Source organism: Sceloporus undulatus, chromosome 2 (genome assembly GCF_019175285.1).
Source record: "Sceloporus undulatus isolate JIND9_A2432 ecotype Alabama chromosome 2, SceUnd_v1.1, whole genome shotgun sequence".
NCBI lineage: Eukaryota > Metazoa > Chordata > Lepidosauria > Squamata > Phrynosomatidae > Sceloporus > Sceloporus undulatus.
In genome coordinates this window covers 143,861,463-143,919,497 of record NC_056523.1, presented here as the reverse complement: position 1 = coordinate 143,919,497, position 58,035 = coordinate 143,861,463, and the positions used below count along the sequence as shown (strand labels likewise).

The 58,035-nt window shown below is 42.3% G+C and overlaps 3 protein-coding genes across 13 annotated transcripts in view; all 3 read right to left on the bottom strand.

Annotated features, from left to right (window-relative positions):
• The window catches only part of SIRT7 (sirtuin 7), a 19,733-nt gene extending 16,367 nt beyond the window's left edge, over nt 1–3,366 (bottom strand). The window contains exons 1-2 of one of the 2 annotated variants that reach the window (XM_042454839.1): nt 2,716–3,366; nt 1,559–1,832 (exon numbers count right to left, since the gene is read on the bottom strand). In XM_042454839.1, the coding sequence (XP_042310773.1) occupies nt 1,559–1,654 (96 nt within the window). In that variant the 5' untranslated portion in view covers nt 1,655–1,832; nt 2,716–3,366. Of the gene's footprint in view, nt 1–1,558; nt 2,047–2,715 lie in introns of those variants that run through there. The other variant, XM_042454838.1, reaches the window with a different exon arrangement.
• Nucleotides 3,367–5,855: 2,489 nt separating this feature from the next.
• On the bottom strand, nt 5,856–22,614 carry MAFG (MAF bZIP transcription factor G). Of its 6 annotated transcripts, none has more exons than XM_042451252.1 (3): nt 22,516–22,614; nt 13,720–13,781; nt 5,856–13,636 (listed from the first exon to the last, which is right to left on the bottom strand). In XM_042451252.1, the coding sequence occupies exons 2-3, from the start codon at nt 13,753–13,755 to the stop codon at nt 13,184–13,186; spliced, it is 489 nt and encodes a 162-aa protein (XP_042307186.1). In that variant the 5' UTR covers nt 13,756–13,781; nt 22,516–22,614; the 3' UTR covers nt 5,856–13,183. The 6 variants fall into 6 exon arrangements, with proteins under 6 accessions (XP_042307186.1, XP_042307185.1, XP_042307181.1 ...); XM_042451251.1 differs by lacking the exon at nt 22,516–22,614 and adding an exon at nt 21,989–22,150; XM_042451247.1 differs by lacking the exon at nt 22,516–22,614 and adding an exon at nt 21,489–21,938.
• Nucleotides 22,615–36,435: 13,821 nt separating this feature from the next.
• PYCR1 (pyrroline-5-carboxylate reductase 1) lies at nt 36,436–47,101 on the bottom strand. Of its 5 annotated transcripts, none has more exons than XM_042454925.1 (8): nt 47,024–47,101; nt 45,095–45,198; nt 44,049–44,119; nt 42,216–42,395; nt 39,716–39,937; nt 38,501–38,593; nt 37,401–37,564; nt 36,436–37,321 (listed from the first exon to the last, which is right to left on the bottom strand). In XM_042454925.1, the coding sequence occupies exons 2-8, from the start codon at nt 45,159–45,161 to the stop codon at nt 37,177–37,179; spliced, it is 942 nt and encodes a 313-aa protein (XP_042310859.1). In that variant the 5' UTR covers nt 45,162–45,198; nt 47,024–47,101; the 3' UTR covers nt 36,436–37,176. The 5 variants fall into 5 exon arrangements, with proteins under 5 accessions (XP_042310859.1, XP_042310858.1, XP_042310861.1 ...); XM_042454924.1 differs by having other exon boundaries at nt 47,008–47,092; XM_042454927.1 differs by lacking the exon at nt 47,024–47,101 and adding an exon at nt 46,944–46,979.
• Between the last annotated feature and the right edge of the window lie 10,934 nt (nt 47,102–58,035).

The following is a 58,035-nucleotide window of genomic DNA, read 5'->3' as shown; positions in this document are numbered from 1 at the left end:
AGATACAGGAGCAAAGCTGTCAAGAGTTGAAGAAAGAGTGGAATTAAATAAAGACATTGCTGAATCAGCAGAATCTCCAAGATCAAGAGGAGAGATTAATTATATTATATTATAAGTATAACAATATTATTTCTTTTCCTTTTCTTTTGGGCAGGTCAAGGCAGAAATGTACTGTATATATGATTTTATATTTTAATACCACACAGTGGTACATAAAAACAATTGCAACAGTTTTTTAACCTTAGAATAGTCCTGATGAGGAATTTGTACTCAGGACAAGAGGCTACTGTCAGAACAGAAGATGCAGAAACAGAAGGGTTCCTGGTTGGGAAAGGTGTCAGGCAAGGCTGCAGCCTTTCACTCTCTGTGTTCAATGTATATGCAGAAAACCTTACACAAAAACCAGGCTTCAACACAGGAGGAGGAGGAGGAGGAGGAGGGAAAATCAACCATCTAAGATATGCAGATGACTGCATAGTACTAGCAGAAATCATCAGAGACCTAGAGCAACTATTGAGGAAAGTCAAGGAAGAAAATGCAAAAGTAGGCTTACTGTTGAACAAAGAAAATGATGACCATGGAAGATATCTGTAAATTCAGCCTAGACAATGAGAAAACAGAAAGAGTAAAAGAGTTCCTCTACCTTGGATCAAACACTGACCAGACTGGGGACTGCAGGCAAGAACACAGAAGATGGCTGAGAAGAGGGAGGGCAGCTATGAAAGGACTGGAAAGGTCTTGGAGAGCAAAGGCATACAGCTAAGCATGAAAGTCAGGACTGTGCAAGCAGCTGTGTTCCCAATGGCCCTGTGCGGACGACGCAGGAGCTGGGCAATGAAGAAGACAAGCCATGAGAAGAAGAAGATAGGGCTCACTAGAAATGAGAGTAGTGCTTGGTAAAGTGGGGTAAAGCAGTAAGAATAGAGGAAGAGGGCACTCCAGGTGGTTGTGCGTTTTCAAGTCATTTCCAACATATGGCGACCCTCAGAGACACCTCTCATGTCTTGGCAAGATTTGTTCTGACCAGGTTTGCCATTCCCTTCCCTTGAGGAGGCTGAGAGAGTGTGACTGGCCCTTGGTCACGGAGTGCATTTCCATGGCCAGCCGGAATCCCAACCCCGGTCCGCAGCCTTATAATCCAATGCTGAAGCCACTGTGCCTCGCTGGCTGTCCGTGGGGCAAGAAGGCAAGGCAAGTGGAGGAGTAAGAAGCAAAGAGCCCGCAGGAGCCCAGAAGGCAGCCTTGGCGGTCCCTCCTCACCCGCAGGGTCCCGCTGCTCAAGGTGGGCACCTAACAACCAGGAGGCCAGGACAGCTGAGTCTCGGGGGCGCCAGGGGGCCAAAGGGTCCTCCTTTTCCGGACACGTCCTCCATGCGGAGGAGCAGGACTAAGACGCATGAGTTTGCACCGACAGGAGTGCTGCCGGCCTTTCCCTGGGCCTGCGCCCGGCCCTCCTTCCGGGCCTCGGGTCCCCCTGCGAAGGGGGCGTGCGTGCTGCCTGAGGGGCCCCTCCTCCTCCTCCTCGGGCCCCGTACCTCAGCGGCCTTCCCGGCTGTACCTGTCTCCGCCGCTGCCGCTGCTCTTCCTGGCGGAGGGACTCGGCGCGAGCCACCGCCTTCCGCTCCGAGCGGCTCAAACTCCGACCCGCCGCCATCGCCTCGAGGGGCTTCCGAGTGCCAGCCGGCCTAAGCCCCGGCTTCCGCTTCCGGCCTCCCGGAGCAGTCGAAGAAGCGCCTAGAGCGGCTCTCCGTTGTTGTTCCTTTCCTGCGGAAGACCCCGCCCACCGGCGCTTCCGGCCCAATCGTTCGGCGGCTCTCCTCCTCGGTTTGCGGCTGTCAAATATAATGGCGCGCGCGCTCACCATAAAGCTGCGCAGGGACAGAACGGCCACCTTACAGCTGTCCCTATGAGGCCCAGAGAGAGCCTTGCTTCCGCCTTGGATGCATCCGCACTGGAGAAATAACCCGGGTTGGCACCGCTTTAACTCTTCTGGCTCAAGGCTATGGAATTCTGGGAGTTGGCGTTTGTGGGGCCCTGAGCGGAGCATCCATTTTTCCGGGTCCTAGTCTCTGGAGCAGCAGAAAACAAGCTTGCTCCCTCCTCAATATGACATCCCTTCAAATATTTAAACAGGGCTATCATATCACCTCTTCACCTTCTCTTCTCCAGGCTAAACATCCCTAGTTCCCTAAGTCATTCCTCATAGGACATGGTTTCCAGACCCTTCGCCATTTTAGTCACCCTCCTTTGGACACGCTCCAGTTTCTCAATGTCCTTTTTGAATTGTGGTGCCCAGGACTGGACACAATATTACAGGCGGGGCCTGACCAAAGCAGAATACAGTGGCACTATTACTTCCCTTGATCTAGACACTATACTTCTATTGATGCAGCCTAAAATCGGATTGGCCTTGTTAGCTGCTGCATCACACTGTTCACTCATGTTCAACGTGTGGTCTACTTGGAGTCCTAGATCCCTTTCACACGTAGTCTCGTTCAGCCAGGTGTCTCCATCCTACATTTCATTTCTTCTGCCTAAGTGCACTACCTTACAATTCTCCTTGCTGAACTTCATTTTCTAAATTTTGGACCAGCTTTGTTGTTGTTGTTGTTGTTAACTGCCTTCAAGCTGATCTCAACCCATGGCAACCCTGCGGATGAGACATCCCAAGAACCCCTGTCTTCCACTCCTCTGATTAATCCTCCAAACACATACCTGTGACAGCCTTAATAGAGTCCATCCATCTAGCATGCAGTCTTCATGTCTTTCTGCTTCTCTCCACCTTTCCCAGAATTATTTTTTTCCAGTGAGTCATGCCTTTTCATGCCTTAATACAAAGTGAGAAAATCTGCTTAGCTATCTGTACTCAGGTCAAAGAAGAGACAGCTAAATAACAGTTGATTGAAATCACCACTCAAGCACATCTCTTCTATGTTTAAAGTTGCCAGAGTCAAAATTGCAGGTTGCCCTGTATTTCTAACTGCTGTGTAGAGTAAAGGGCATTTTAGCCACTAAGTATATAAGCATGCTACTGGCTGTGTAACAACAAGCAAGACCTGCTCAAATTCCCTTTAAATAACAATAAAAAGCTACAGAAAACATCTCCAGTTTTCACTCTGGCAATCCTAAATTGTTGATTCTTAAGTATCCAAAGTAACAGCAGCTGTACCAACCATCTCTGCAACATCTGAATATCCAAGGGAGACAAAGCCCCCTGTATTCTTACTGCTGGCAAATATTTCTTATATTCCATTTTAACTATCCCTTAAGTATCTTTCAGTGGGGAACAGCCCATCTTTATTATTATATTAGCAGTGAAGACCTCTCCTGTTTTTGACCTAGATGTTTTGCACTTCAGCTGCCAAAATCCTTGACCTCTGGTAATGCTGGCTGGATCTTCTGGAAACTGGTGCAAAACACAAGACCAAAAGTTAAGGTCCACCATATCTATGCTTGCCATAAATTTTTGCTACTGGTATTTTGCCTTTAATTCCATAATAAGAACTCCTAATTATATCCAGCTACCAACAGCTTTTGTCCTTTTCTTTTCCTCTCTCCCTCACCAAATGTTAAATATCTAGGCCTTAGATAGAGTAAGGTAGCTAGCCATATGTCATGGAAAAGTACAAAACTGTTTTATTTTTGTTGTTACTGTTATATTTTTTAATTCCAGGAGGAAACCTGTTTAATTTCTGCCTGTGCTACTGAGATCTGCCTTGAATACTAGCCACCTTGACTGGGACTTAAGGGGAACTATTTACTTCAATGTCTTGAGCAGTAAATTGGCTTGGGACAATCTAGGTTTAAGCTAAATGCTGAAAAAGGAAAACAAGTATTATGGAAAAGTTTCTTATTTTAACTTTGTGCTCCAACAGGAACATAAACAGAGTTGTGAAGGCAGTAAGCAGTCACACAGCTTGCTTCCCATATTAAACTCATTACAAAGAAACATTCTGGAGATACTACATCGTATTCAATTTTCAAAGCTGTGTAGTAGAGGTACTTCAGGAAAATTACTCCAGTGCCTTTGCAACACTTACTGCATGTACGTTATTTTTGAAAATCATTTGTAGAGAAGAACCAACAACCATATATACTCAACTATAAGTCAAGAAATGTGTGCCCAAATATTGACCCTAAAATCTGGGGTCGAATTATACAAGGGTCAGTACAGCTACTATGGCTTGAGATCGACTGGAGGACAGTTAACAACAACAACAAACAGTAATAATGCTCATAAGGCTCCTTTAAAAAGTAGCCCTGATGTCCCACTCTCCGTGCCTCAGCAGCGCTTGCTGAAAGAGCTGCAAGGCACCAGTGTGAGTGTGCATGGAGTGATTCCCTTCTCAATCCTATCTCCAAACTTTTCTTTCTCCTCTTTGCATTTCCCCATTTCCCCTCCGTTTGTAAGCTGATCTCCAAACCTTGCCTCCTCTTTGCATTTCCCCATTTCCCCTCCGTTTGTAAGCTGATCTCCAAACCTTTGCTTCTCCTCCTCCTTGCGTTTCCTCTGAAAACCAAGCTTCTCTTTCCCCCCTCCACTTCCACTTTGAAGCCAATCTTAAAATCTGTCTCCTAAATTCTGCCCTCAATTTATCCATGGGGCATATCAAAATCCAAGACTTTGATCCTAAAACCTTCCCTTGACTTATACATGAGGTCGACTTGTACACGAGTATATACGGTAAATACTTGTTTTCAAGTCCTGACTGTATGCTTCCCACCAGCACTAGGCTGGCCTTTTTTGAAAAAAGGATATTAAACAAGATGGAATTTAGTTCTGATAGCATAAGGCTCATTATTGATTGTTTTACTCAATGGACTTTAAAAAATCAACAAGTAGACACTTTTGTATAACAGAAATGAAAGTTGACCACAGAGTTGTGCTAGAGGACCCAGATATTCCTAGACAGAACAAATTAATAAAATCTGTGAATAATCAAATCCACAGAAGTCAAAGCCACAAATGTGCAGGGATGAATGTAATTCAGTAGTCAATTGGCCAACAACTTCTTAACTGTGAAGTCAAAGGCTTTCATGGCCGGCATCCATAGTTTTTTGTGGGTTTTTTGGGCTATGTGGCCATGTTCTAGAAGAGTTTCTTCCTGACGTTTCGCCAAAATCTGGCATCTTCAGAGAATGTTTGCCTGGAAAAAGTTGGGTATATATATATACTGTGTGGGCCTGGGAATGCAGGAGTGATATTAAACAATACACATGCAAATCACTCCTGCATTCCCAGGTTCACACAGTATATATACAGTATATATACAGTATAGAAAGGTTTAAGCAACACAAACCTGAATATCCAAGAAAACTATTAGGATACTGAGTATGTCTAGAAGGAAAATCCTGATCCATTCTAGAGTTGTTTAAATCAGGATTTTTAGAATGCTGACTCTCACTATGTGAACGTCTTCTCTCTGATATTAAACATATGCCAATAATTCTTAGTGTCTGGTGAATGTGGAGATTTGCCTATTTTTGCAAGCCTACCTTTTTTTTTTTTTAAAGCCTTCCTTGCCAAAATTTTAAAAATAGTTACTCACCAGCTATTTTTTAAAACTTATTGATATACAACATTGAACTCTTCCAAGAAAAGTAGTTCATGAATTTTAAAAGTTATCTGGTCTTCTTGTGACAAATTGTTAACAATTGCACATATTTATTATGTCAGAATAGATCACTGGGAAGTTGCTAATCCAGAGAAGAGGAACTATTCTTGTCTTTTCCCATCAGGCAAAAAAGATACCGTACATTGATTGCGTATAAACAGCCAAGCCTCAGAGATTCAGGCAGCAACAGAAAACAAGTCTGCCAACCCAAGCCCAATTAGTAATTTCATAAGGACCAGCCTCTTTAAAGATGTTTATTGGTCATATACAAAATAAAGAATGCTTCATATCAACAAACATACACTATATACATAAATAAATTAACAACACCTCCACTGGGGCTGTGGCAACAAATCCCCTACAGTTATCAGATATCTACAGATTGAAAAAGGACAATAATTTAGCAATAAATACTGATTACTTAACTGGACTCTACTGATGTACAGGAGAGCCCCAGGACTTGACAATATGCAATTACACCCCTGGCACATAATTAATCTCTATTTAATCTCCAATTTTATTAGCTCTGGAGACTGAGATTTTTTTTTAATTAAAATACTCCTTTCCCATTTAAGAAATATTTTAAAGCAGCAGTGAATTCATCTCAGTTAATATATTGTAAGGACTACCCTCAGCAACTGCAGGGTGGGGAACAGGAGCAGTCATCAGTCCATCTCATTAAGTGCTCTGAATATCACATTTTCTCTTGTTGCTGTGTAATATTTCAGTTTGGCAAAGGGTGTAATACACACACACAGCAAACTGCAGGTGAGAGCAAGGACAAAAGAGTTTGGTTTGGAGCCATCTGGGGATCCCTACCCTTGTCCAAGAAATATTTTGATTGGGAAGGAGGAGTCTGTGCACTCAGCCGTGCTATGCCTCTTATTAGCCACAAGCATCCAGAGTTCATACATATCAAATAAACAGAGACAGAGAGCAGATAAATCCTCACCACTTAGAAGAACCTGACTGAAGATTACAGCTGGGCTGTTATCAGATCCACTTTCAGTCCTTCTACATGGGGAGAAGCAATACTCTGTTTTAGCAGCCACAGCCACCCACTGCTTTATCATAGGAAGCAGCAATGTTATCAAGCAGGAAAAGAAAATGTCTGTGTACGGAATTAGCAATTTTTTTTTTTTTTACTGACAAAATACAGCCTGAGACCAAGAAGATTTCAGAAAAGAAGGCTCATCAGTAAGTACTTTTATCTGTCAGTGGCAAAGAAGGCAAGGTGCTGCTGGAGCTTACCTACATACAGTAAGCCACCATTATACAGGAATGCCAGTTCTGTTCTTAGGTGGGTATCTTATGAGATGCCATCCTGCCAAGTGCATCAAAGATAACAAGAAAGGAACCCTACTGCCCCAAGGAATAGAAGAGGTGTACTGCCTTACCTGCAGGGTATGTTTAGATATCCAACCAAGAACTCATCTACCATGCTTCCACCCATGCCCAAATATCAAATACCCCAACTTCTGGCCTGCAGTCTCTCATTTTCTCTCTCTTTCCTTCCAGAGAGAAATAATTATTTCATAATCCAAGAGCTCACTTTTACACAATTCACCACAACATAAAACAACCCCCTCCCCCTCCCGAGCCACAAGCCAGCCACATGTGGGCGGAATTATACTTCACGGATCTGCTCTACAGCCAAGTAGAAAGCAAAGCTCCCCTCTGGCTGCATGAAACAAAATGCCCCATAATAAAAAAGGAGAAATAAAAACACATCACCCTTCACAGCAGGAAAACCAAACAAACAAGCACCTTGAAAACAAGAACCATCACACTCTGAATGCTATATACCAGAAAGAGAAATCAAGGGGAAGGGCTTGAGGGGGGCACCTGGGAGAGGAAGAACTCAAGAACACGAGAAAGAGACAGACTGAACATGGGCAAGAGAAGGTGAGAAAGATCTCCCTGGGTGTTGGAAGATTCACCATTTTGAATTTCAGTCCTTTACACACTCCAGTGCCAAAGGGTGTCCAAATACACATCCCACTGTACACAAGGATAAGCACCTGCCAACATCCTCCAAAACCATAGACACAGATAGCTTTTCACTTCTTAGGCCCTAAGAAGGGCTAGGAGGCACAACACATCTGGAAGAAAACAAAAGGAAGAATCTTGTCACCACTTCAAGATATCTAACATATGGGTGCTCCAGTGTGGGACAGGGCAGGAGGAATAGTTGGCAGGAAATGAATTGCCAGAAGTACAAACGATGACAATTCTGTTAAAGATCACAAAGGGGTACTGATGGCAACAAAAATACCAATGTTAAGGTGTTTGTGTTATCATTAATATTGCTTTGCGAATGCTCGCTGTAATAATTGAAATGCATCCCAGCTTTAACATGAATATTGCTGTCTGAAAGTCCTGTCATTCATTTCCAACAAAGTGTTCCTCCACCATCCCATGGTCCTCAAAACAGCCACATGTACATATAAGTGACAATTTACAACACACTTTGATGCATCTGATGAATCTGATTCTAATCCACAGAAAATTATGCTTCAGTAAGTGTGTTAATCTTTCAAGTGACACAAGATTCTGTTGTTTTTGCTTAACATGGCTAACCCTCTGGAAACTCTAGGGTAGTGACTTTAACCAGAGACTCCTCATGCTATCTGAGATTTAGATGGAAAAGTAAACAACCCAGTAAGAGGAAGCAGCAATGGAAGCCCTGCCAACTCCAGGGAGCAGGAACAGCCAATTGAGAAATGTTAAGGATAACATCAATTGGCAAGACATCCTGAGAACCAGTGTAGTGTTGGGGTTTGAGTGTTGGTCTAGGACTCTGAGAGATCAGGGTTCAAATTCCCACTCAGTCATGAAGACCCACTGCATGACCTCAGGCAAGTCACACTCTCTCAGCCTCAGAGAAAGGTGAAGACAAACCTCCCTGAACAAATCTTGCCAAGAAAACTCCATGATTGGTTCACAACATAAGTCAGAAATTACTTCAAGGCACACAACACAAGGATGACATGACTGTGATGGTATTAGATTCAACACAGCAAACCAGGGCTGCCAAACTGTTTGTTCACTGAAATAAAACTTTTACCCCGAAAGACAGCCACCCACTAGCATATTATTATTCAAGTGGCATCTGAATCTCAAGGTATGGAACGAGCACCAGAGCTGGAAACATTAACAATGCTAATCATTAAATAATATTAGTTCATTAAAATTAAACTATTATCAATGCATTGTTTTATTTTTCTAGAAGTCAATTAAAATTATTAAAAATTGACAAATATTGCACCTCATTAAAAAAAACTACTCCTCAAAAGTAAAATGAATTAACAGAAATAGTGATACATCTAAATCTGCCACCACTGGCATCTAGTAATGAAAATAATGACTTTCACAATCATTGTTGAAAAACTTAAAGAATTAGGACTAACACATTAATTTTAAACAAATAATTTCCAACTCTGGTCATCATGCAGGTTGTCATGCTGCTTTCCATAGACTGTAATAAACAATGCAAATAGAGAACCACATTTTTTAGGCCAGACAGCTAAAATTTAAGAGTCTCTGCTGAAAAGTGAGACCTGCAGTCTAGGCCACATAAGTGCCTTTCATGCAACTTCAAAATCTAGATATGACTAGGAGACCTAAAATATAATTTCAGTCCCTGCCTGTCACTTGTCAGTTTGGTCACCAGAAAACCCAGGTTGTATGCTACTGTGTTTTGCAAGTGTAATAAGTGTGCATAAATATTGCTTATGCAGATGATAATTGTTTGGTTTTGACAGAATTAAGATTTCTTTGGCAAGGACAAGAAAGTGAAAGGCAATGCAGGGAGGAAAATATGCACAGCTTCAGGATGGAGGGAAGGATGCAGAGAGAGGTAGAGGGGAAATGAGACAATAAATCTCAAAGTCTCTGGTCTAAACAATCCTACATCCTCACTGATTCATAAGCCTTCAAAAATAGAAGTGACAAACCTTTATGGCCTCCTCAGACTTTTACAGGCCCAAGTATGGCCGCAACACCCCAAAGGACAAGGCAACATTCCTGGCTTGCCAATAACCACTTTTCTATGCTGCAGTAGCAGCTACTCGTACATACCCATTCCTTCTAAATCTGCAGAACAGAATAGAGAGGTAACCCTTGACCAATTTTGTTCTCAATGAATAATTTTAGCAATTTTCTTCCCACTCCAAGAACATCTTTGAAAACTGCAGCTTTTGAAGATTTCTCAGCTCATAATTCATTCTGTGCAAAATCCATGTATAATATTTTTGTGCAGAAAGCATTCAACATTTCTGCATTGAAAATGCTGTCGCTGCAGACTTATTCTGGATAAAATTCATATGTGGGTGTTTTTTTAAATACATAAAATTTCACTCTTGCACAGGTAATAGCATGTTTTCCTGCATGGTAGGGGTTTGCACTGGATGGCCCTTGAGGTCTCTTCCAACTCTATGATTCTACGTTCTGCTATTTTATTTTCTGTGCAGAAAATGCTGGATTTTGCACCAAAATGGTGCGAATATTGTGCAGAACAAGTCTTGAATTACTAAAATTCTTGTCAATCCAGGCTTCTATTTATCACGGTTTCCCAACACTCGAGACACACATTTTTTGCTCATTCTGAAATCTTTCTTAATAACATTTCCTTACTAGTAAGTAGTGGTGTGGTTTTTGGTGGAAACTGCAGCAAAAGTAACTGCTGTGTTCATACCAGTACTTTTTTCCTCTGTTTTTCTCCCCCTTTTCTCTCTTTTTGTTGTTTGTCCTTTGCACATTTACCATCCATATGAGCAAAGACAAAAGTATACCAAAATGCTATGTTAAAGGCTGTCTGGGACTTTTAAAAGAATCATTATTAGTAGAGCAGGGACTAGACAGTCGATTTCAAGTGGTAAGTTTGCAGCAGCATAGAATTCTTTGAAGGGAGGTGACAGGTAGGGAGGCTCCACCGGACATCAGGGAAAGGACTTTAACAGCAAATCCTTGTTTAAAGCTTTCTTTCTTCTTTGCCTGCAATTCACTTCTGGCACTGAAATGCTTGCAGTGGGTAGGCATTAGGAAGGTAACTTTGAGAGAGTGATTTCCATCAAACTGAGGCTAATGTCTTTTTGGTTAAAGTCACTGCATGTGGTCTGTGGATAGCTGCCACTGGACAGAGGATTTAGCCTTCCAGCATGTCTCAACCTGACACTTTTGTTACAGTATATCACTTTAGGTTTTTATTTCCTCTATGAGACGCAGAATCTGTTATAAAACTGAGTTTTTTCAGAATCTGAAAAAGCTACCAGGTGATATACTGCCCAGCTTCAGTTACGCAACCATGTCGGTCCTACTGGTAATGACAGCCCAGTTAAGATTCTACTGACTGCTAACTGTTTACTATAATGGGTTTTTCTGCACTTGTTACGCCAAGGGTTTAGAATTTGTTTCCTGTAAAGTCTTTAGGGCTCACCAGCCATCACTAGTTATATACACTCTGAAAGGCAAAGTTTTCTAAGCAAAGTCTCAGGTATTAAATGGCTACCTGGAATGACCTTATAACAAATATTCCCTGCTAAGATTACAAGAGATGCCTTTTCATAGCAAGACCATCAGCTCCTGCCCGCAGACCAACCATTTCTAGATAGCAATACAGAAGGCAGAGCAATTATCTCCCTTCTGTGCTAAAAGCTGACTGGCTCCTACAGGCTGTCTGTTAATGGAAACCTAGAGAATAGGCTTCCAAAATGACTTCCTAAGCATCTATAACATCATATACAGTGCAGCTGGTCTTTCCTGGGCCACACTGACCACCCCATACTTGTTAGCCCTTAAAAAAATTCAAGCTAGGTTTGCCAAGTACTTCCCAGCAACCTTGCCAATAGAAAATAACAATTAAGGGATGAGAACAGGAAAAGACTCTTACCAGAAATGTGAAGCTACATAAATTCTACTATAGTCCAAACCTGCAAAATACTGATTCTATTTACCTATCTGTAGGACATGCTGTTAGCTTCACTCATTCCTTCACATTTTCATGTAATTAGCAGTTGTCTCCTCAGCCCCACCTTTGCTGCAAGTTTGTTGATCTTTTGAGACACCCAGGACCACCAGGAAATTAAACTCTGGAGGCTGGGATACAAGTGACAAAGAAGAATGGAATATTATCCACCCATTACTATTGAACAAATTTTGGCAATACCATAAAAAAGAACCAATCTTCCTCAAACTTCAGGAGCTAAGAAGTGACGCCTTTAGACATGAGTAAACTTCTAATAAGACAGAAGGCCTCAGAAGGTCTACTGTGAAATGCCCAAGGAAACCCTGCACTCAGCCCAGGGAAAGCAAAAAAAGAATGCTCACAGGACACCCACACCGCAAAGATGGCCATTGGCACCATCACATCACAGCGCCACACAAGACCTCAGAGCACAGACAACTAAACACAACAGGAGCACAAAAGAAGCATGTGAGGAGTTCAAGAATAAGTCACTTTTGGTACAATTGCAAAAAGATATCAAACAGGACTAGCCTTTTTTGTTTTTGTTTTTTCTTTATGTTATTTATAAATAAAAGTCTGATAACTCTTTATAAAAACCAACCTCAGAGCCACAAAGATGTAGCGAGAAACTTTTAAAATTTGCTTTTTTTTTTCCTTTTTTTATGATTTTTTGAGCTAGCAAAGTCTCCAAGAATATGACTACCAAATATTCTCACCCTCTCAGGTTAAAAAGGAGACAGTTAAATATAAGTTCTTCATCCAATTTTAGCTTTGAAACTTAAATGATTTAATAATTCCTTAAAATGAACGTTTCTCTCATAAATAAAGGGCTATTAAACCACATAAACAGGTTGTGTAAACCATCACACTAGAGACACTTGATACTCTCCAAACACAGGAAACAACTAGTGATTTTGGTCTTGTTCAGTGCAACACATTAGGCACAAAACTGGCCTGTAGTCACCGTGGTACAACCTGCCTTCTTCCAGATAGGAGGCTGCAACGGTGCCCATTCCTGGCTCCTTTCCCTTCTCTGCAGCACAGACACCAGGAAACTGCAGTTTTCCCCTTACATCACTCTTCAGGAAAAGTCCTAAGGAATCCCACCTTTAAACATAAAAGGCGCAACTAGATGTTAATATAAAAATGGTTACACAAACTACCCCCATTATAGCCACTGATACCAAGCAATTTACAAGCAGCAGACTAGACAGCTGACACACAACCCTGGAAGAATGGTATCAAGTCAACACTGACAGCAGGTCTTCCAACTTTCTATGACCTCTACCCTCCCCACTTTGGGTCATTCCTCCCCAAGAATTTATTCCATGCTGCTGGGATTCTCTTTGGCTAGAGTAGTGAGGTCCTTCAGTCTCTTCCCAGAATACCCTTGGGCGGAAGGTTCCGCTCATAAAGAAGGATTGCATTACCATCAGTCACACCAATCAGAACAAAGCTAAAAACAAAGAGACTGCAGTGACAAGCAGGCCAGCATGTGCCTGTGTGGGCTAGGCTGTCTGGGAGAGGGTTGTGCTTTAGGGACTCCGGATGAGCTTTGTGCCTAACTGCCCTGCACACACAAGCCCAGGCAGTGCTCGTTTCACTAAGACCGGGCGTCCGTTTTAGATTTCACTATCGTGATGACGCTGGTAGTGGCAACCTTGCCAGGCACAAGGGGCCCCATGCTGGAAGCAAGTGGGCCCCGGGCTGGGGTTACTGGGCTCCGGGCCACGGTCCGGGCGAAGTTCTGCAGTGCCTCATACTTGGAGCGCAGGGCGTCAAGTTCCATTTTCATGCTGGCATTCTCTGAGGCCAGCTTCTCCACCTCCTGCTGAAGTTCTGCTTTCTGCTTCTCCAGCTCCTCCTTCTGGGTCACCCTCTTGACTCGGCAGCTAGCGGCGTAGCCCCGGTTCTTCAGGGTTCGCCGGCGTTGCTTGAGCTGGATTATCTCCTCCTTTGACAAGCCCCGCAAATGCTGATTCAGCTCTCGCACAGACATGGTCACCAGCTCTTCATCTGTCAAGCTGGTCCCATTCTCACCTGGCTCCCGCTTCACCTGTGGGGACACAGAGGAAGACATGAATCACGGAAGGTCTGGAAGGGTGCACATACAGCTAACTCTCAGTTTTGCCCCATTACCTTCAAGGCTTTGTTTCCTTTGTTGGGGGTCGTCATAACACGCAAGCCTTCACAATCAGATTCTGCAAGAAAGAGAACAGTAAGAGGTCACCAAACTCAAATTCCAGAATATTCATTCACAGACACCTACTTATCTGGCCCTGCAGCAAGACAGAGAAAGTGGGCGGGCTCCCCACTAGAACCGTTCCCCACGTGCTCATCACAGCAACAGATCAAGCTGAAGGACTTACAAGAGCTCCTGAACACCCCTGTCCCTGCCAGCCCCACACCACTCTATTAAACTTCAAGGCAAATGGCAGAGGAGGAGGGGGATTAAGAAACCTGGGTGGAGTCAGAGTAGGATGAAACCACATTTAAAAATAGCCTGGCAGCCAGGGTCCTGTATGGCTGTACTGAGCAGTCATGCTGACTCAGCATGCTTCCAGCCTTGCTCACAGTTCACGCCTCTATAGTATTATCAAGCAAGCGAGTTGCAGTCCAAGAGGCTTGCCAGGCCATCAGTATACTTCTTTTGCTTTACATTAAGGGGTTCAAAGTTACATGGCTAATCAGGCACCCCATGGAAGAGAAAGAGGTGTGTGGGAGCACTTTGCAAAATGATCCCTTTGACAGAATCTGGTACATATGAACTGAGCCATCCTGTCTAAAGTGTTACTTTATCTGGGAAACTGAACAAGAAGGGGATGTGGGAGCAAGTGGAAATTATGGGGAACATCTGATTAGCAGGCACAACACTACTTATGCTGTAATTTCTGAACAATCTCTGTTTTCTTATGAAAAACGTTTACCACTCATGATAGCAGGAGTGGTGGTGGATGGGAAAATACACAATCAGCTGAGAAACCGAAAGATGCCTTGGTAGGTTTCAAAAAGTCAGGAGGACTAAGTATTACTTTTGATAATTTTTTTTTGTCGAAGTACTCTAACCCACTCCCCCCCCCAGCACCTTACCAGAAAACAGTAGAATTTAAAAACCTAAACTCATTTTTAAAAGAGCTATAAAAATCAAACACACTTATGCAAAGTCACTCCATTAGCTTGTAGTCACTTTTGACACGTTGTTCTAAACTTTCAAAACATATGTTTTAGCAGAAATTTGTAATGTATTTTTAATGTAGTCTAAGGTTCTCAGGTTTCCAACAATTGCAATTTCAGAAAAGCTTGAAAAGTATAATCAGGGTTGATACTTAACTCAGGAATCATAAGGCACATTAAAGAACCCACACTGATAATGCTTTCACATTTCATTTCAGCATTTACTGTGTAAGGGGGAGGAGCACTATGACAATACCAAAATCCAGAAGGTGCATAATATGAGATTTGCTAGCAAGTCTTCACTGCCATCTACAAAGACTAAACTTTTATTAACATTCATGAAACTTCTTCTCCCATTTTTAAATCTGAAGGCAAAGTAGCTTCACCAAAAGGCCTCCCATTGAGAGAAATCTTGTTATGCAATACAGCAAAGAAAAGAAGGCTGAACACTTATTACTTTCTTCCCAAGACTCAACCTGAACCTATCTGCAAGAATTGTAATTCTCTCCTGCAGAAGATCTGAGATCTCTCCAGCAGATGAATTGTGTCCCTTCCCAAACCCATATACACACACACTATATTACACTACATTAGAAAGTACCCTACCTTTGGCTATTCCTCTGGAACCCAGAAGCTACAGCTGTTCCTTAAGCAAGAAGAAAATCTGCTGCCGTGGTCAATAGTGTCTTGATGATAGAAGAATCACTATGTATGTCCAGACCAGGATGTTTTTACATCCACCTCCCACCTAAGCACATCATCAGCACTTACATGGCATAATAAATGTTTCTCCCCCACAGTCCATGTTCTTGTTTGTTAAATGCATAAAACATCAGCTCACATTTATAGCACAGAATTAAGACAAGCTAGTGTCAGCAAAAGCCAAGAAAACAGTCCCCCAGCAGCACCCCCAGAAGGGATGGCTTCAGCGCTTTCCAAGAGCGCTAACAGGCAAGCAAAAACTCACATATTCCTAGAGCACAGAAAATTGCTGACAAGGAAAGTGCACATGCCCAAAGGACATGGCTGTGGTCACTTGATTAAAGGCTTACCCTTCTCTAACACAGTGGATCACAGTTGCCTCACTGAAAGGGACCCAAACACCTTAGTCTTATCTTTGGAATGAATAAGCATGTTCCAGACAATAACTAATCTTCAAATAAAACCTTCTTTGCTAGCAAGCAATACACATTTACAAACCTGATTGCAGGCTCTATTGGACCAACCATTTGCAAGTCAGCATTCTTAATAGTAGGTCAGCAAAAATTACCTTTGTTGTTAATGAAGATTCTGACTTAGGCTAGGTCAGGATAAGAGCACCACAACTATACTTCATGAACCAATTATCATTCAAAGAAATGGTCAATGGACCAGCTGAGGGTAGAGGAGTTGATGGATTTTACTTTGTAAGAATTGATGTTAATGTGTTAGCCTTTGGAGGAAAACACTGGACAATATAAGAACTTCACTGGCCACTGAGAAAGCCCATAAACTGAAATGCAACTATTCCCTATATGAATGACCTTTGACTCATTTATGTCTTATGGACCTTCACCCTTACTGCTATTTGTAAAACTGGACTCTGTGTTGTGTTTTTAATTGAATAACTTACTATTTAATAGATTTAGTATCTCTTTTAATATTTGTTATGTGTCTGGCTTCCCCCCCCCCTTTTTTTTTTTTTTTTGTGAATTAAGTCCTATATCATTCTCTTTTATTATTGTCCATGGAGCAGTGTCAATCCACAAGCTATTGGCTGTTGATCCACATCAAGGTGCAAGGAAAGAAAGAAAAGAGCTGTAGTCAACGGGCACAATTATGGCACCGGTCCTTAACACATTAGAGGGTTGAAGGAATTACCTGTTTCCTACGTCAGATACCCTGAGACCCAGTGACTTACTGTAAACAAAAAACCCAACTGGATGAAGGCCTCTCTCTGATATCATAGGTGTTTATCAGACGAGCTCTTAAAGAGGTACTATTCCAGTGTGACTCCTCTAGCTGCCTCCTGTTGCATGCTGGGATTGGCAGTTTTAAGGAGGGGTATTTAGAATTCTCAGGCAGAGAAGTTCAGCTCCTTAAAACTGCCAATCCCAGCATGCAACAGGAGGCTGCTAGAGGAGTCACACTGGAATAGTAGCTCTTTAAGAGCATAGTGTGATAAACATCATAGTAATGCTGAAAACGGATGTTCTTTCAAAACTGGTTCAAATGAATGTTGGGACAGGCAGAAGACAGAATATTAAACATAACACTGAAAGTCAATCACTCACTGAACAGTCGTATTACTGATCTCTAGTCTAGAGTCAAGCAATCTCTTTCCATCAGAGAAAATGTTAGGTACCATTATCTGTGGTCATGCAAAAAGAGATCTGAAAGTTTCTAAAGAATGGCATAACCAAAAATCCCTCTTACATCTATGAATCCAGCACAGGCAGAGTACTTAAGTTTCACAATGACAAGTACAAATGATGTTCAAGCAAAATCCCAGGGGAAAAGCTATTTTGCAGCAGAATACATATGCTTAGTGCTTTCCCAACTCAGCAAGACCACTGATAGGGTGAAACCAGGATTTTATTATCTCTCTAGATCAGTCTTTGGAATAGAGTTGCTAATTAACATCTAGAAATAGTGCAGGATGGGTGCTGGCTACAAAGAATCTTAGCTGCTCACAGGTCTCTCCCACTGTAATGGAAATGACTGTTATGAAGAAACAATGGGACATACCCATAAAACCCGGTAGCTGTGGTAAGTAAGAGAAAGAGGATCAGTATACAGTATAAGGCTTTAAAATCCTGTGATATTTTAACACAAGAAGTATAGTATAGTTTGCACCCAGGGCAAGTACAACTTATTCATTTTATTTTATTTTTTAACAGAGAGCACTCAAAATGTAACAAAGCCTAACCAAACTTTATATTTCATTAATTGGGATGGTATCAGGCTCTTCAACAGTCCTGACCAACAGGCCAGAACAGCAAGGCTTATTAATGCCCTGCAAAAAGGACTGCCAGAGAGAACTGGCATCCAGACAGAGACAAACTTGGTTTAACTCCCCAGACTGCTGATTTCTCAGCTTTTTGACAGCTTCCCGAAGAAAGATCACACTGGAAAGTGCCAAGTGCGATGGCTGCAAAGGGAAAAAAAGTGCAGCCTCAACACATTTTGCCAAGACTCAAAAGGCCTGCACTCAGCACAAGTACCGCCAATTCCTCGCTCACAACAGAGCTGACAGCAGAGTGCATGATTCAACACAGGCCTCATTCTCAACATTCCTGGTTCACAGAGCTGTGCCATCAAACTAGTGTAAACACGGTGACGTCACCCATTCCAGCAGTAAAGAGGCCCAGCTGTAAGGGATGAGAAAGACAACAGTATGATGGCAAGGGGGAACTGGGAGCTGGATGGCAGCCTACAGTGGGAGGCTTTCCAACAGGTGTACTACAAAGAGCCATCCCAACACAATTCTGTATCTGTTGGTAAGTACATAGATTGTTTTCAAACTTTCCTGTGTTTACAGGATCTAATTCAGCTTCCCAAATATCCTTCTAAAATATATTGAACCCTTTAAGAGCTTTTAACTTGGCAAAGGAAATTGAATTCAAAGATTACTAGTAAGACTTTCAGAAGTATATGGTCACCAGAGAATCCTCCCTCCTCCAAGAAGACATGACTCTTCAATATACTGTACTTTGAAGACTGTTCTTGCGGTGGGCATGCCTCTTACTCAGCAGAACTGAGGGGACAGAGACTTGAATCACTTCTTCCGACATACCCTTAGAAGGTGCCAGCCTCACATGGTTATTAACATAGTTGAGAAGCTAAGCATGCATGCAACCAAATCAAAATGGAACTCCATGCATCTCTCCCTATTCCATCAAGAATGAACACATTTATTTTGCTTTCCATTTATCACAAGTACTAAAATGAGAAGAAAGACATTTTCACACATCACTACTTTCTCAAAATGAAACCTGGACAAAAAGTAGCAGTACACTCCTATAACATACAGTTGCTACCCAGGGGTGAAGAATTCCACAGGACAGAGTAATGGCAGTTAAAGTGGTATCAAACCGCTTTATTTCTGCATTGTAGCTACACCTAATGTTGAAGACAAGTTTTTTTTAAAGAAAAAACCAAGTCTGCTTCCTAATTATCTTGGCTCTATTCATCACTGTTTTATGATGGGCCCTATATTAGAAACATTCCTTTTTCTAGAAAGGAAAACCAAGCGTACAATTGACACACTACCCTTTGAACTGTTATAGAGGCATTAAGTGTTATATATTCTGCAAAGAAAGGGGTTTAAACTAAGAAATTTTCCAGATCCCTCCTATATTACCATTTTACAATCATGGGTTAGTGCAGATCTTAGTCAGAAGAATATTACACCAAGACAGCTAGTTGTTTTACCCAGAAAATATCCAAACACAATTGGAGCATCTAACACACACTGATTACAATGCCCATCCCCCATTAACTAAGACACTATCCAACTGGCAGAGGACAGGTTGCCCTCCAGAGTTATGGCTGTAGATGACGACATACTCCAGCTAGATTTGCTGTGGGGAACTTCCCGCCAGGGACTCAGTAGAGGACAGCATGCACTTGTTGCACATACGTGCTCCGCTGTACAAATCAGAAGAGCTTGTACAGGCGCATAGAAAAAGATGCATCTCTATGCCCTCCCTCCCATTCCAGTGTGACAAAATGCCAACCTCCTTCACAGAGCCCTTGAGAATGGCGTGCCTGTCTTACAGCCGAGACAAAAACAGAAGAAATAATTTCCATAAAGCCATTGCTTTCAGAACCAACCATTTTCCTAAGACAGTCAAAACAGAAAAACCAAGATGAGAATTGCCTGGTCCAAAACACCCATGGCCATCCAAGGACACACAAGTTCATAGAATCATAGAGTTGGAAGACACCCCAAGGGCCATGCAGTCCAACCCCATTCTGCCATGCAGGAACTCTCAATCAAAGCATCCATCCCCAACAGATGGCCATCCAACCTTTCTTTAAAAACCTCCAAAGAAGGAGACTCCACCAGTCTCCGAAGGAGTTGTTCCACCACTGAACAGCTCCAAGTCAGGAAGTTCCTCCTAATCTTTAGGTGGAATCTTTTTTCCTGTAGTTTGCATCCATTGTTCCAGATCCTATTCTCTGGAGTAGCAGAAAACAAGCTTGCTCCATCCTCAATATGACACCCCTTCAAATACTTAAATAGAGCTATCGTATCAAAAATCTCAGAGAAGGATCTCTTGCAAAAAGTTCTGCCCAGTACCCCTTTTCCCTCTTTCTCCCATTTGTCATTCTCTCGCACACTTTTGTATCCTCACTCGCTGCACATGGATTTGCCTTCTAAGGCATATACCTAAAGCACTACAACTGTCCCAAGACACTTGTTGTCCTTGTGAGCCTCCAAGTTATTTCTGACCTATGGCGACCCTAAGGCAAACCTATCCTGGGGTTTTCTTGGCAAGTTTCTTCAGAGGAGGTTTGCCACTGCTATCCTATGGGGCTGAAAGAATGTGACTTGCCCAGAGTCATCCAGTGGGTTTCCATGGCCAAGCAGGGATTCAAATGCTGGCCTCCCAATATCCTAGTCCAATGCTTGAACCACTACGCTATGCTGTCGTTGTTGTTAGCTGTTTTTGAGTCAATCTCAATACATGGTAACTCTGTGAATGAGATGTCTCCAAGCCCCCCGCTGTTCTCTACCTCCTTGCTCAGGTTCTGCAGGCTCAGGTCCATGGTCTCTCTGACTGAGTCTCCTCCATGTGGTCTTCCTCTCTTCCTACTTCAATCCACGCTGGCCCTCCCCAACACACTAAATGCTGACAAAAACAATGCTGAGGAACAGGCTCTTGGGTGATTCTCTTTTCCAGCTGAACTTGCGCTCTCCTCTGCCTCACCGCTTTGCAAGAAGATGAATCAGCATGTCAGGTCTGCCTCCCCGCACCCTGCTACATTTGAATCCTGGGTTCCCAGTGTCCTAGTCCAGTTCTGAAATCACCACACCACTATGTTGTTGTTATTAGCTGCTTTCAAATCAACTTGTGGCAACCCTGTGAATGAGATGTCTAGCCCTCTGGCTGGGTCCCACCAGCCCCCCTCAGCCCCTTTGTGCAGCACATACCTAGCAGTGACCTCATGTTGATGAGTCAGCAATGTCAGCTCCCCCGCCAGGAGACTTCCAGCCAGGAGACTGCAATGGGGAGACTGGACCCCCCTCCTTCAACCCCTTGCATTTCTCCCCCCACCACACACACACTTTGTGAACCCCACCCTACGCACTCCCTCCTCTTACTGCCTACCCAGACACCTGATGAGTCAGCACCACCAGCCCTTTAACACTGGCAGACATGGCTGCACATCCCTGAAGAGAAAGAAAGAAAGAACGAACGAAAGAGAAGGATGCACCTTCTCTCCCCACAATAAAGGAAGGAGGGCACACCTGCTCTCAAATAAATGATGAATAAAAACACCCCAAGGATCAAGGAAATGGGGAGGAAGGAAGGAAGGAAGGAAGGAAGGAAGGGAGGGAGGAATGGCACAACTTCTGCATCCCCAAGAAAACTCAACAACAACAGGGATGCAGGGAAAACCAGGCGACTGTGGTGGTGGCATGTCTCTTGGCAGGAAAGGAGGGCAGCCACCCCGCAAGGGAAAGAAAGGGAAGAAAGAGGAAGAGAGGGGGGAAGGAGGGAAGAAAGCAAGGGAAGCCCACCCACCTGTCACCCACAGAAGACGAAGGCAGGCGGCGGCAGCAGCAAAGGCGACATTAATAATATTAATAACAGCAATAATAAATAGTGATGATGTTGATGGCAGAATGAAGTTGGACTGCATGGCTATGGTGGTCTCTTCCAACTCTTGTGATTCTATTATGATGGCAATAATAATAATAATAGTAATTAAAAATAGTGATGATGCTGATGGCAGAATGGGGTTGGATTGGATGGCCCTTATGGTCTCCTCCAACTTTTGTGATGATAATATGATGATGGCAGAATGGGTGTGGGTTGCATGGCTCTTGTGGTCTCTTCCAACTCTGATGATAATAATAATGACAATGATAACAACAACAACAATAATAATAATAATAATAGTGTTGGTGGTGATGCTGGCAGGAGGAGGTTGGACTGGAAGAGACGGCCCTTATGGCCTCTTCCACTCTAGGATTCTATGGTGATGATAATGACGATAAGACTAATGGTGAAAAGGAGGGCACCTGAGAGGGGAAGCCGTCTTCCCTGGAGACCCCGGGGGCCCTCTCTCCAGGCAACGCAGCCCGCCAGAAAAGCCCCGGGTGCCGCGAACGGAGGAGGAAGAAGAAGAAGAAGAAGGCAGGGAGGGAGGGAGGGGAAGAAAGAAAGACCGAGCGACAGAGGCCGAGGGGGCTCCTCCCGCCCGCAGCCTCCCCCAAATAAACACCGAGGACGGCGGCGGCGGCGGCGGAGGAGGAGGAGACGCTACTCCCCGGAACCCCCATGGAAAGCAATACACAACAGCAATACACCATCATCATCATCATCATCATCATCATCATCATCATCATCATCATCATCATCATCATCATCATCATCATCATCATCATCATACCCTGGAAGGAAGGGGAGCCCCTTTCCCCCAGTATGTATCCCCCTCCTCCTCCCTCCCTCCCTTCCTTCCTCCTGGAGGAGGAGGAAGAGGGCGGGGGAGCTAGCCTCCCTCCCCTGGCCAGAGGCTGCTCCTCCGGGGTCCAGGCCTCTCGCTCACCCTCCGCTCGGTGCCGCCGGGGGAGGGGAGGGGAGGGAGGGAGGGAGGCCGCCGCGCAGCTGAGGGCCACCGAGACGAGAGTCCAGCCGCCGCCGCCGCCGCCGCCGCTGCTCACGGACGCGTCACGTGATGTTTGGGTCACGTGGCTCCTCCATTCATGAAGCCGTCCGGGGCGCCCGCCCAGAGCCTTAAAGGGGAGGCGCTCCCAGGGGTCCAGGGCTGGTCCTCCCTCACTCCAGTCCTGGGTGGGTTTCTTGCTGCTTTACATTTCTTTGTTGCCAACATTTCTTCAGAGGGGCCTTGTCATTGCCTCCTTCCCCTGAGGAGGCTGAGAGAGTGTGACTTATTGCCCAAGGCCACTCAGTGGGTTTCAAGGGCTGAGTAATGATTCCATCCCTAGTCTCCAGAGTCCTTTAGTCCAACGCTCCAACCACTAGGCCACACTGGCTCTTGCATATGTATAGTATGTACCAAGTTGTTGTTATTGTTGTTGTCTGCCTTCATTTCTGACTTATGGCGACCCTATCATGGGGTTTTCTTGGCAAATTTTGTTCAGGGAAGGTTTGCCATTGCCTTCCCCTGAGGCTGGGAGAGTGTAACTCGCCTAAGGTCTCCCAGCGGGGTTTACATGGCCAAGCAAGGATTCAAACCCTAGTCTCCAGAGCCAGAGTCCAATACTCAAACCACTATCCCATGCTCTCTCTCTTTCTTTCTCCCTCACACACACATGAAGGGCATAAAGAAAGTGTATATGTCTGTGAGGGTGACAGAGAGCAAGACAGTAGTTGGTGAAAAACAATAGCAATTTGTTTTCAATTTCTTTCTCCTGTTTGCCTGATGGAGAAGCCACTGTGACTTCGAAAGCTTGCAACATGTAATTGTGCATTGTGGTTGGCCCAATAAAGGTATCATTGTTGGATGATATTGTATTTGCTATGTGGCCAACACAGCTACCCCTAGTTGTTTTCTGGATTTCAAGATACTGTATTTTAGCCATCACAGGGGAATCCTAAAGAGAGAGCTAGTGCACTGGGACCTTGCCGTCTGAGGGTTCTGCCTCCAACAAAGGTAAAACAATTTTTCTAATATAGGGACTGATTGGCATGTTTTGCCTCTAGACCACCTAAAGATTTCCTGATGCAAAATATGAAGACATCTTGAGAAATTCAGTGTTCTCTACCTACACAGGAGCCTGTGGTTTCACAAAGGGAGGAGACATGCTGGATTCCAAGGAAACACCTTCTTTGAATTGCCAATGGACATTAAATCTCCTTGACTTTGAAAATCTCCCAGTGACTGCATGGCCAAAGGAGGAGTGCCAGCCTGCAGATAGCACTCCCTACCATCTGAACTAAGGCCAGAAACAGAAAATGCAGGCCTATGACTAACATCTTCAATTCTTTTCTCCTGTTTGCCAGATGAAGAAGAAGCCAGTGTGACTTCAAAAACTTGCAACATGTAATTGTGCATTTTGGTTGGTCCAATAAAGGTATCATTGTTTGGATATTATTGCATTACAAAAATCACTGATACTAGGAAAGGTAGAGGGCAGTAGAAAGAGAAAAGACCACAAGCCAGACAGTTCAACTCAATCAGGGAGGATGCAGGCCTGAGCCTCCCTCCTTGAGGACAGGGGGTCTTGGAGATGTCTCTTCCACAGTGTTGCCTTGAGTTATAGTTAACAACAACATTAACTAAAAAGATTGCATGTACAGCGCTGTGTAAATTTACAGCGCTTCATAAATAAAGGTTAATAATAATAATAATAATAATTATACACCACTCTTTAGCCACAAAGGCTCACATAGCTACTTACAAATTGTTAATTTTGACAGTTGCTTGTCCTCAGGCTCACAATCCAAATAGGACATGACCCACAAGGAAAAGGACACACACCACCATACCCAACAATATAAAGTCCAACATAAGGCTGGCCCAGGGTTTGCACTCTTCACAAGACACAAACAAACCTGCTTCTGTAGCAAAGGTGGGGTTGGCTCACACATAGAAGGCATTCACACAAAAAAGCTATTCTTGCAAAGTGATTGGCGAGCAAGAGGAGAATGTAAAGCCACAGTCCTCAGGCAAATTAAGGGTTCTCAGGTACATATTTCTTCCATTCCCTGACTAGGCTAGGTTCAAACTTTGAAGAAAAACGGCACAAGGAGCACATTTAAAAGGGGGAAAGTAGAGGATGGAGGTCCTCTTCAGCACACAAATGCATTTCTAAAGAAAAGGAAACAGAAGTGAGATGCAACGCACAAAATACTGAGTGAGATTTCCTCTAGGATACCGCTGATTTGATGGAACCATTCAGCTGAACTGCATTTCTATAAAAAGTGTTCTGAGGCTTTCCGTCCTGCCCTCAAGAGGTATGAAGTGTTATTGCTCCTTGTCAACAGTGAAAGCAGTTCTGCATGTGCTCAGAGTCACAGTTTGTTGCATGTACCAGGATATAACCAGTCAAGCAGGAACGAGTAGGAAAAGAACAACTGATCAAAGTTAAATACATAATATTGTGTCATGTCTGGTATTGCATGTCTGGTAAAAATCTGATATCGCTAATCTACTTTTATTATTTCTATCTTAAGGGTGGAAGCCCATAAAGGTTTATTTTATTTTAATTGAAGCTATTTTAAATGTAATGGAAATGAATTATTTACATTTCTAGTTGGCAGATTTTTATCCCAAGCAATCTTTATGTGTATTACCATATTTTATTTTTCTATGTTATATTTTACAGTATATTGATGCTGGTCTTTGACTGTAATAAAGAATTTCCACCAGTCAAGCATGTTTCTGGCTTCAGCCTTGGCTCGAAGGAAAAACAGCTACTGGATAAATTTGGTTTTGCTGCTGTTTGTCATATAAATTAATGAGATGCATAAAATGGGCGGGGGGAAGTACGGAGTTTGAATAGCAACTTATAAGTAAATGCCAATAGGGAATTCTTTCTGCAAAGGTATCTTATTACTAGCCTTTAAGGTTCCAAAACAGCAAATCTTGCATCAAGTCCATCCAGAGCTGCAAGGCTGCCTTTCTAGACTCCTTGTAAAATGACAGGCAGCTCTTATTTCCTTGCTAGGATTTGGTACACTAAGGTACCTGTTCCACAGTTTCTCCATGTGAAGTGTGCCTGAGCCAGCACTTTCAAAATTAATTTTCTAGAGACAGAGACTTGCTTACTGGAAAGTTTTTCAAACCAATTCTGCTCATTGCTTTGTTTTGCCCAGCAGCAGTACTTGCCTCATAAGCAGAGATCACTCACCCAACAGCCCTGCAACTAACCTCAGTTAGAGCCCTGTAGCTCCCATCTTCCTCCTGGAAATGAAGGCAGGAAAAAGAAAAAAGAAAAGCCTGGAGCAAAGAGATGATTGTACAGAAGGGGCCCTTTCAGCCTGCAGGTGCTGACTTGAACTGTCAAAAGGCATTTTTTTTTTTTGTTTGTTTCCTAGCCCAGATTCTAGCTGATTCAAACAAATCTTCACATCCCAAAATACTCACAGACTCAATGACACATGCTCAGCTGTAGGCTGGACTCCTGGCAAGCACACTTTCTCCCTGAAATGGACTGAACTGGTTTAGGACCAGTCTTCTCTAAGAGGAGCCACAGTCTAGAAGCAGTGGGTATGCTCGGGCAAGAGAAACCCAAATAGCTTTCTGGCTTCTTGTAGCTAGTACTAGTGTTAGGAAGGATCTAATTAGGGGAATTTTAATTAGCTCAAATATAGCCGAGAGGTGGCCCTAACAACACCACATGCCAGAATCGGGTCCCAACAGTGTATACCAGAGGTCGCCAACAAGCCCCAAGAGAAAGAGGTGCTGATATCCACTAGGTCCAATTAAAAGGGTAACGTTTATTAAAGCACAGGGAAAACCACACAGCAAAAGGGGAGCATACACACACACACACGTTCAATGCTACAGCAGGGGATGGGTGAGTTCGGGAGATAGGTTTGAGAAAGAGAGGCACCACTAGGTAATACTACCTTAGAAGTCTTCTATGGGAAGTCTGAAGAAGCTTGGATGGATAGTGGATCACGGCTGCAGAAGTGCGGGGGAAGAGGGCCGCGGGAGCTAAGATCAGAGTTCAAACTGGTGTGGACCAGCTTGCAACCTGGTGATAGCACAAGGAGGGTCCAAAAACCCGGGGTTCTTATAGGGCGAAACGTATCAGGAGGCTAGGGAGACTTGTTAGACAAAGGTGTTGATTGCTTGGGCTTTGTTACGCCAAGAGCAAGTAATGTGTTGCACAATGCATTTAGGTCTGGACACAATTCGGAGGGGCATCTGACGATTACTGAGTCGTTAAGCTGATCACGGGCTCATCAGGTGTGAGGCCAAGTCTATTGTCTTACTTGGGCAAGCAGTGGCGATTCTGGTTTGGCGACTCCCAAACTTCCTATGGATAATTTCCAATTCCATCTTCTTCTAGGGCTCTGCCTTTGCAAGGTGAGTTGCTTACGTGGTCTCCTTGCCTTTGGGTTAATGGCGGGTCCTCTATGGAGTCAGTCAGGGGTCATAGCACAGACCGCATGTACCCAAAATTTTATTAAAACCAAACTTGATAACACTAGAACTCCATGGTCTGGTGCAGGTTATTGGGGACTTTTTGGACTACATAATTATAGCACTGTGATTCCACTTTAACTGCCATGACAACATCCTATGAAGTTCTGTGATCTGCATTGTAGGGTGGAGTATTCAGACTCCATAGACAGGGAGCTCCCCTAATACCTCTGACCAAGCTACATATCCCAAGATTCTGGAGAATGTTGCTCTTGGCAGTTAAAGTAGAGTCATAGTACCATTATAGTGCAGTGTGAAAGGGCCCATCAGTTGGCACTTGCAGTTTTCCCAAGGAAATAAATTGGTCATAGCTGGATCACTAACTAATTGGAGGAGAATGAGCCCAGAAAACATTTTTTCCCGTTACTCCTTCACCTCCCAGAGTAGTCAGACCATAATTTTAATGCCCACTCTACCGTGCCATCCCCCCTCCCTCCTTCCCTCAGGAATGCTCCCCTCCCTACACTTCTGTTCAGTCTTTGCTGTGTCTACACTTTCTCAAAACTGCGGAAATTGCAGGGAGCAGCGAGGTCTGGACTGAAAGTGCTGATGCAGGAAAGCCACGCTCACAGCTGCTTCTTGCTTAAGTGCCTAGGACAGGAATGCTGCGGCAGACTCCAAGCTCAGGGTAAAGGAGGCACTGCATACAGCACAGGGACCAAGGACCTGAGCTCCAGCAACAGTGCCAGCACCCGCAAACTCTTCTTTTCCTCTTCCTTCAGAGGCCCCACAAGAGACAAAACTGCCTTCCTTTAGTTTCACTTGTATACTGTATAAGTCTCAGGCACAAGTGAAAGGAAGATGAACTGCTATGACATAATGCAGCAGCAACTTTATGGTTGTGTCCATCTCTCCTCCCCTTCTCCTTTAGTTGCAACACTAAAGTTGTTTGTTTAAATGTGCTGAGCTTGGCCCTGTGTCTAGTGCAGTGAGGAACTGGGGAGATGTAAGTGATGGTGTGTGCACAGACTGAGAATCTAATGTGAGGAAGGACAGAAGGAAAGACTCTCCGACCCATGTCAGAAATGGTTCTCTAGCAGTGCTTCTTGTTGTGTGCCTTCATGTTTCTGACTTATGGCAACCTTAAGGGTTTTCTTGGCAGAATTTGTTCAGAAAGGGCTGTCCTTGCCTTCCCCTGAGGCTGAGAGTGTGACTTGTCCAAGGTCACCCAGCGGATTTTTATGGCTGAGTGGGGGTTTGAACCCTGGTCTCCCAGTGCCCTAGTCCAACACTCAAGCCACTACGTCACACTGGCTCACCTACTTCATGATAGTTCTATGTATACATCCAGATTAGCTAGGGCTTTTCTCCTGTTTTTTTCTTACTGCTTTTTCTATACTTTCCTACTATCTAAGCAAGAGGATAAAGACTGGTCAAGGGAAGGGCAGAATTGTTAGGAGAATCTGGTTTGAATGTATATATACACAGCAGTGGCTGGTGACTCCCATCTCAGTGGGTTGGTGAATCCACTCTATGTCTTGGCTAACTTTAAAGGAGCACTCAAAGCTTTTGAAGAGCTCCTTAAAAGCCTGGATTGAACCCTGGAGTGGATTTGCTGCCCCATGGAATATGTACACACTAGATACTTCTTGAGAAACCTCAGCAAAATTTAAACAATAAAGAGAGTCAGCTAAGTCTGTCCAAACTGAACCTGTAGGTAGTTTTTTTGTGGGTTTTTGGGGCTATGTGTCCATGTTCTAGAAGAATTTATTCCTGACATTTGGCCAGCATCTGTGGCTGGCATCGATGCCAGCAACAGATGCTGGTAAAACGTCAGGAATAAACTATTCTAGAACATGGACACATAGCCCAAAAAAACCACAAAAAACTATGGATGCTGGCCATGAAAGCCTTTGACCTCACATTGCACCTGTTGGTTTGGTAAATTAAGCTTGGTGTAAACAGCTACAATTCATTCTACAAGTGTTTGTGTTGCTGTTGATTGGTTTTTTGTGGGTTTTTTGGGCTATGTGGCCAAGTTCTAGAAATTTTTTTCCTTAACGTTTTGCAACACAACAAATGGTTGTGTTGCTGTTAATTGATCTCAACTCAGAGCAATCCATGGCTGAAACATCTCCAGGATCTCCTATCCTCAAGTCCTCTGCTCAGGTCCTGCAGGTTCAGGCCTATGGCCTCTCTGATTGAGTCTAAGCATTTGGCATGTTGTCTCCCTCTCCTTCTACTGCCCTCTACTAGCATTATTGCCTTTTCTAGTGATTCATTTTAACTCATGATGTGTCCAAAGTATGACAGCCTCAGTTTTGTCAAAAGAAAGCTTTTGACTTCATAGATCACAAAAAGTTAAGTAACGCTCTTAAAGACATGGGATTGCCATGTCATTTGATAGTCCTGATGAGAAATCTGTATGAAGGACAATAGGCTACTGTTAGAACAAAATACGGAGAATCTGAATGGTTCCTAGTTGGCAAAAGGGTCAGGCAAGGCTGCATCCTTTCACCCTGTCTGTTCAACTCGTATGCAAAAAATATCGGACAAAGAACAGGGTTAGACTCAGAAGACGGAAGAGTGAAGATAGGAGGAAAGAATATCAGCAATCTAAGATATGCAGATGATACCATATTACTAGTGGCAAACATAATAGACTTGAAACAATTACTAAGGAAGGTAAAAGAATACAGGCTTACTGTTGAAGATAAAGAAAAAAATAATGATCATGGAGGATCTCCATAAATTCAGCATAGATAATGCGAAAATAAAAATAGTCCTTCCTTGGATCAAACAGAGATTGCAGTTACAAAATAAGAAGTAATCTAAGAATGGGAAGGGCAGCTATGAAAGAACTAGACAAGATCCTAAAGAATAAACATATAGAAGAGAATTATAAAGTCAGAATCGTCCAAGCAATTATATTCCCTGTTACCATGTATGGATGCAAGAGCTGAATAGTGAAGAAAGCTGACAGAAAAAAACCCAACTCATTTGAGATGTAGTGCTGGAGAAGAATGCCGAGGATACTATAAACAGGCAAAAAGACAAACAAATGGGTCCTTGACCAGATTAAATCTGAACTCTTCTGGGAAGCAAAGATGACAAAACTGAAGCTGTCATACTTTGGCCACATCACGAGAAGACATGAATCACTAGAAAAGACAACAATGCCAGGGAAAACAGAAGACAGCAGGAGAGGAAGACCATATGCCCAATGGATAAACTCAGGGAGGTCATGGGCCTGAATTTACAGGACCTAAGCAAAGCAGTGGAGGGCAGGGGGTCTTAGAGATGTTACATCTACAGCATGAGTCAGGATTGACTTGAGGGCAGTTAACGACAACAACAAATGCCATGTGAATGTTTATTGAAGTAACAGGGAAGCCATATATAAAGGACTGCCATTGCAGCAGGCAAACTTGAAAGTAGTTTTAAAAAATCCATCAGTGATACATTTATTGGCCAACAAAAATGAACAATATACTTGTTGCAAGCTTTCAAAACTCCATGAGCTTCTTCATCAGGCAAAATGTTACAAACCAAACAGGAGAGAAAAAAACAATTGGAGACATTGGTCATGTTGTTTCAGCCCTTAGTAAAGATGTTATGATGGGGAGGATATCTTTTGCAGACAGGCTCCTCCTCCTTCCGGCCATATGGCAATAGGGAGATTTTCAAAGTCCAGAAAATTTAGAGCCCATTTGCATCTCAACAGGGACCCCTCTTTTGCAATCCAATATGTCATCATTCCAGTGAGGTCACAGGTCTCTTTCTAGGCAGAGAACAATGGATTCCTCAAGAAGTCTCCATGTTTTTGCATCAGGAACATTTTGGTGCTGGAGTATCACTCCCATCACAGTGATCACTGATGCATTTTTGTTTGTGTTTGTTAAATGGCCAACACAGCTACCTCTGAATGTTTCATGAAAGTAGTAAAGTACACAAATACAAGCTATAGATTGAGTCATACCACTTCCAAACTTGCTTTTGGTTCCAAGTAAATTACTATGCTGTGGAGATGAACTTACAGATTAGTAGTATAAAAGGGGTTGGACAAAGAAATACCCATGTGCATGTAATCAGAGGCTCCAAATGCTCTCTTTCCTAATGGTAAACTCCACAGCTAGGAGTGTCCTGTAAAATGGAGTTAAACTGTACTCTACTTCAGGCTCATTCCTGAGGGTGCAATCACAATCCTCTAGGTCTTACTTCCCTTACAGTTTTAAATGAGAGGGAGAGGAGAACCTGGAGAAAGCACCCCTTTTAGTAAAGCAAGGCCCTGCATGTTGCTTTAGAAGAGAACTGACAACCCAAAAATCTTCCCAAAGCATCCTTTTGAATAACAAAACCAAACAAAAATGTCCCCCGCAGCAGGACACAAGTCACTCCAGAAACCAGTAGGGCACATTTGACTAACAGGTTATCCACCCCTGCTCTTGGGAAAAAATACAGCAGCTTCATAGGTTTATAACCTCATGGCAAAAATTGCTTAAACTGGTATGAAGTCAACATTCCTTGTAGATTATTACCATGCCTCTGTAGTACTGCGTCTTCTCTCAAGACCATACCCAGATAATACAAATGGAGGGGGAGAGGAGGACTCTAGATATTTCACTAGATAAGAGCACCTGCCCTTTTCTCAGGCATGAATGGACATTCTAGTGAATGTGTGCATGCTGTAGCTAAATGTATACAAAGGTGACATTTGTCCTACAGCAAACTGTAGTGACTTTGATTAAAGGTAAGTGCTTCTGTTATTCTTCGTGCTTAGATGGTTCATTTGCTCATTCAGAATTCTGCCTGTGATTGTATGCTGAAATTCCATGTACAGTATATGCTTACTTCATACCCTATGCCACAGAAATGGGAGACTGCAGTAACCCCTTGGAAGGTTCAGTGAGTGCCTCATTGAAACAGTGAGGAGGAGAGCCTACAATGCTGTTTTTCCTTTCTTTGCTGCATGTCTGTTTGTCTATCTGTTGATGGAATGAATTATAAAGTTAACACCAAAAGGTACTTTTTGCTAGCATATCCTTTTTTGCTGATATGGTGAATTATTTTTGATGGGTATTTCTAGGCAGTCTGTTTTCCACTGTTTCTTTTACTGGGGAAAAAGAACAGAGAACCTTTGCTGTCCCCAAGCACACTGAGTAAATAGAGCCATTCTAGGAGTGAAAATTGTGCCTTTTTGTCTGTGTCCATGATGTAGTTACTCATTTTTTGTAACATACTATGTTGATTATGCAAATCTTGCTGTTGTCAAGTGCTACTAAATATAGTAATTCTATGCTGGTAGCTATAGCAGAGTTTATCTGTCCTTTACATGTACAGTTTACTGGTCAATTCACCTACAGTATTTGGTACCATTTTTTCTTTCACTGCTGATAAGCATCCATTGCCTATAGACAGACAATCCTTTCTGCAAGGCTCATCTATAAGATTAACCACACACCTAGAGCAGACTAATAAAGTTGCAACAAAGGAAAGTTTAGGGACTGGTTAAAATGGAGAGGGGGGGTATGACAAGGATGTGTGTTAACAAAGTTTACTGAGATATTTTACTGTGTAATTTATGGCACTGAAAATAACCACCTCCATTTTGCTGAACCGCCAAGTTGACAGGTTTGTAGGATCAACTTAAAAATATTGATGGAAGCCAAAATATTGATGGAAGCTAATTCTCTGTGCCCTTTAAAGACTGCAGCAGAATCTATGACTATACAAGTACAGAAGTGTTGGTTTGCCCATGGGCAGCAGGAAAGGAAGATAAGGATGACCATGTGAAACACCCTGAGCAAGGACAAGAATGTTACAGATTACATCTTCACTAATTGTATGCAGACACAACATTAAGATTCTTGCATCTACATACTTTTCTACACCAATATTCTTTCCCATTCTTTCCTCAGATTTGTCCAGTCACTTTAATCATTTTTTTCTGGAACGTCTTACACTCCCATCTATATTATAAACCAAGGATGGGAAAATTTCAATGCACAGAGTATCCATCCTACCCATACACACCAATTATTTCATACACCAGGTATGCAACAGCTGCTCTTAAAACACACCCTGTTCTCATTCTGTCACACCCACATTCATTTTTACAAACAAACAATGCAGACACTGCTTTGTTCACTCAATTACTACTGCAATAGCAATGCTGAAAATATGTACATCATTGTGATTTTGCCAACTATGTAAAGTTTACAGCAAGCTTTTTGGACTACCATCCTGCCATGGAGGTATTTGAATGCAGAACATGTAAGAGAAAAACAGCTACTCTTTGTCCAAGGTAGCACAAGTCTGCTTCAGACTTCAGTATATGCAGCAAATGGCAAAATGCAAAGGTCTGTTGAAAACCAGATTCAAACAGTATTTGAGGTGGGTGCAGATAGACCAGAAATTAGAACAAATTAGATGCAGTGTGTTCAAGTCCCATGTAGCTATCTCTTTGTTCTTTGTCAGGAAGATATTTTTTTTTTAAAAAAACCAATTTATACATAACGATGCCCACTTTTAAAAATTTCTCCCACTGAAGAAAGAGCTTCAAGATAGAAGTGATGTTAAAAAGGTGTAGCATTCATGAGCCCAGTTCTTTGTTAGATTGTGACCCTGGATTATGTCAATAGCAACAGCAATAGCAAGTACATTTCTATACCGCTTATCAGTGCACTTAAGCACTCCCTAAGCGGTTTACAAATTGTAAGCTAATTGCCGCCAACAATCGGGGTACTCATTTTAGCAACCTTGGAAGGATGCAAGCCTGGGTCGAGCTTGAGCCCTTTTGCTAGTACTGAACTCACAACCTTATGGTTTGTGAGTGAGTGGCTGCAGTACAGGCATTTAACCACTGCACCATCAGGGCTATATGTCTTATGATCTGAAACCACAAGCAATTTCAACACAATTATTTTGCATGTTTTATCAGAAGTATTAGTTAAGGAACTCTACTCTTTTCAGGTCTTCAAATTTTCTCAAAGGTATGTTAATATACAATTAAGAGGGCGACTTCTGCCAGAATATAGCCAAGTCAATAGTTACACATGCAGAGTAGACAAATATAAATGTGTCTCAGTCCTGTATATAAAATTAAGTGTATTGACCCTGCAGATCACCCCATACAAATTGGAGGGTTTAGGATCACCAGAGGTTGGCAATCCTAAGAGAAATATTGCTCCACACATGTATAGTCTCCACAGGCCATCCATATACGTATTTAAAAGAGACATTCACATCTCTTACTTTTAGAAAGAACCTTAAAACCAATTTCACTCTGTCTTGAGCAAAGTTCCCAGGTCAGGGGCTAGCCACAAACAACTAAAGAGAATAATCCTGCCAATGACAATAAAACACGCAATCCACACACCAGGTCTTGGGTTGAGAAGCATAGTTTATTGTCTAAGAAAGAACTGGGAAATCCAACCAAAGAAACCCATTGTCAAGTGCTTTAATCTGTGTTCTTTGGTGTCTCATCACAGCTCAGCAAATGTGACCATATTTTTCAGATCACATAGGCCCGAGATAACCTGTTATGTGCAGAATACCCTGCATGTTTGGTGACCACCATGGTTAGAACTCAAAAGTATCCTGGCCAGTGCCTTCCTCCATCTGCTACCACTATGTGAATAGTGAATGGGCATACTTTATTTCCTCCGCACTTTGCTCAAGACTGCTTCGTTCCAGTCATTGGCCAACAGTGACATGGGAGAAGCAAAGGACTGATTGAATGGTGAGTGAAGCAAACATGCTTCAGATAACGTTATGCATAACTGCTGAATAATGAGATTCTCTATGTAAAGTTTCCCAGACAGTGAATACATGTAGTTGTTTGTGTACCTTTAAGTCGTTTCCAACTTATGGTGACCCTAAGATGACCTATCATTACCTATTTTCTTGGCAAGTATTCAGACACTAGCACTTCAGACAAAAGCAGCACTTGCTGAAATTCCCTCTTCTACACAACCATGAGTAGGGCAGGAGTTCTATTCTTCACTCCACCTAGCAACTCTACTGGTATGTCACCACCATGTTTAGGGCATCAACACCTGTCTTTGCACTCCTCAGCTCTGTTTCTTCAGCATAGGAGGCAAATTGTTTTGCTCTGCTAAAAAAAAAAAGCAAACTTAGAAAAGTTATTGAAGCACCATAGACTAAGTAAATTTAGGCAGTACCTCAGAGAAGCTAATCTCTAAGGGGCAGAGTTGCCTTTCCAATGCCTTACCCTATTAAGTAACTCAGATTTCCTGTCTACCTGGAATCCAGGCCTCCTGATAACTTTGGCCATTGTGAACTCTTCAGCAAGCTTCAAGTCTCAGGTCTTGCTTGCAAAAACGGAATAGTAGAGCAGTGTTGCAAATGAAATCCTACAGAAGAAGTGTCTGTCATGACAGCATAGTCATACATTTCATGTTTGTATCTTGGTTACTGCTGACACTTCCCTTTTATCAACAAAAGGTGACCCATTAAATTAGTCCTTTATCAACCAAGTGATCTGAACAAGTTCTGGTTTTCAAAGCCATCACTAAGCATGCATTGCCAAGATGTGACAATAAGAGATGATGTCACTGGCATGTCCAGGTTAAAGATCAGGTGAGCAGGAGACAGGGGATAGATTTTTGCCCACAAGAGTCCAGAGTGCTGCTGCCAGTCAAAGCAGACAATACAGAGCTAGATGGGCAAATGTGACCATGGTGTGGGCAGATGGAAAGGTTTCCTATACTCCTGAGTTGAGCTACTGCAAATATAAATGGACATCTCTTTTGGTTTGTAGCATACGGTAAATGTGTATGAGTTTCCCTTTTAGAAGTACAGTAGGAGAAGATGAAAGAAAGCAGAAAAAGACTGTAATGGTTTTTCTTCACTATGGTGGACAGCATCTAGGAGCTGTTCAATCCAGGAAATCTGTGATTTCTGATACAGCAGAAATTTCTGAAGCAGAAACAGTGATATATGGGGAATAGGAGCAGTTGCTATGTAACAAGAACCCCAATAATATTTTAAAGGTCTATTTTAAAAATTGTTAGTTTTTAGATGTTAAAACAACATCAGTATTGAATAAATTTTACCTTACTTTAATTGCCTTAATTTAATTGTTGTTTTTTGAGGGTAAACTTTAGCAGTTTTAAGAGTTTGACAATTTAAAAGTAAATTAACATACATTTCTGATGCTGAAGATGAAATAATTATGGCTAAGTCTCCCTCAGCTGGAATTCTGAAATCCAAAATATTCCAAACTCCACAATTGTCCACATGGGTAGCTCAGATAGTGACATCTTTGCTTTCTGATTGCTCAGTGTACAAAAACTTTGTTTTCTGCACAAAATCATTAAAAATATTGTGTATAAAATTACTTTCAGGCTATGTGTATAAGGTGTATATAAAACATAAATGAATTTTATGTTTACACTTGGGTCCCATCTCCGAGATACATTATGTTTATGTAAATATTCCAAAATTTGAAAAGCTCAGAAATCCAAAACACTTCTGGTCCCAAGATTTCAGATAAGGGAGATTCAACCTGTATAACAACCCCACCAATAACACTAACAAATCATTTTCCAATTTGCTGTTAATTTGTTAATTCAAACAGTTTCAAGCTCTGCTCACCCACTACACAAATCCAGAATGTCCTGCAGACTGGATAGTAACCACTCTCCAATGAAAACAGAATTTGTGACTCAAAGACCCTGCTTGGGCTTCAGCCTCTGATGTGATAAAAAAAAATCACAGGAAATTGGCACTGCCTGAGAATAGTATGTAGGTTCAGATCCCTGCTTAATCACAAAGTAACCTGGGCCAACCATTGTCTTCCAGGGTTAAGCTATCCCACAAGGCTGTTGTGAGGATTTATAACAAAGGACCTCTCCAGAGGAAAATCAGGATAAAGAGTAGTACATAATAGCCCTGAAACAGCTGCAGAAGAGCACCTGTGAGGTTCAGAAGATCTGCCCACTCAGGAGAAAGGTCTGATTATTGTGCTCCACCTCCAGCCCCTGCACATTGCTGATCTTACCACTATTCTCAGGAAGCTAGAAGTCCCTTTGAGTCCAGGATATTCCTCCCTCCCTCCCCCAAATGGCGTGACCTACAGATTCCCTTGAAAGAAAAAGAAAAGTGTGACCAAGCCACGGCTGGGTCTCCTCAGTACTTCTTGTTCCCAGGATTCTTGTTGTTGAATAGGCTGACCTTGTTGGCAGAGGAAGACTCTAGCTTCACTTTATCCATTAAGGTCTTCTTAATGGCAGCAGGGGAAACCGTCTCCTGGTCAGCCAAACACTGCAGCTCCCTGTTAGGGAAGAGAAAATTCATTAGTAACTCAGAGCATACAGCCTAGAAGGGACCATTCCTCACCTCCTTGCACATACCTTGTCCTGATGCAGGATGCCTCCACTGCATTGATGAGGAGTGAGCGGAAACCCCCACTCTCCAGGAAGTGCAGGGCATAGATGGTAGCACCCCCTGGGGAGCAGACGTTGTCCTTCAGTTGTCCTGGATGCTGCTCTGATTCCAACAGCATCTTGGCAGCTCCCTGGAGAATTGGGGTAAGGAGTCAAAAACTCTTCAGAAGCAGTAGCAAAGGATTTCACATGAACAAAATTTTATTTTCTTAAAATGCATTATTTAAAAGAAATGTTAACTGTCTTCCTACGAAAATGCTCAAGACACTGTTGGAGGCTTCCAAATTAACAGAAGGCAGCACTCAACCACAGATATATATTTTCTAAATTTTTAATTACACCTCTCAGAATCTTTGGCCAGTGGCTTTTCTGGCTGGGGATTATGGGAGCTGTAGTTCAAAAAAGTTACTTTTCCAAGCCCAAGCTAGAGTATCAATCAAAAGGTACCATACACTTATTCCATCTGTTTCTTTTCAACAGCTTTTTACTAGTAAAAAGTATGGAAGACTCAGCAAGACCACATGTATTATTAATTGTTAAAAATCTCCTGTATGATTTTTAACATCTTTGCTTGATGAAAAAGCCAGTGGAGCTTTGAAAGCTTGCATCTTGTGCATTTTGATTGGCCAATAAAGTTATCACTATGGATTTTGTTCTATTTTGCTGCATAGCTACTGAGTTTCTACCTATCTGTTTTTAATCTATGCTCTTGTGAGTTCAACAAGAAATCTATTAAGATAAAAAAGCTGAGCTGTGCAGGGTGCTTCCATGAGCTTAAAGCATTCAAATCTTTTGAAACAAATTATATGAGGATGTCAAAGTGCAGAGAATGGGCAGTTACGTTTCAGAATGAATATAATGGGCATACTGATGTCCGCCATAACTGAAACAGAAGGGTGATGTAGCACCATCTTCCCATTGTTTTGTTATGGTGAGCTTCAGCATAATCATTCATGTATAATCATTATTCTTACATGTATCATTCCAAGATCTGAATATTTATAACTAAGTACTGACACACAGCTTGAAGAAGCATAAGCATTCAAACTACTGAGACACACACTGACCAGCAATGCCTGGGCTCCCAGCCGTACAGCCAGTCTGCGAGGAAGGCCCATCTTCACCCCTCCATCTGCCAGGGCATCCAGGGCTGTGAATGCCTAGGAGACCAAAGGATCACAGGAAATCAAAGCCAGAAGGGGAAGGGGGATTAGAGTGCTTGAACATATAAAGAGCCTTAGTGGCACAGTGGTTAAATGCCTGTACTGCAGCCACTCACTCACAAACCACAAGGTTGCAAGTTCAATACCAGCCCAGGGGTTCAAGCTTGACTCAGGCTTGCATCCTTCTGAGGTCGCTAAAATGAGTACCCAGATTGTTGGGGGCAATTAACTTACACTTTTTAAACCGCTTAGAGAGTGCTTAAGTGTACTGATAAGCAGTATAGAAATGTTATTGCTATTGCTACAGTGCAGGGGACAAATCATTCCTAGCTGATCTCACCAGCAAATCTAGCCTTCCCGATTCCCAATACTGTACATAGACTATTCTTCATTAAGTACAAGTACAAATCAATCATCTTAGAGTTCAGTTCCACCCAAAGCTAACCTGGGATTAGGGAAGTTTGTTACATCCATCAGGCACTCACTGCTTCCAAATGGCCAGTTGTTGATGGGTCCTTGTTGACTGACAACAGATATGAACAAGGACCAACAACTCAATTGTTCCAGGGATGTTATGGCAGGGGCAGAAGTCACATGGCCCTCCAAATGTTGCTGGACTGCAACTTTCAGCATTCCTCTATGCTGACTAGGACTTCTGGGAGTTGCAGTCCAATCTCTGTAGGATCACAAGATTACCACCCCTGTATTAAAGAGGTGACACCTGTTACTATTAAGCTCCAGCAAAATAACTGCTGGCCAATCTGCCTCCTATAAAAATACTACATACTGCAAGTCCTGTTTCTACATTTAATCCACCCCTATTTTCACATTACAGTCAACCTTCTGTATCCACAGATTCAACAGTACATGGCTTGGAATTATATATTTTTTAAAAATCTAAAAAGCAAACCTTGATTTTGCCATTTTATATAAGGGACACCATTTTATTATTCCATTGTATATAATGGAATTTGAACATCCATGGATTTTGGTATCAATGTGTTTGTGTATTTGTGTCCTGGAACCAAACCACAGCAGATACCAAGTGTAAGTTATGTCTGACACATACAGAAAATAAAAGAATGAAATTTGCATAGTGGAAAGAAAAATGGCACATACATAAGCAGGCCCACTTCCACTGAGTCCAGTAACAGCATCTATCAAGTCTTCCTCCACCTCGGTGCAAAAGCCCACACTGGCCATCAGCTGTTCTAAGAGCTTTCCATCTTCCACATCGGCATGCGTTCCTGTGGCATAGACTGTGGCTCCTTCCCGTACAATCACTGGTGTGTTGGTCATGCATCTGATGACTTTTGGGGTGGGGCAGAAGGCAGAGAGTTTCTTGAGATACAAAATAGGAGAAATAAATGAGCATATTTAACTTGCAGCTTACAGGTAAAAGTAACTCTCTTGTAGAAAGCAGCAGTGACAACTCAACTCTGATTTTTAAACATTACAGATCAGCTATATAGGTTCCGATGCATTATTACCACCCCTTAGTGCAAGCACGTGGTCTCTTTTAGATCAAGTGGGGCAGATTTCAGACCTGCAGAATCCACTGTATTTAATTTTTTTTAACTAAAAAACAAGGTCCATTAAACAAAGCTGAAATGTAAAATAATGACATAAGATGCAAACACACATTAGGATTAAGAAGCATTTGTTCAACTCAAGACTTTGCAATCAATAGAAGAATTTAGGATGGGATTATGACCATCCAGGGTCATTGCCCATGCTGGCTGTTGCAGATGGGAGCCACAGGCAAGAAATTATTAACTTTAAAACATTTCATATGGATCAGCTTTAACTCTTTAAACCTGTTTTAATTTAACATTTTTAACACACTTTTAGATTATTTAAATTATGTATGTGTCTTCAAGTCGCCTGTGCTACCCCATGAATCTCATAGGCCCGTTACAGACTAGCCTTTTAGTACAGAGTCAGTACGTATTAGGGTTAGGAAGATGCGGTGCTTCCGCACCCCCCAACCCTAGTATGGACTGAGTCCGTACAAAATGGCAGTGCCCCATCTACATGGGGGCCGCCATAATGACGTCACGACCACACCGCCTCTATACGTTTCGGAGCTCCTTCCTGGTTTGTACCGCTGGGCGCAGCCTTCACACAGCTGCGCCCAGTGGCGCAAAGGAGAAAGGGGCCAAGTGGCCCCTTTCTCCTCCTCCCCGCCGCCGCAGGGTGTCCTTGGGGCTTGAAGCCCCAAGGACACCCCATTCCAGGCTACGGGGAAGCAGCCTTTTGCTGCTTCCCCGCAGCCTGGAAAGCGGTGGATCGGCTGCCGTTCTGGCCACGGAGGCCCCGATACCCCGGGGAAAGGGGCGGGTACAGGCTGCCTCAAAGGAGCGGTCTGTAACACACCATAGGGGTTTTTTAGGTTAGGAATATTCACAGGTGGTTTTGCTAGTTCTGATCTGGTGCCTTTAGGATATTTAGCTGTCCATATTGATTTTATTCATATGCCACTCTGAGATCTTGTGATATAGTGTTTATTTAAGTAAATAAATATCCTTACAGAAAGGTCAGAAACCACAAGGTCAAAGGCCTAAAATCAGCAAGACTGACTATATATACATGACATCATCCCTGTGAGAATTTAGGAATGTGTCCACAGGGTGGCACTGGTCAGTGCTTGAGCACTGTTACCAACAGCAGTTGAATGCAAATCAACAGCTACAAACACTAGTAGGCTAAGGCTCCAATAAGATCCTGTCTTGTCTATGTTATCTTTATTCTTAACAGCACCTGAAAAATCATTACCCAGAGCATAAATGAAAACACAAGGAGGTCACAAAGCATACTGAAAACACAGGGAGGTCACAAAATCATAAATCAGAAGTATGGGCAAACCAGTCAGTGCCAAGTACCCAGCAACAGACTTCCTTGACTGTTTGTCTCTCATTGCCTGTATCTTCTGGACAGGCTAAGAGCCAATGCAACACAGATATAGGTAATGTTTCTTTCAGAGAAAGCAACTTAATTTTACATTCAAATTATTTGTCAAATGTCTTCTCTGACACAAAAGATCCCAGGTCAGCAGGCGAATATTTGCATTGCTTCCACAATGCTGAATAAGTCATTTTTCATTTCATTTTCAGAAAATAATTCCTGATGTGTCAGAATTATTATAAGCTGTTTAATATTTTAGCCAGATGACCAGCTTTAATTCCCCCACCCCATTTTCAAAGTTTATTTATTTATTTATATTACATTTATATTTATACCCCATTCTTCTGCCACAAGGCTCCCAGAGCAGCTTGCAAATTGTTAATTAGACAATTCCATACTTCAGAATCATCAAATACAACAAAATATAGACAACTGCTTTTATTAAGGTTCTAAGTAATTACCACGACATTAAAACTACCATGATATTTTCAGATTTCTCTAAACAGGCACATAGATTTAAGAGGTATTTCTGAAAATGAATAAAGACTGTTGCCATTCTTTTTTCCACATGATTGCAGCAGTTCCACATGTGAACATATAGAACTGTTTCTATCCATTTCTAGTCTGGTCTTTAGAAGGTTCCACAGGCTGCCCTTTGACCATGGTCAGCTCCCCTAAAGATAACTGTTAGAAAAGAGTGCTGTGAGGCTCTCACCTTCTCAATAGAGCTGATCGTAACTCCAGCAGCACACGAGACCACAATGTGCCGATCTTCTATGTCTGAGCCAATCTCATCCAAGATGAATGGAATTATGGGAGGTTTCACTGCCAGGAACAGAACATCGCTGTTTTTAACCGTCTCTTTGTTGCTTAGGGTAAAATTCACACCTATTTTCTAGAAAGAAGATGAAAAGTAGCTAGTGAAGCATCCCACTCTTTCTGTTTTTACACCACCAAGGGCAAGAGGATCAGATGTGGTTTGGGCAACATCATGTTTATTGGCAACTGCAAAAACATGATGAACTTAATAATAAATAAATTAATAAATTGTTTATTTATATACCGCTTTTCCTTGTAGATCAAAGCGGTGTACAACATTTGAATAATGACCAATGTCATATTACAATACAAGCAAATTAAATACACAAAATGTCATCAGCCTTTATAGTCCCAGGGCTTTGTCCTTTACATATGGGCACTGAACACAGAGATTGAGATTCAATTGTAGCCTTTAGGGCTGAAGGGCGGGGTATAAATACCATAAATAAATAATAAATAAAATGAAAATAAACTCTGTCCAACCTGTTCCCACATAGCAAGTAACTTGCCTCCCCAGGGATTCAAATGGGTGTTTATGAGGGAATACATGCATCTGAAATGCTACAGGAGGATAAAGCACTTGGTAATAATAATAATAATTTGTTTTATTTATGTACCGCTATTCCAAAGATCATAGCGGTGAACAGCAAGTAAGCTAATTAGCAAGTAAGCTAATTACTTTTAAATTAATACTTGGTGTATTAATTTAAACGGCATAAGAGAAGAAATGCCTCCCCTAATATGCACGTCTCAATCACCCTATCCCAAATGTAGAGAGATCTTGTAGCACCTTTATGACTAACTGAAAGAAAGAAGTTGGCAGCTTGAGCTTCTGTAGATATCAGTCTACTTTCTCAAATACTTTTGGTGGAGTGGAAGCCAGGGACAGACATATATATGCCATAGGTATGTAAGAATGTCCATAAATAAAGTAGCAAGTACAGTTTTAATGATGGTAGTTTGTAGACAAAGACATAACAAGATAGCAAGAGCGGTTTGGCCTTGGAAACTAGCTTGCAGGTGGGGAGAATAGATGAGAGTAGGACGCCGCATGAGAATGGGGTCAGATAGTGTTGAAATGTGTGCAGTGAGCCAGGAAGCCATTGTCCCTGTTCAGTTAATTGCTGAGGGACTGTACTTTATGGATGAATTCCAATTTTGCTGTTAACTCTTTCCAATCTACCTTTGTAGTTCTTTTGTTCAAGGACCACTGTTCTGAGGTCTGACATGGAATACCAGGAAGACTGAAATGTTCTGCCACCAGTTTTTGTGTATTCCCATTGTGTCTGATTTATGTCCATTTACCCTCTGATGCAGGGACTGTCCTGTTTGCCCGATGTAGAGTGCTGATGGGCATTGATGACATAGTATGGCGAGACCCATCCCAAAGTTATTCTCAAGTTTAAAAGGGACCATCATTCTTGACCAATTACATAAATTTGTATGCCATACATAACTGGGCATAATTTTTTCAATTTTATAGCTCCGTTTTATAAGGTATCAACCAGCCTTGGTGGCAAAGAAAGAAGTGACTGGGAAGTTCAGCTCTTAAGCCTGTCAGAATAACACTCCGAGCCGCTCTGAGAGCCTTTGGGGCTGAAGAACAGGGCTCTAAATAAATAAATAAAATAAGCACAGCATTCAACAAAATACAAACCTGGTAAGATTTGCATCGGATTTTTGTGAGTGTGAAAGAGACATATTAGACTTTTTGGTTTCTTGAACCTACCCTCAGCCCTGATACTGTTGGAAGATCAGTGTCGGGTGCACTTGCTGTAATCTTGTGAGCAGCTAAGATCCCTGAAAAGAGGGGGGAAAATTGTTTACCACAGCCTCTTGCCTCTCCAGTTAAACCAAATCATTCAGCTACTGGGCATCGCTTCCCACTTCAGCACAATTCCTCCACTTACTTACCAGCATGATTTTCATTTGTTTTTTCACATTAGGCAACTCAAACAGAGTTCTCCATCTGAGGAATGACCCCATGAAACAAAGGGATGCCCCATAAGCATTCAGGTGCCACAGGTATTTCCACACAGAATTCCATCCTTGAGAATGTTACACTTCCCAAAAACTGTGGGAAGAGCTACGTTGCAAAATTTGCAAGGTTGGTTGTTAGTCCCCTCCCCCCAGAGTGTGTTCCAGTTTTATTACTTTACTCCTAAGGGACTAGCTGGAATTTTCTTTTCCATATTAACCACTGGGAAGCTTCTGTAAACATCAGTCTTAGGATTGGGTTCTAGGCTGTGGTTTCAGGCAATGATAATTAAATGCAAGAAAGATTTTAAAATGCAAGGGGAATAGACAGATTCACCTATGTTGGCTTCTCAGCAATTATCTTTTTTGCAACAATGCATATATTTTGCTGTGGAACAGGTTATTCTAGATAGAGTAGCTAGTTATTAAGAAGGCAGTTAAGAGTGAAATTTCAGCAAAAGTTACCTCGGTATACACATAAACGTGAGCTTAACATCAGGCCTACCTTGTAGCAGAGTAACAAAAAGCGCTTTCCCTCAAACATTTCCAAACACAGTATGTATGTGTGTGCACACAGATTTCATTACAGAAAAAGTCATATGACAGGCACAAAAACAATGTGCATTTGCACAAGTTACCAGGATGGGGTATTTATTATAATTTCCAGTATTTTTCCCAGGTTTGCACGGAAGGATAAAGTTACAGAACATTATATGCTGGAGCTACTCATAGAGAGGATACAGTAATCACTGTGTACATCAGCTCTAGCTTGTGGTAGTGCTGATATTGTCTGCCTACCTGCTGCGGTAAAACCCCGAGCCAGGGAGAAGGCCAGCTGCCCGGCACCAATGAAGCCCACACTCATGGTATCAGCAGTTGCTAAGAAGCGACTAATTGGTTGCCTGGGAGTAAAAGAAAGAAGACAAAACAATGAGGTAACAAATAACAGCATTTCACCATTAACTAGGCAATCCATGTTGCGTAGAGAATACACAGTCCATTTCCAGACCCCGTTTGAATTTATGGAAACCACCACAAAGGCCAAATATCTGCAGTGAGAACCTTTAGAAACCATCTCTGAGGATACATCTGATGTTGTGTGTCCCCAAGTCCTTTCTGATTTATGGCGACCGTATCATGGAGTTTTCTTGGCATGATTCGTTCAGAGGAGGTTTGCCATTGCCACTTCTGAGGCTGGGAGAATGTGACTTGCCTAAGGTCACCCAGTGGGTTTCATGGCCGAACAGAGAATCAAAGCTTGAGTCTTAGTCCAACACTCAAACCACTATGCCACGCTGGGGCATTGTATAAATAATGCATTTGACACCACTTTAAGTGCTGTAGCTCTATCCTATGCAAACCTAGGATGTGCAGTTTTACAAAAATCTTTGTAAGTGCCTCATCAAACTACACATTCCCCAATTCTGTAGGATGGGGCCAGGACAGTTAAAGCTGTGTCAAACTGCATAATTTCTGTAGTGTGGATGCACCATGACTCATCCTTGCCGAGGAAAACCCCACAAAATTCATGGGGTCGCCCTAACTCACTTGAAGGCAGCAACACACTTGAGGATAGAGCCGTAGTTTGAGTGTTGGACTACGACTCTGGAGATCAGGGTTTGAATCCACTGGGTGACCTTGGGCAAGCCATATGCCCTCAGCCTCAGGGGAAGGCCATGGCAAACCTCTTCTGAGCAAACCTTACCAAGAAGACCCCATGATAGGCTCGCCTTAGGGTCGCCATATGTTGAAAAGGACTTGAAGGCACACAGTGAGGCCAGGAAAACTCACGTGGAGCCACTCTCTGTCAAGAGGTACTTCTAAGGAGGCTTCTCTGGAGGGAAAATGGACCAAGAGGAATTGCAGTGGAAACCCCCTTTGGAGCCCTGTTATTGCCAGGGCAGTCTGGGGTTAGAAGAATGGGGGTCAGGTTCCTGAGGACCTTGAAGAAGCACATAGCAGCCACAAAGACTGGAAACCCACTGCCCTCAGCCACCTGTCAGCAGAAAGTGTCCCCTTGATAAAATAAAGGGAGTTCCCCAACATTTTCCACAGTTCCAGTGTAGTGGCTTGAGCGTTAGAGTAGGACGCTGGAGACCAGGGTTCGAGTCCCGGCCCAGCCATGGAAACCCACTGGGGGACCTTGGGCAATAGGTCACACTCTCTCAGCCTCCTCAGGGGATGCCAATGGCAAACTCTTTCTGAAGAAACTTACCAAGAAAGCCCCATTATAGGGTCGCCTAAGGGTTGCTGTAAGCAGGAAATGACTTAAAGGCACACAACAACAAAGATTCACCTAAGAGTTGCCATAAGTCAGAAATGACTTGAAGGCACACAACACACACAAATGCCAATGGCAAGCCCCCTCTGAAGAAACCTTGCCAAGAAAACCCCATGATAGTTTTGCCTTAGGGTCACCATAAGTCGGTAACGAATGGAAGGCACACAACAACAATAGCAACACACACCTTGCTCCAGCAGTCCCCAAACTCTGCTCTTTGAGGGCTTTTGGACTTCAGCTCCCAGAATCCCAGACTATTGGCCAACACGGCTGAGACTTCTGGGAGATGAAGTCCAAATCTCTTAAAGGGCTCAGTATGGGGACCACTGCCTCCCCCCCATTCTGCCCCTGCTGCCCTTGGTCTACCCTCCGCTCAGTGCAGCCCCTGCCCCGCTGCATTCATCTCCCTGGAAGGCGAAGCTGCCCATACCTCCCACGTGGCTCACTTATTCTGGAAGGGAACGCAGGACGCCGCGTCGCGTGGCAGCGCAGCTCCAGCAGCAGCCGCGTTTCAGCCAATTCGACGAAAGGGGGCGTGCCTCCACCACCGTTCCGCCCAATCAGAGGCGAAAGAGGCGGGTGGCCATCTTGCTATTGGAGCAACCATTGTTTGCCGTTGCATCATTCACTCTAGAGCAGTGGTCCCTTTAAGAGATTTTGGACTTCAGGCTCCAGAAGCCTCATCCACGTTGGCCAATGGTATGGGATTCTGGGAGCTGAAGTCCAAAAGCCCTTAAAGGGCACGGTTTGGGTAACCACTGATCTAGAAGCTTTAACGGATCCCATTTCGCCGCTCGGTTCTCATCAGCTAATGGCTGCCGGCGCCCCCAGAGCGTTTCCCATTGGATGGCAGCCGCGCTGCCTCTTGGGAAATGTAGTCCTGGGGAGAAAACTAAGTCCAGACTATTTCCCCTAAATAGTCGGGTGCGAGAATAAAGCAGTTTGGCCCCGCTTTAACTGCGATGACTGTAAACTACAGGCTGCTGGGATTGGTAGTCTGCTGAGGCGCCAGAGGTCTCTCACAGACCAGGCTGAATTCCTCCCCAACCGAACTACAAATCCCAGGATTCTGTAGGATAGAGCCACGATGGCAGTTAAAGTGGTGTCAAACTGCTTTAATCCCGCAGTGTGGCTACACACTCCGTGTGACGGGAAGAAGGATCCACATGGTGTCGGGTGCGGAGACCGAATGCCTGCTTTTAATTTCTCTGTATGACGGGCGGCCCTTTTAGTTACTGCTTCGCCTCACTCTCTTCTCCAGGATAAACAGACTCCGACTCCATTATTTCTTCATGGGGCTTGTTTTGCCATAGTCCTGGTCTGAGACGTTTCGGTGTGATTACTTTCTTGAACTGCAATTATATAATAGACCTCTTAGTATATATATATATATATATATATATATAATAACAAGCCTATATAATTGGAGTTCAAGAAAGTAATCTCACCGAAACGTCTCAGAGGACAGCAATAGGTATAGATGTAGATAGATAGATAGATAGATATAATACACACAGAGAGAATCAGCCCTCTGTATCTGCAGATTTTTTATCCACGGCTTGAAAATATTTTTTAAATATATAAATTCCAAATGGCAAAGCTTGATTTTGCCATTTTATAAAAGGGGCACCATTTTCCTATGCCACTGCATTTAATGGGACATGAGCATCCACGGATTTTGTTATCGGGTGTGTGTGTGTGTGTGTGTGTGTGTGTCTGTCCTGAAACCAAACCCCAGCGGATACCAAGGACCCACTGTAATTACATGGGCAGTTTTATAGACTTGAGTAAATTAACTCGGACTTTACTTGGACTCAACTGACTTCCAATCTACAATGGTACATTGGAAAGAGAAACAGCAGAATTGGAATTCATCCCTAAAGTGCAGTCCCTGAGCAGTGGATTGAAGGGGGCCAAAGGCTTCCTGGCCGATTGCAGGCGTTTCATCTCTCCCTGACCCCATCCTAGACTCCTGCCTCCTCCCCACCTCCAGCCCAGGCTCCAAGGCCAGACTACTGGCCTTCCATCTCCTTTCTATGTCTTTCTCCACAAACAACCATGGTTAGCCTTGGACTTGAGACTTGTGGAGTAAAAGACTTGAATACATCACTGCCGTTGGACAAACCAGTAGATGCTCCAATAGAGAGTTCTTATTGGTGGCTTCTATATGTAAGGAAGTATGGGCCCTCGGGTCACTTATTGATTTATGGGGAATCCATTAATTTCAGAGCCAGCATGGTGTAGTGGTTTGTGCATTAGATTAGACCAGTGATTCCCAAACTCTGGTACTCCAAATGTTTTGGATTTCAGCTCCCAGAAGCCAATAGTCTGGGATTCTGAAAGAGGAAATCCAAAACACCTGGAAGGCCAGAGTTTGGGAATCACTGAACTAGAGTCTGGAAACAAGGTTTCAATCCTTGCTCTGCCATGGAAATCCACTTGGTAATCTTGGGCAAGTTACATTCTTTCAGCCACAGAGAGAAGCAAGGCAAAATCCCTTTGAGCAAATATTGCCAAGAAAGCCCCATGACAGGGTCACCAAAAGTAAGAAACAACTTGAAGGTACTGTATACAACAACAACCATTAATTTCATAGGGTTTTCATAATTTCATATTAAGGAATATTCAGGGGTGGTTTGCCATTGCCATCCTCTGAAATATAGGGGCTCAGCAGACGGCCCCTAAGAGCCCCTCTGTGCCCCCCCCCACCAGAAGCACTGCGTTGGGGACACAGCAACCACATGCCTCCAGGTATTCCCAGGTAGCCTCCTGCAGAAATTATCTTGGATAAGGGACTCCATCCAGTTCTCCACTTACCACTGAAGTGTTTTCTATTGCTAAATGCTCCCTTGGCAAAACCTTGATAAATTATGAAAACTAAAAAAAGAATAGGCATGATAGAGAAGCAAAGCAAATTAACATTCACACTGTATTTTTAAAAGAAGAGATGGAAAGAGAAGCGATTTAAAGGAGATAGTTTTGCAATACTTTTCAAAGTTGTATAGTTTTATAGAATATCTCCAGTGAGTTAAAGCAGACATAAAATAAATCATTTTTCAGCAGCAAAAAACAAACAACAAAAAACAACAAAAATACTGTGAAGCAGATATAGAAATAAACATGTTTTTAATAATTAAGAAAAGGGCAAAGTTATTGAATAGTGCACTAATAGGGAAAACTCACTTTGCAAAACATACAATAGAACAAGCATCCAATGGTTAAATCTTGCTGTTTGGTGGGCACATACAGATGTACAGGGAATGGAGTTGTCTGCTCCTCTTGAATGGGTAATATGTGAATGTTTAGCCTTTTCATCAGGGCTCTCTGTGTGTAGGACAATGTAGATACATTAAGCACTCACATATCCATCACTAGTTGCACCACTCTTTCATGCCAGGAGTCAATAAGACTTTGCACTTCATATATTTAAGCTGCAAATTGTGTTTAAAATTTGAGAAACCATGTGTTGTTGTTCCTTGTTTATAACTCATCTTGAGAACAATAAGCCAAAAGGGAGAAGACAATTTCACCAAAATACTGTGTTAAATGTTCTTTAAAAACCTAGGTTTTTTAAAAAAATTGAGTACAGTGAGGAAAACGCTGGAATGCAACAGTTTGGCACCAACATTGCCCAGATCTTCAAGGATACCAAAGTGAATTATGTTAATTCTAGGGGGAAAAGTTACCTAGCATGAAAGCTCCTAGCTTCTGAATTTAACATTAATTACACCTCTGTCACTATGCTAGCTAAATAACGTCAAAAATATGTGCAATGTAATAATTACTTAAGGATTAATGGAAATTATCCAATGTGGAGTATACATCTTTTTAATAAATATTAGTTCCAACACAATAATAGACAAGTGCATAAAAGGACTGCAAGATTAAGTGGATACTTATTTGTGAGAATTTGTGTAGCCATTTGCCAGGCATGGTCATACAGTACCTCATATTAAAACTGTAATTGAGAGCAACAGTGGAGATGAATTTTGTTGTTTTTGTTACCTGCCATCAAGTTGACTTCAATTTATGGCAATCCTAAGAATGACCTCCAAGAGCTCTGGTCATCAACAGCACTGCTCACTTCTTGAAAGCTCAGGGCACTCATAGTATCCCTGGTTGGTTTAATCCACCTGTAATGCACTCTTCCTCTTTTCCATTTTCCTTCAGCTTTACTGAATTTCATCATCTCTCTCAATGGGTCATGCCATTTGATTATATGCTCAAAGTACAATATCCCCAGTTTAGTCATGTTGGCTTCTAGTGGGAGTTCAGACTTGATTTTATCTCGGACCCATTTATTTGTATCTTTGGACATCCCTGGTATCAGAATTTCCCTCCAACACCTGGGAACATGCTTTAATGTAGGCAGGGAACATGCAATTTAGGGCCCTCTGTGTCTGTGGTTGAGAAATCATGTGATATTCAGTGGGATCTGGACTAGGCATGGTGTGTCAGAGACTGGTTTGTGTAATGAACACAGGAAATGGTCAGGCCACCCATGGAGATGTCCTTGGTCAAAGAAATATTGTTCCCAAAGGGAGATACTCTTCTATTTACTTGTAAACACAGATATCACACACACATTTTTTTCTCATCAATGAGGTGCTTATGCAGATTCCAATCTTGACAGACCCCTCTCAGCTACACGCTTTAATGCTCCCTGCCCCCCGCGGTGCATCCCAGATCTCCTTACATGGCTTCCTCCGCACTGGGGGTGCCCTTATGGCTACATGCCTTCAGACAACCCATTTTATATTAGTTTGATATCAAAAGAATGAGGCTATATGGAGGGGTGATCTTGGGATAACAGGTGTCTTTGTGGCATCTTCTATTCATTTCCATAGGATTACACCAGGAAAGGATTGATTGCTTCACACTGGAGATCAACTTTGAAAATAATGTGCTTTATAGAACTGTGAAGCTAGATAAGCAAAACAGAGAATGAACACATGTTCCTCCACATTAAGGTCCAGTCAACCTATCTGTATGAAAGCACATTTGCGAATACTAATACTGAAGATTCCTGAAGATTAATAAGGAGGGAAAATATTGTTGGAATGTGAGGCATGACCGCCTGGAATGCTGCATCCCAAATTACTTCTACTCAGCTGACAAACTTATAAATAAATAAACAAATAAACTTATTATTAAACTGAATGAAAAGTACTGAGGCATCCTTGAGCCTCCATCCTGCCTTCCTGGCATAATTTCAAATATTCACGGCTAGCACCCTCTTATCTCACAAAAAGCTCTAAGAAGCGAACTACAACTGGAATCTGTTTTCAATCCTAGCTTTTATTTAGGAATTGCTTTAATGAAACATATTGAACTGCCCTTCTTTTTTGCGGTGTGGGAACCTATCTCTATTTCTTCCATGTTACATGGTTCAGGTATCAAATTTTCTGTTCAAGAAGTAATGTCTGACTCCTGAAACATGTCTACTTTGCTGATTGAGGACTTTATCACATGTGAGTTTTAAACTGTAATTTTAGCAAGAGAACAGCTTTTTTGGCAATACCTGTCCCATATTTACCTCCGAACTGCTGCTGCTGCTGCTGTGCCTCTTTACATATATGGGAAAATCCATCAATAAGCAGCCAATCACACTGTTACCCCATTACTCCATGGGGGTGATAAGTTGCTCCCTAGCAGTCCGAATATTTGGGCAGTCAGTCTCCTCCTTTCCCCTCTCCCTTGTTATTCCCAAGCCACCTGTTGTTGTTGTTTTTTACTTTCCCCCCTACCTTCCTCTTCCTCTTCCTTCACTAAATCACATCCCCGTAACTCTGGAACTGTATTACAAATAAAAATAAAAAACCCAAAGTCATGCTGGGTAGGGCAAAGGGTAGGAAGGCAAGGTTAAGAGAAATGCAGAATACTATTGATGGCACAGAAAGCCCCAGTTGTGCTATTGCCATCCTCTTTAAATGCAGTCAGCCCTCCATATCCATGGATTTTTTTGTCCATGAATTCAAGCATCCATAGTTTGAAAATATTTTAAAAATATATAAATTACAAAAAGCAAATCTTGATTTTGCCATTTTATACAAGGGACATCGTCTTACTGCGCCACTGTATTAAATTAGGCTTCAACATCCATGGATTTTGGTATTGAGTTAGGTGGGTCCTGGAACCAAACCCCAGTGGATACCAAGGGCCCAGTCAAGACCAAGGCTTGTGTACCTGCATTGTCAGCAGAACAGTGCCAGTGGGGCAGCCCCAATAACAGAAAGCTTATCTGATAAGAATTTAAAGTCCCCCCTACACCCTCAAATTTATCTTGAAGGCCAGCTATCCCTGTGAGATTTTTCTTACACTTTTTGTTTAAGATCTCAAAAGTCAGAAAGATTATGAGGATGAGCCAGATTTACCAGTAGCTACCCCCTAAAAAGACATCAAGACACAGAAAGATGCAGGCACTCTCAATATTTATATAGGAAGCACACTATAAATAGGGAGCAGCTGCAAGACATAGGCAGGTTATAAGCTTCCCTCAGACAAGGGTGGCCAACAACCAACCTTTACCTTGGAAGAAAGCAACATTGGTGCCGTGTTCCCTGACTGATTATCTTGAATCTTTGCCTGGACGTCTGACTACTCTTCTAGACAACCTTGGGACTGCCTTCCTGGACTGAAGATGGACCTATAAATGACTTGGACCAGACTGGACTATCTATGTTTCTCAGCTGACACTGAGCCTTCTGGTTTGCTTCCCAAGGGCAAAACGGGACAGTAGATTTATGGAGCACCAGAACTCTTCAGCAGAAAGCTAAAGACCTTGTAAAATGACAAACTCCACAGTTACATAGAATGGAGCTACAATACTTAGATTACTTTATCACAGGCTGCTTTGAAGCCGGCATAAAAATGTACGGTAATAATAGTGCCTTGGGTGATACCTATCTCACAATGGATTATCTCTCTCGTTGCTCCCTTGTCCTCCAAGTGGAGTTAGACTGTACCTTGCTATTGATGGGGAAAACCTGTCAATACACTTCCAATTGTGCTGGTATAGCACTAGTCCTTAGGTGTAATATATTACCCCATGGCAGTTCAGGGATTGTGCAGTCATGTAGTAGCAATGTGTCCTCTTCCTCCACATCCCTCCTCTCATTCGTTAATTCAAAGCAACTGTTGTTGTTGTGTACATTCAAGTCATTCCAACTTAAGGCAACCCTATCATGGGGTTTTCTTGGAAAATTTGTTCAGAGGAGGTTTGCCGTTGCCACTCTCTGAAGCTGAGAGAGTGTGACTTGCCCAAGGCCACCCAGTGGATTTCATGGCCAAGTAGGGAATCAAATCCTGGTCTCCAGAGTTGTAGTCCAATGCTCAAACCACTATGCCATGCTGACTTATTTTTATTGAATTAAAAAAAAAATTTTTTTTGTTAAACCGTATTAGCACAACTCTGGAATTGCATTTTTAAAATTGCATTTAACACTCCCCCCCCCCCCCCAAAAAAAAGCACAAATGAGAACAAGGGCAGAAGAGACCATGAGCATCCTGCTACAGTCCAGACATGTTAATGAAGGGATGTAAGCTAGGAAATTCTCCTAAACTGAAATTTATCAATGACTGTCTGGCATATGTATAAATTACAACAACAAAAACAAACAGTATACTCTGTCTTGCTAATACTTAATTGTACTCTCCGTGGAGAGCATTGTTGACAACTACAGGTATTTCTGTTGAATAGTATGTATGCTTTTGGAATTAAAAATAATATAATATTATATGTTTTGTGGAATATAACTCATTTAGTGTTGTCCTATCTTTTCTAATATTTAGATTCATTTTTGTGTTTTGTTTTTACCCATGAAGAAGTTCTGCTTCTTTATAGGCTGAAACACAGAGGGCTTATAAAAAGAATAAACTGTTGACCATCTGACAGTTTGTCTCTTTTCTATTTTCCACAAAATATCTACAAAACAGTTTCTGCCTTTATTGAATATCCATTATATTTGATTGAAAGTGTGCAATAAGTGACTACAATGGTATTTTCTGCTGAACTGTATTTCATTATTGGGTTGCAATAGCATTTAATATTTATCTATATTTGATAAGTGACTTTATGGGTCTTCTCAGTGGAGTATTTATTTCAAGGGATTTATTTGTTTGTTTAATTCTGTGCTCTGCATGGTTTTAATGATCAATGGCTCCATATATCTTCTATCTTACTGATTAAATTATTTTTTAAAAAATAATAAACAGAGGTCCAAGCAAATACACACACACACACACAAATACTCTTCAGCTTGGATTTTATTTGAATTAGTATTTTTAAATTATTTTTGTTATAGCATATTGCTAAATTTACTTACCTTGTCAATGTACTTAAAGGTGTATTTGATCATTAGTTGCTTATCTTCTGCATCATACGCAATGATAGCTAGTTTCTGATAGTTAACAACTAAAGTAAAAATTCACATTTGATGCCTCCTAGAATCAAAGTAATCAGGCGACATTATTGTCTCTTCAAATTCCTAGGTATGGAACATGTTTACTATCCATTGTTTCAATTTTCAACTTACACTTAGAATTTTGTGGTAAAAGCTGAAATAAAAAGGATACTTTGGACCACTTCAAGTATTTGTTAATTTGAGCGCTAGAGTTCTCATTAATAAAACTGAGAAACATGATTGATATATAGTTTTCTTACCAAACATTTTATTTGTGGGAACATGTAGGAAATCAACCCCTATTCCTTGCCTTCTATGCAATGGTTGTTAATGTATCTGTGCTAGTATAACTAGAGTACACTAGAGACTGAAAAGAATTTGCATTAACAGAATTTAAATGATTTTACCCAATTCATAATCGTGAGGCTATTAATAAAAAACACATTTGTATCTTTCAGTTCTCTGCCATAAGAGCATCTTTCTTCCCCTCCCCTTCCTCACATTATATGTGTGTAATGTATATGAGTAAAAATGTATGTTTCTTAAAAATGCACCCAGACACTTTAGACAGTGGCGGGGGGGGGATTAGAAAAAGTTGCATACATTGGGAATGTGTATCTAAACATACATGGATTTCCATAAGGAAGGAATGGGAAAGTTTCAACCAATGATACAGAACTTGAACACTGATGGAGCCACAAAACACCAAAAACTGAACTGGCTGATTTTCACTTCTCTGAAGGGCACTGATTCTGTCACTATCTGGGCCTAGTGACTAACTAGGGGTGTGACTGTCCACACTATGCAACTATAGTACTCCAATGTTATTTTAAATGCTATGGCTCCATTCTGTGTAATCCCGGGATTGTACTCTGTATGTAGTGTTGTTCAGGGAAGTACACTAGAGAATTCTAAGTAGCTCAGACTACAAACCTCATAATTCCTTGTGATAGAACTATGGCAGTTAATTGTGCCATAATTCCAAAACCTCCATAATTGTTGCGTGGATGATTTCCAGCAGTGGGAATAGGAATGTAGTAAATCAACACTTATGTAAATACCCCTGATTCATTTGGGCTATTCTACTGGGAACTTTGTGTTGTTGTGTGCCTTTACATTGTTTCTAATTTATGGCAACCCTCAAGTGAATATGTCACGGGGTTTTCTTGCCCAGATTTGTTCAGATGAGGGTTTGCCCTTGCCTTCCTCTGAGGATGAGAGAGCATGACTCCCCCAAGGTCACTCAGTGGGTTTCTATGGTTGAACAGGGATTTCTAATGTCCTAATCTAACACTCAAACCACTACACCACTCTGGATTTAGCTAGAGGGTACTAGCTATTGGGTTTTTAGGAATGGCCATTTTAGTGGATGGATAATTATACTAGTGTTACTAGGTTTGGTTTTATATAAATTTTGGGTGCCATGCGATCAAAAATCATGACCCCTGACTGACCCCATCGCAAGCTGCCATTATCCCAAGAGCGAGCCGACCACGTAGCCAGCAAGCTTGCTAGGCTTGGTCACAGGAAAAAAAGGTACATTTTAAACCTTAAGCAGGCAGTTTTGGGAGATGCCCTACAAGTTTCGCAGGCTACCCAAAGAAGAGAGGACAATAGAGGTAGCCTCCTTCCTAATGAGCGAGCGATTGTCTTAACAGCTCTGCCATCAAGATATTTGTCCCCTCCTGAAAAGTGCCAGGCCTCTTCTTTGTGTATCCATTGTGTAAGTTTCAGCTTAGACAAAAGATAGCCATCAAGACCTTTGTTCGCCAGGTAGCCATAGCCTGAGGATATGTTCAGGGGTATAAAAGGACCCCGATTCCAACCCTCATTGGGCTTGTAGAGCAGAAGTTCCAGGCCTGATTTCTGGGCTTGTAGATTCAGTTCCGATCCTGAGTTCCTTGCTTGTAGAGCATCCTGCTCCAAGCTTGCATTCCCTGAGCATTCCCTAACACTAGGATCCAATGAGAACTATGCAGACTTCCAGATATTGCTGAATTGCCACTCCGAGGAATGCTGAGAGCTGCAGTCCAGCAACAGCAATTTAATTCTCACTCCAGCTCTAACATATCTGCTGCCAAATGTATTAACAGACAAAATAATTTGACATCTACTAATATACTATTGTTGTAACACCTTAAGCCTCACTGAACACTCTGCAGTATAAAGACATCTGGGATTCATTAACATCAGTCACTGGAAGCAGTATGCTAGCAGTTCATTTCTCTTGACCTTTCAGGGAGTAAGCTACAATCAGGTCTGAATGGAAGCCATGTTTATGTCGCCTTTTCCAGCTGTTGGTTCATAACATTCCACACATGCTTCTCTTGCCTTTTGTTTGATCCCACTCTCTTTGGAATTGTGCTGTTGATACAAAATTTAATTTTGAGGAATGTATGTGGCATAGCTGAAACTATCAATGGCACTTTTAAAGGAGAGAAAGATTTAAAGATCATGACAGGTGTAAGGGAAAGCTATGTTAATTCCCATTTTAGAGTTTGTGAAATTTTCACTCAGCTCCCTGCAGAGTTTTTTTTAATATCTCCCCTACCACCACCACCACCACATCAATATGGTCAACAGGTTTAGGAGTACACATACTGGCAATGTGACAATTGACTGAAAGACTTCCATACAGAAATGACAATGGGTTTCTGGCATGTCAGACAGAAGTTATAAACTGGAGACTCAGGATGACTGTTGAAAATAGCAAATAGGTGATCTGGTGCCCTATGGATGTTTATGGATTGTAGACAATGCAGACAATATCTCTGGTATTGTGTACTTCTGCTTTAAGTATGTCCAATTCCCACAAGCTACATACAAAATTCAGGGCCCATCTTCTGCATGGCAGATAGAGAGAAACTAATGGGTTGTGTGGTATGTCAACATGGAGGAGGACAGTTGTGGTGCATATATTAATTTAAGGTATTTATGGGGAAAACCATAAAAATATGGTTTCCAAAAATTGATATAGACACAAAAATATTTCAACTTATTTAAGAAAATCACTTACATTTTCTGTGGAGATTTGCTTTTATGTTGTTCTCAAGAAG

Excerpts from the sequence above, each read along its gene's own strand:
- MAFG (XM_042451247.1), bottom strand. The coding sequence starts at position 21,606 with ATGCAGTCCAACTTCATTCTGCCATCAACATCATCACTATTTATTATT. Across the intron at positions 13,782-21,488 it reads TCGTCTTCTGTGGGTGACAG|AATCTGATTGTGAAGGCTTG; the intron begins GTGGGTGGGCTT and ends TCTTTCTTGCAG. Across the intron at positions 13,637-13,719 it reads AAGGAAACAAAGCCTTGAAG|GTGAAGCGGGAGCCAGGTGA; the intron begins GTAATGGGGCAA and ends GTGTCCCCACAG.
- PYCR1 (XM_042454923.1), bottom strand. Across the intron at positions 38,594-39,715 it reads GTGGAAGTGGGCCTGCTTAT|GCATTCACAGCCCTGGATGC; the intron begins GTATGTGCCATT and ends TTGGTCTCCTAG. Across the intron at positions 37,322-37,400 it reads GCATCCTGCATCAGGACAAG|GGAGCTGCAGTGTTTGGCTG; the intron begins GTATGTGCAAGG and ends CTTCCCTAACAG.